The sequence below is a fragment of the Ictalurus furcatus genome, chromosome 3 (genome assembly GCF_023375685.1).
Source record: "Ictalurus furcatus strain D&B chromosome 3, Billie_1.0, whole genome shotgun sequence".
In the NCBI taxonomy this organism is placed as follows: domain Eukaryota; kingdom Metazoa; phylum Chordata; class Actinopteri; order Siluriformes; family Ictaluridae; genus Ictalurus; species Ictalurus furcatus.
In genome coordinates this window covers 29,694,791-29,753,680 of record NC_071257.1, presented here as the reverse complement: position 1 = coordinate 29,753,680, position 58,890 = coordinate 29,694,791, and the positions used below count along the sequence as shown (strand labels likewise).

Sequence of the window (58,890 nt, the reverse complement as noted above, 5' to 3'; positions counted from 1 at the left end):
AATGATTATATTTAAATTATTATTATTTTCTTTTTATTCAAATACAATTATTATTATTATTATTATTATTATTATTATATTATTATTACTACTACTACTATTATTATTAGTATCATTATCATCATCTATATTTTATACTATTTAAATGCTTCAGTGATAGCTGTGAACTACAATCTGAGCAAATTTAGAGTGAGAGAGAGAGAGAGAGAGAGAGAGAGAGAGAGAGAGAGAGAGAGAGAGCTGTAATAATGCTAGTGAGAGATGGAGAGAAAGGCAGATAGAGATAGGAGTGAGAAAAAAAGTCAGAAAGAGAAACAGAGGTAGAGAGAGACAGACAGAGAGACAAAGACATCTAAAGATAGAGTGCGAGGGACAGAGGTAGAGAAAGAAAGAGAGAGACAATAAGAAAAAGACAGAGAAAGATAGAGATAAAGTGAGGGTAAAAGACAGAAAGTGAGATAAGTGGCTAGATTGAGAGGGAGAGAGACAGCAAGAGACAGATAGAGATTGAGGAAAAAAAAGACAGAGAGAAGTTGAGATGGAGAGAAAGAGAAAGAGAGAGAGGCAGACTCAGACAGACAGACAGACAGACAGACAGACGGAGACATAGAAAAGATGAGAAAAAGACAGACAGATTTATATGTAGATAGATTGAGAGGGAGAAAGAGAAAAAAACGACAACGATAGAGATAAAGCCAGATAGACTAGGAAAGGTAGACAGAGACAGATAGAGATAGATTGAGAAAAAAGACTGAGAGAGAGATTGAGAGACAGCCAGAGAGAGTGAGAGAGAGACAGACACAGTTAGGGATAAAAGTTAGAGATAGGTGGATAGATAGATTCGAGAGAGAGAGAGAGAGAGAGAGAGAGAGAGAGAGAGAGAGAGCTAATCCCCTGTTTTGTGTGGGATGAATATGATCGCCACTCCGCTCTGTTCCTGTCTGCAGTGTCAGAGTCTCAGGCTGTAGAAGGGTTTGCTGAGTGTTGTGCTGGTGAGCATTAGTGTGCACAAGCATTAGCTCTGTCCATTCACACACACACACACACACACACACACACACACTGATCCTCTCGCATGTCCGAACGCTGACTACACACTTTAGCTCTATTGTGAACAGGTTTAATCTTGGCCACACACAAGAGCTCAGTACTCCTTTAACTACTAATCCCACTGCAGTACCGAGACCTGGTCCTGCTTAAGATGTCATTCCTTCTGATTCTCAGAGCCTGGATGCTGTTTAGGGCTTACCGCTGCTCCTAAAGCTGCTCGGATGTGCTTTTATTTCCTGGTGCATAAGTCCAGAGAGATTCTTTAACTGCGGAGATGTTATTGCAGACAGTAATAGAAGCACGCTATACTCTTTGAACTTCACAGATGAATGGCCCTTAGAGAGAAATGGAGCAGACTTAAAATATACAAATTGGAAAAGCAGGAGGCCTTTGTTCTCTGTGGCATCGCCATTAACAGTGACCTCTAGTGGGCAACCATGTTCATAACAGATAAGATGTGGTAGTTAATTGCTCAGTGGTCTTTTCTTGACATTGGTATGTCTTACATTCTTAAGATTACATTCCACAGATGTGTTCAAAGCAACACATCATTATTTATTTTTATATTGTTTCTTTTAAGGACAACCCATGTTGTGTTGATTCTAGCAGCGCAGTCGATATGCAAATGTGTCTTTACTGTAAGTAAAACAGCACAACATGCATCTAACTGTGATGGAAAGTTAAGAGCAGTCCACAATGTGATTGGGCGATGATTTAACACAGTGTGCTGGCCAGATGTGTAGTTTTCTTCATATTTAACAACATGTTTTGAGTAAGGTATAAAACATGATAGGGCATGCTGTTTTAAGAAAATAATCAAGAACAGGGTGGTGAAAACAGAGTTACTGTTGATTACTTTCCTATAGCAGCACATCCTGAAGTGTTTTATTCCTCTCATACCACAGCATTTTTCACTTATTAATGTATGCTGCTTCATATGTTTTATCTATTTATAGTTTATAGGTATTTAATCCTGTGGATTGTACAGGAAACAAGTTAGTTCCTGTTACATTATAACAGCTGTGAACAGTTGTTTCCACACCAGAATGTCTTTTCTTCTCTTTCTCGAAGATCCGAGATGTCAGAGAAAGTGCAAAATCATGTCTGGAAGACTTTATTGTGTCAGAAAACTTCAAGTTACAGCTTTACCTCCGAGTGTTACAAAAGCACTGACACTAGAGACTCTTTCTATAGTTGTTAAATAAACATCGCCTTACAGAAATCCTCATTATATCAACAATTTTTGAAAAGCCTTTACTATAGAAACAGTAACATCAGAACGATCACATTAAAGTGTACCTATTATGGTTTTTCAGATATTACCTTTCATGTAGTGTGTTATAGAGCTGTTTGTGAATGTAAAAAGTATGCAAAGTTTCAAAAATCAAAGTGAACACCAAACGGAGTTACTGACTCCCAAAAGAAGGAACCGATTCTGAACAGCTGAAACGAGTCGTTAGTGATTCTAGACTTACTTCCTGTGTTAACCTATGTAGGTTTGTAACAAAAAGCCCCACCTCTGGTCTTCACTGGCTGCTCTCTGACAGCGGTAGACCAATCACAACAGACTGGCACACCTGACCAATCTGAGCAGAGTATGCTCTCTGAAAGGAGGAGTTTTGAATGAATCCTTTAGAATGAATCAGAAACAAGTCGTTTGTGACACTGGGGAAAAAAGGTGATGCTGCAGTTTAAATTATGAGCACATTAAAGTGTTTTCCTTGGATGCATGTAACTCTATTGTATGAGACCTTTAAAACAAAATTAGGGACGTTTCAAAACCTCAATAAGTGCGCTTTAATAGAAAACTGTGTTAGAGCTGGTGTTACAGAAAATGAATGAACACCTTCTGACCATGAACTGTCATAATGTAAGAAGTGTGTTGTTAACTAACACATCATTTTTGGAAATGTTTCAATTATTTTACATAAAATTCCACAAAAACGTCGACAAATACAACTTTCTGTTGCACATTACTTAATTAACATTACATCTTATGTAAATTGAAATATATCTCCACCTTCAATATCCTTCACACCCTTCTGTCATGTATATTACTTAGCAACACACGTCCCATTGACCCAGGCAATCTCTTTAAAATGTAAACCAACGCAACTGCAAAATCTATTTGAAACTACCCAGTGTATCTTATCTCTATCACAATTACCCATAAAGTCAAAATATTTCTGAAAGCAGATCTGCAAAAGCTCTTCCCATGCTTGGATAACAGGTGTGACTATAAATAATATAAATATAATATGTTGTGGAAATGTAACACTCAAATAACCTTTAATAATAATGCGACTCAAATCACCTTTTTTTATTTCATATTTAGACAAATCAAACATTTTTGGTATTGTCTGAACTTCAGGATGCTTCAGTTAGAACTTCAGATGGCCAGGTCTTTTTAGACATGATATATATATATATATATATATATATATATATATATATATATATATATATATATATATAAACTACTGAATTCCAAATATACCCAAACAAACCAGATTACCTTTAGAATGAACTCAATAATAACGATGTTCTCCCTAGAAAGCCTGTGAAGAATTTAAAAAACAATTGCTTGGACTAAATCTGGTCCCAGTTTAAGCACCTCTGCTTACAGAATCTGTGCAGCGAGCCGTGAGTGCTGGCATGCGGTCTGGATTTGGTGTAAGTGCATTTGAATGTCCTGGAGTAGACACAAAGACGGGACGAGGCAGGGTCCACGGACGCCACAACACCAGCGCAGCCTCATTGTTTTCTGCTCTTTTCATCTCCCCTCGTTCTCTCCAAATATTTGGAGGAACGCTCGGAATAACATGGAGGTACTGAGAAAGTCGGCCTTGTATATTGTTGAAAGGAACTCTGGCAGCGCAACTTTCCATCAAAGTCCTTTTTTTTTTGGTCTTATTATGTTTTGAGGTTTCTTTTTTCATGCGCCGTGTGTTTGGGGATGCGGAACAATATGGAGGATGTCTTATTGTTCCAGGACTCAGGTTGGAGATAGGGGGTGGTAAGCTCATTTATTTTTCATGTCTTCTTGAGAACCAAACACATGGAGGAAAAGTGAAGGTCACGTAACAGCATCAAATGATTACATTCTATGACTCATAGTGTAACTGACCTAAGGCAAGGTTCAAGCCAAATCATTAAATGTTCACATGTCCTAAATCAGGGGTCATCAAATGGCGGACCCGGAAAAGCATTTCAGACTTGAACAGAGTATTTTTTTAAATGCTTTAAGAGTAAGAATCAGCGTATGCAATAAATAAATAAATAAATAAATAACCTGGCCATAGTACAGTGTCACTAGTTAAAAAAGAACCAGCTCAGCCTCTGTAGCATATCCCCCATTTGTTTGTATCGCATACATTTATGTCAATTATTTAGCTGAAAGCATGTCATCAGACCAGAGCTTAGCAACAGGGATAGAGATATTGCTAAGAAAGGAGAGAATTTTCCCAGACTTTCATAGATTTTCATTTTATTTACCCTCACTGGTGTGAAAGCGACCCAACTTGGTTAAAAAAAAAGACGACGATGACATTCAAAATAGATATCTCTGTATTACGTGTTGTAATAGTTAAAAGTGGTGATATAAATTGAAGCACAACATAAGCACTTCAAATTGTCATATTTATAGCCGTAAACGAATCATTAATATTCATTTCAATTCAATTCAGTTCAATTCAGTTTTATTTGTATAGCACTTTTAACAATGGACATTGTCTCAAAGCAGCTTTACAGAAATATATAAACACAGGATACGGATTTTAAGTGTGTGAATTTTTCCATATTGAGCGAGCCGGTGGTGACGGTGGTGAGAAAAAACTCCCTAAGATGATATGAGGAAGAAACCTTGAGAGGAACCAGACTCAGAAGGGAACCCGTCCTCATCTGGGTAACAATGGATGTATGAAAGTAAAAGAAAGTTCATTATAGTTTTAACATGAAGTCTTTGTTGAACTAGTCCACTGTTTAACATCACCTGAACAAATTTAGTAATTTAGTCAGAATTCCCCTGACCTAAAGTTTCTAAAATAATATGACAAGCAAAAGAGTAAGATAAAAAAAAGGTAAAACGTGCATGAAGGACGAGAGCACTGTTTATAATGTGATCAATAAGAGCAAGAAGGCAGCAGAGCACCTTTTTTTTTTTTCGCCAAGAGTTTGATGAGGCATTCTATAGGATGTTGGATGGATTAGGCCCTCAGGCAATCCCATGGTGCAGTTCTGTCACTGTGCCTGTATGACTGACAGCTCTAATGATGTGTGCAATCACCAGGCAAAGAAACGGCAGAGCTGCCAGAAGTTCAATCAGTCTAAACAAAGTCCAAAGTGTCGTCTGTTCTTCTGCAGAGACCTGAGCTAAGTGGGAGTCTCTCAGGGACGACTTCACCATTCGATGCCTTCAGGCATCCCTCGTTCAACCTTCTGCCTTAGAAAACAGAGAGTTTGATTGACAGCTCAGGCTGATCTCTGTCATAAACAGAGAGAGACGGGTTAAAATCAAACACTTTGCCTCAACTATTATTTAAGAGTGATTTAGATTATTCCGGATATCTTACCAACACTAATCGCCATTCTTCAACTCCCAAAGTCTGGGGCATTCTGTTTTTCATGTATCCTATGTATCCATTTTTAAAATACCCATTCTCTCTCCCTTTCTCTTGTGCTCTGTGTTGGATGATGGGGGGATGAAGAGCAGTGAAACCTATAAAGGCTCATCATCACTTTGTTCTATTATTCACCAGCCCGGGCTTCAGAACTCGCTCAGGCCTCGCGCCACTAACGGTAGGGGAGAGAGAGAAAGAGAGAGAGAGAGAGAGAGAGAGAGAGAGGGAGAGAGAGAGAGAGAGAGAGAGAGAGATCAGATTGCAGACAGACAACAATTGAAATAAAAATCATAACAACAACCATAACAAAATAACCGTGTTCACAAAATAAACACATCCACAGTGAATGAAAAAGTGTTTTGCACCTCTCACACTAGATTTGGCTTGACATGGACAAAGATCAGAAATGCATAAATAGCTGGATTTCATCTTCCTCAACAGTATTGCATAAGCAAAGCTTTATATAGGGTAGTACATACTCTCTAACACACAGCACAACTTAATTACTACACATCAGTTTCGCATACTCAAACTACTAAAAACAAATCTGTAAAAAGCTGTAAAGCTGCTTCACGATAATGTATATTGTTAAAATTGCAATACAAATTCAAAATGGAATCAGGGATATGATGAATGATATGGTTTTCTGTCATGAGATGTTTTACTGAACCTTTATGGAAGGAGTCTCAAGTGTCAGTGCTTTGTAACAGTCAGAGATAAAGTTGTAGAATTACATTGTCAAACATGGGCAGGGCTTCAGCACTTTTTTTTCAGTGTTTTTCATCTTATTAACTTAAAGAGAGAGGGAAAAAAAAGAGGTGAGTGAGGAAAAAAATTGATCATTGACAAATAGCTGTTGTATAAGAGGAATAAAACACTTCGAGAAGTGCCGAAATTGGAAAATGAGCAACTTTGGGATAGTAACAGTAACTCTGCTTTTGCGATCAGACACAAATGTTAATTATTTTCCTAAAACAGCATGTTTCGTCGTGTTTTATTCTTTATTTAATCCACATAATATATTTGGTAACTACGTTTTATTCACTAGTTGGTACAATGTAGTTACACTGTAATAATGAGCATATGACGTATTACCACTGTGTCAAAGAACTGTTAAGTAGTTATAGCTTTACTTTGTTTACTGATCCATTGATACAATAAAATTTTTCTTTCTCTTTTTTTCATTACCGCATTCATTGGTGCCAAATTTGTAGGTTAAAAGTGAACATGTTTGCTTTTACTTTGTATTTTTTTTTTTTCCCTTCCCACAGGCATTTAGCAGCACTTTGGTGATAAGGACCAGATGAGAGTTTAGCACAAACAGTACTGGATACTTTGATGTGCTCTTAGATTAAGTTAAATCTACAGTGATGCCTACAGAAATCCTTTCATACATATAGAAGCAGAAACACACACACACACACACACACACACACACACACACAGAGAGAGAGAGAGAGAGAGTGCTGGGGCTCTCCCTGAGGTGTGTAAAACAGGAATCATGAAAGGACATGTTTGTGTAGCACTGTGGCACCTCGAGATTTGTACAGAGCTTGTAGACAGCTTCTGATGAACCGTTCTCCAAAGAGTAGTGAGGAAAAGTTGGGTTTCGGAAACATATTACGGCACTTGTGTAACTGGACTTCAGCAGAGACCAAACTTTAAGCTTTTACTCCTTTGAATTGCTCATGTTTAAAACTGATGTATGAAGTAGGCAAAGCTCTTGGGAGCAATGTCGATGTTATCCAATCAACCGAAAACCAAAGAGGTTTCATCTGAAGTTTCTACAGGAAGTAAGTGAAGTTTAACTGATTTGCAAACTAAGTGCAAAGCGACTTCCTAAGAGCCTGGTTTTTCCACAGATTTAAGAATGTACATGTACACTGATCAACCATGACATTAAAACCAGTGACAGGTGAAGCTGATTGATTATCTCTTCATAATGGCAGCTGTCAAGGGGTGGGATATATTTATTAGGCAGCACGTGAATTGTCAGTTCTCGAAGGTGATGTGTTGGAAGCAACTTTGACAAGAACCAAATTGTAACGACTGGATGACAGGGTCCGAGCATCTCTAAAATGGTAGGTCGTGTGGGGTCTTCCTTGTATGCAGTGGATAGTACCTACCAAAAGTAGTCCAAGAAAGGACAACCAGTGAACCAGTGACAGGGTCATCGGCATCCAAGGCTCATTGATGCACATGCGGAGTGAAGGTTAGCCCGTCTGGTCCGATCCCACAGAAGAGCTACTGTAGCATAAATTGCTGAAAATGTTAATGCTGGCTATGATAGGAAGGTGTCAGAACACACAATGCATCGCAGCTTTCTGTGTATGGGGATGCGTATCTGCAGACCGGTCAGAGCGCCCATGCTGACCCCCATCCAACACTGAAAACACCTACAATGGACTCGTGAGCATCAGAACTGGACCATGGAGCAATGGAAGAAGGTGATGAATCACACTTTCTTTTACATAATGTGGATGGCCAGGTGCATGAGCGTCGCTATCCTGGAGAAGAGATGGCACCAGGAGGCATTATGGAAATAAGGCAAGCAGGCAGACCAGTGTGATGCTATGGGTAATGTTCTGCTGGGAAACCTTGGGTCCTGGCATTCATGTGGATGTTATTTTGACACGTACCACCTACCTAAACACTGTTGCAGAACAAGTACACCCCTTCAATGCATCCCTTAATAGCAGTGGCCTCTTTCAGCAGGATAATGCTCCCTGCCACATTGCAAAAACTGTTCAGGAATGGTTTGAGGAACATGACAAAAAGTTCAAAGTGTTGACTTGGCCTCCAAACTCCCCAGATCTCAATCCAATCGAGGATCCATAGGATGTGCTAGAGAAACAAGCACGATCCATGAAGGCCCCACCTCGTACCTTACAGGACTTAAAGGATCTGCTGCTGTGAACGTGCTGGTGCCAGATACCACAGCACACCTTCAGAGGTCTTGTGGAGACAATGCGTTGACGGGTCAGAGCTATAAACCATCCATAAGTGAAAAAGAAGAAATTTTTATCCCGACTGAAGCAAAGGAGCTTGCTTCCAACAACTTGATCAAAGCATGACATTCGCTGAGTGAGGAACTCACACTTAGCTAGCAAGGTTTGGGACTTCACACAGACTGACAGTTTTTTGTTAAATAGTTCCTTAACCAACCGTTTTTTTGTTTGTTTGTTTGTTTGTTTTTTTACAGGATGATAGTCTAAACAAGATAAGTAATATAAAGTATATAAAAACATTTCCATTTCACGTTGGTGATTTACATTTACAGTTTCTTAGAGCAGAGTCAAAGAAAGTTATAGTTTGCCAGAATTCTGGTACAGAAACATCAGATGGGATCTCAGACCAAACTCTATACAAAATATTCAATGAGTGGCAAAAAAATTATTCTATTCTATTCTATTCTATTCTATTCTACAGTATTTATTCTACTCTATTACATATTCTACTGTATTAGTAATTCTGTTTTCTACTCTATTCAATTATATTCTACTCTATTCTATTTGAATATAATCTTTACTATTTTAATATACTTTAATCTATTCTATTCTACTGTATTCTACTCTACCATATTCTACTGTATTCTATTATTTATAAACGGGTAAGAAAGATAGTAAACAAACACTCTATTCTATTTTAGTCTTGCTGTTTCTATTTTGATATATATTGTACTCTATTCTATTCTACTCTATTTTAATACATTCTAGTCTACTTTATTCTATTCTATTCTAAATAAATGTGTAAGCAGGTGAGTAAACAATCGCACTATTCTATTTTACTGTATTTGTTTCTATTCTACTCTATTCTAATATAGTATTCTACATATTCTACTCTATTTTATTTTACTATATTATTCTGTATTATCGTCTATTCTACTCTGTTCAATTCTATTCCACTCTCTTTTAATATATTCTCCTATCTTCTATGTTATTCTGCTCTATTCTACTAATTTTTATTCTAGTTTTCTATTCTATTGTATTTTACTTTATTCTATTCTATTCTGTTGCGTTACATTCTTTTGTACTCTACCTTATTCAATTCTATTATATTGTATTCTATGCTAGTGTACTCTATTTTATTCTGTTATATTCTGTTTTTACTAAACGTGTAAACACGCAAGTGAGGAAACAAACACACAAGTAAATAAATATAAACAGGAACACAGGACATAAATAACCATCAGATCTCTTTGTGCTAGAAATGAGTTGCAGTGAATGGAAAATAACTGTGGAAATTATTGTGAGGTTTTGGACATGATCAAGCTGAACATGTCTTTTCAATCGCTTGAGAAATTGTGCCAGAAATGAACTTGCGCCTGGAATAACATCATACATCATAAGGATCAGTAAAAATAAGAAACATTAACACAACTACATACATTTACTTATGTACAGTGCCCTCCACTAATATTGGTGCCCTTGGTAAATATGAGCAAAGAAGGCTGGGAAAAATTGTAGGTGCGCAACAAATATTGGCACCCCTATGCATTCATGTGAGAAAAATATATTTGAAGTACATTCTTATTGATATTTTAAATTTGAATTACTATAGACTTGGAGATGTTTTGGCCACTCGAACCATCCTCTTCATGGTGCGTTGAGTCAATATCAACACACGTCCAATTCCAGGTTGATTCATAACATTTCCAGCTGACTGGAACTTCTTAACTATTGCTCTGATGGTGGAAATGGGCATTTCAATGCTTGTGTTATTTTGTGAAGCTCAACAAACTTTTTCCGCACATCACAGCTATATTCCTTGGTCTTACCCATTGTTATGAATGACTAAGGGAATTTGGCCTATGTGTTACCTCATATTTATACCTCTGTGAAACAGGAAGTCATGGTTGTTTTAGTACACTTGTTCCTAGTCATCCAGGTGTACTAAAAATGTAAAATATCAATGGGAATATACTTCAAATATATTTTACTCATATGAATTAATTAATCTAATAATTGGTGCACACCTATATTTAACAAAGATTTAAAAAAAAAAAAAAAAAACCTTTGGTTTGTTTGAGATTGTTTGATATCCATGAGAGCAGAGTATTTTTGTAGATTTTTGAACAAAAGATCAAATTTTCACAGCCTTCTTTGCTCATATTTACCAAGCGTGCCAATATTAATGGAGGGCACTGTATTTCTATGTGCCCTGTCCTATGCTAAATTCTTCACAAATGTAAACAGGTCCAGATTAAAACTACTACACCCACATAGTAAAACTTTTGCACAGAACAACATGGAACCTGTTTAAAGAGATTGGATTCAAATTATTATAATTGTTTTAATGAATACTAACTGTTAACCATCTGTATAGTTAGCGGTATTATTGTCTTTTCTCTTACATTTATTATAGTACTTATTAATTAACAAACAAACAGAAGGATATGATATGGGCTGTTACAGAAAACAATATGAACAGGATGTTACTGACCCCTTCTGGAATACAGAGGAAATTAAAACACAAGTTCAGGGAAAATCCCTGTATCCCTGTATCCCTCTAAACCTGTATACTGTCTCAGAGGAATAAAAGTGTTTACATGTCACCAGCATAGTTTTCTGGTGCTGATGGAGAAGGAAAGCATTGGAATTACTTTTTATGTATATATATATATGTGTATATATATATATATATATATATATATATATATATATATATATATATATATATACACACATACATAAAAAGTATATATATATATATATACACACACATCCATATTTTGTTAAGTGTTGCAAAGTTGCAAAGAACAGCTTTGGTAGGACTTTCCCTGATATCTAATTCTAAGACATTTATTATTAACACATTTTAAACGTTAATTAATGAAGCTTATAATCATTTGTGAAGTTAGGAGTTACATCATAAGTTGATGGGTTTTCATTTCTTTTCTGAATACAGGGAAGTTAGTTTATAGTAGTGTGTGTTATAATCACATACAGTACATACATATACAGAGAAAAGACATGTAGTATAACATTTTTTTTGCTGGATCATGTGGCAGCAGCTCAGCAGCTAATGATCACGTCAGAGTTTTTCTCAGTCGCTTTGGTGCATTTCTCAGATCACAGCTGAAAACTACTTGCTCAAAAATGTGCAATGTTGTCCACTTGTATTTCACAGCATACGGCAAATATACTTTATATAGATACATACTGCAACACACAAACACACACGTGTGTATTTTTTACAGTAAACACCCGATTTCTCAGTGATTATGGCATGGTTGTTCGTACCAGGTGGGCCGGTTTGAGCATTTCAGAAACTGCTGATCTCAACAACATCAACAACAATAATAAAAAAGACATTCAGTGAGAGGCAGTTCTGTAGACGGAAACACCTTGTTGATGAGAGAGGTCAGAGGAGAATGTTGAGACTAGTCTGAGCTGACAGGAAGTCTACAGTAACTCAAATAAGCACTCTTTACTCTGTGGTGAGCAGAAAAGCATCTCAGAAAGCACAACACATCAAACTATGAGGTGTTTAAGCTCAAGGAATAGCAGAAGACTGCATCGGGTTCCTCTCCTGTCAGACAAGAACTGAAGCTACAGTGGGCACAAGCTCACTGATCTTAACGGTTGAAGATGATGTTTTTCTATGCATTGTGCTGCTGCCATGTGATTGGATAATTGCATAAATGAGCAGGGTTCCAAGTGTTTCTATTAACTCAACCAGTGAGTATACGTTCACAGCATCAATATAAGAACCAACCAGCTCTGTTTTTCACTTGGAGGTCATGAGGCCACATTTTTGAGAGAACCGAGCTATTTGGGATCGTGATTGTACCATCTTGTAGCATTCCTCAACTGTCCCTAAAACCAGAGTGCAGGTCGTCCGTCCCTTCCCCCCCCGCGCCCCCCCCCCCCCCCACACACATTAGGACCTCTAGCACTATAAACAGAAATATGGATGCTTAACAGTTCTAAATATGTAAAGGCATTCTGCTTGGATCTCTCTGTCTCTGCATAGATTGTTATAAATAGACCTTCTTTATGTATTTTCACTGTAATTTCTCTTTTTTTTTATTGTGAGAACACAATAATTGCCTGTGTCTGAATGATCAATTTGCACAATTTCTAGTCAATTCATACCCAATGAAAGATGGATTTCATAAATATAACGCCAAGGAAAAACTGTTTTTGATATTCTTTATTGGTTCAAGTCCATTTTGATCCATGTTAAACCAGACACTGTTTCCTGTAGAAGTTTATTTTCAAATGATCTTGCTAATAGCCTTTGCTCCTCCTGCATCTCTCCCCGTTGCCTCTGCTCACTATAGGACATTGTGGAGAAAAGAGATACTGAACCGAGACAGTTACTGGTTTCAAAAGGACAAAACAAGAAGAAAAGAAATGAAGAAGTAAAGAGAAACCAGTTCTGGCTTTGCACAATCAAACTACGTCCAAGTACATTTTTCCATGCTCAATTAAACCTTTGTCTGTCCACACATTCACTCCCAGGCTGTGAATTATTTAGGGATGAATTATTAATAAATAATAACTGGGGGCCCGAGGGAGCAGAGGCCTGGTCAATTAGGAGAGAAGAGTGTGAGGAGGAGCAGCAGGGGGTCTGAACATTAACACACACTGTTCATTAACACTCAGCCATCACACACAATTACTGCCTCAGCACACTTCAAAACTGCAGCCTGTCACCTACATCCCTCAATTCGACACTCCTCTCTCTCTCTCTCTCTCGCTCTCTCTCTCTCCTCACCCTCTGCCCCTTCACTTTGCCACCCTTCTTTCTTTCGTTCCTTTAATTCTAAACCTTCTCCCTCCCCGTCTCCCTTTTCTGTAGTTCCCTCTCTCAATCATTTTCTGTCACCTCTCTCTCTCTCTCTCTCTCTCTCTCTCTCACTCACTCACTCTTCTTATTTCTCTTGTTCTTGCTTTTTCTCTCCAATTCCCACTCTATCTTTCTTCTCTCCGTTCTATTTCTGCCTTCGACTTGCTTTCCCTTTAGCTTTGTCTAAAGAGACTATACTGTTCTTCACCTCACTCTCTTCCTCCTCCCTTCTCTCTATCTTTTCCTTTCCCAATCCCTCTTCCTCTACTTCACTTTATCCCCCTTTCAATGACTGTTTCTTTTCTTCCTTTCTGTCTAATTCGTTCTTTCACCCCCTCTCTCATTGTCTTCAGTATTTTATTTCCTCCCTATCCTATCAATTTTTTCTTTCTTTCTTTCTTTCTTTCACTTTCACTTCTTGATCCATCACTCTCCCCTTCTCTCTTTCCCCTCTACTGTACACTATGCTTTTCTTCTTCTTTCCCCCTCTTTTTTCTTTATTCTCTGGCCCCTTCCACTCGTTCTCCCTCCCACTCTTTCCCTTGATCTTCATCTCTTACTCTCTCTCTCTCTCCCTCTCTCTCTCCCTCTCTCTCCCTCTCTCTGTCTCTCTTTCTCTCCTCCTGTTCTTGCCATGTCTCATTCTCATACACACGTTGAGATAATTAAAAAGAATTTGACACATAAATCACTGCGCCGCTCTCAAAAGGCCTTTGATGTTCGTAATCAATCTGACATAATTATATGTTTCTTAACTAAATCAATGAATGCAGAGGGATGTTTGGCTCTGTGTGTGTGTGTGTGTGTGTGTGTGTGTGTTAAATAGGAGGTGCCATATGGTAGCTGCTTTGAAGTGTTGTGCTGGTGATATCATCATTACTATGATTAATGTGGTAAATTACTTACTCTTCGTCACAGTGTTTCATTTTGCACTGTTTACGACACTAATGTAGACCACATTAAAGCTCAAAGGCTGTGGTTCATCATACAGAATTAACAATCATGATCAAAACTGCATTGAACTAGCCTTTTAACTGCATAGTCCGTTAGGTGTCCACGTGTCACTCTTTCTTCAGTGGATAATCTCCCCTGGAGATTGTAGATTTGTACCCCAGAGCTGCTGCTGCTCATCCCAGGACTCTTAAACACAATCTGCTTATATTGCTCAGTTTCCGGTTTCACACAGAAGAGCATGGGTTCTGTTTGAGTTTGGTTCCTCTCAAAGTTTGTTTTTCATGTCTTCTCAGGAGTTCTTTTCTGAACACTGTCACCTCTGGCTCACTCAGTAGGGATGTAAATGGAGGTAATATGCGCACAAATCTTAATCTTACCCTCATTTTCTGCAAGCAGTATGTCCCTAGAAATATGCACCTCCATAGAAATACACACCTCCATAGCTTTTGACTGCCAATGACAATAATAATAATAATAATCATCATCATCATCATCATACTGAAGGACTAAAGCTCTGGTCCATCACTCTTTTTAATTCTATTCAATTTTACTTGTATAGCACTTTTAACAATGAATATTGTCACAAAACAGCGTTACAGAAATAAATACATTCAGGATATAAAATTTAAAAGTATGAATTTATCCCTAATGAGCAAGCAACAGGCAACGGTGGCAAGGAAAAACTCCCTGAGAATTTATGAGGAAGAAACCTTGAGAGGAACCAAATTCAAAAGGGAACCCATCCTCATCTGGGTGACATCGGAGAGTGTCATAAATCCCTTCTTTAACTATTACATGGTCAAACCATGCAGTTGTTTAACCAGGAAATTCATTACACTTTTTACATGAAGTTTGTTTTGTTGAACTTATCCAATGTTCACTGATGGAGACTTGAGTGCAAAACTGTTGGTGGCAATTGCAGTCCTAAAGCTATCACAGCAATTGTAGTCCTAGCCATCATAGCATAACTGTTCATATGAATTGTGGTCCATATGGGGCCATCCTCCACAGCAGCAAGTGATTCCTAAATGATGAGAACTCCAACCAGAAGCAGGGCATCAGGATGGATCAGGCAGGTTCGGATCACTGGTATCTCAGCAGTAACATGTGTAGCTCGACAGAGAGAGAGAGAGAGAGAGAGAGAGAGGGAGAGAGAGAGAGAGAGAGAGAGAGAGAGAGAGAGATTATTAGGTATAATGTCCCATAATGGTTAAGGACAATGTACTTTATGTGCAAAGTGCAAGCAGGCACTCCAGCAAGACTAGCTATGACAGCATAACTAAAAGGGAGAGGCAGAAGGTAACACAGACATAAGGGACATAAGGTGGCCAGCCACTCCACTGTTAACAAGCCTTCAACAAAACCTTCTTCAACAAAGCATCCAAGCATCCAAGTTCACCACAACACTCTATGCCTGTGAACCCTCCAGATCTGCGCCTTCTAAACATATATGTTTTCAGCCTAGACTTAAACACTGAGACTGTGTCTGAGTGCCGAACACTAATTAGAAGACTGCTTTGTAAGAGAAAGCCCTTCCCCCTGCTGTAGCCTTCACTATTCGAGGTACAGACAAATAGCCTGCACCTTTTGATAGATGTAGACATCTCGGATCATAAAAAAACAAAAGTTCGCTCAGGTACTGTGGTGCGAGACCGTTTAGTGTTTTATAGGTCAATAGTAGTATTTTATAATCAATGTGAAATTTGATTGGGAGCTAAAGCAGTGTTGATAAGATCGGGATGATGTGGTCATATCTTCTGGTTCTAGTTAGGACTCTAGCAGCTGAATTCTGGACTAACTGGAGTTTGTTTATGCTCCTACTGGAATATCCAGACAGTAAGGCATTACAATAATGTAGTCTAGAGGTGACGAACGCCTGGACAAATATTTCTGCATCATGTAGTGACAATATATTTCTTATCTTAGAAATTTTTCTGAAATGAAGGAATATTCTAGTAATATATTCTAGTAATATTATCTACATGAGCTTCAAATGAAAGACTGGAGTCAGTAATCATACCAAGGTCTTTTACTGCTACACATGATGAAACAGAAAGGCCATCCAGAGTTACTATGTAATGAGAGAGCTTACTTCTAGCTGCATGTGGTCCTAGTCGAAGTACTTCTGTCTTGGGAATGGGAAAAAACATGGACGCCTCCATGTTCATCTTTTGTTAGCAACAAGCTAGCCAGCTAACTATGATGAGTGATGTATATTTTCCTCCTTTAAAAAGAGAATGTATAGTCATTGTTATAGTTTTAACAAGTGAATATGTCTGTCTGTTGATCTTGTATACTTGTATACACATTTTACTCATTTAAAAGTAAGAAGTGCTGCTTTGTTTACTGTTGATTCTGTGAGCAGCCATGTTGATTTGACGTCACTTGCTGAACTCATGGTTTAGGAGACCATCCCAAGTTGCCACTGTAAGTAGCAATGCCTAGTTGAGGGGGTGTTTTCTTTGGTTTTTCCTAGTCAGAGGTCAGAAATTGTGAGTTATGCAAATGCATGAATGTTTACTTAAAGTAGAGATGTCAAGGTATATTATTGAAAGAAAAAAATACATTTTGATCAAAAACTCTTTCTGAGCAACATGCCAGTCTTATACAAACTACTAATGTTTTAGCTCCAGTGGTAATCATTTACAGTCATGTGAAAAAATAAGTACACCCCATGGAAATTGTTGGCTTTTTTTTTTTTTTTTTTTTTACATATTTGGACAAGCAAACATTTGATAATCTTTGATTATTATTGATCTTTGAAAGAGTGCCTACTAATAAAGTTACATGTGAACAAAACCACAAGGAAAATGAGCTTTTTCAATCATTTACTCAACAGAAATATCAATAGAGGTGATATTTTACTGTGGAAAAAGTAAGTATGCCCTTAGCCTCAGAAGCTAGTATTGCCCCCTTTAGCAGCATTAACTTCTTGTAGGCGTTTTGCATAAGTGTCCATCAGGAATTTTTGACCACACTTCCATGGAAAATTCTTTCAGTTGCAAGATGTTTAAGGGTTTTCTTGCATGTACTGCCCGTTTCAAATCCCCCCACAACATTTCAATAGGATTCAAATCCAGGCTTTGTCTAGGCCATTACATAACCCTCCATTTCTTGTTTTTGAGCCATTCCTTGGTGGATTTGCTAGTGTGCTTAGGATCATTATCCTGCTTTAACTTTTGAGCAGATGGCCTATCATTATCTTCAAGCACTCTTTGATATGATGCAGAATTCATAGTTGAACAAATGAATGCAAGCCTTCCAGTCCCTCAGGCAGCGACGCAACCCTAAACCATAACATTTCCACCAACGTGCTTCACAGTTGGTATGAGGTGCTTCTCCTGAAAAGCTGTCTTTGGTCTGCACCAAACATGAGTGCCGTTACTTTGGCCAAACAACTCTATCTTTGATTCATTTGTCCAGAGCACTTGATGCAGTTACTGCGAGCAAGGCATATGCAACCAATTATTAAGTGTTATTTACTTTCATTTACTTTAAGACTATCTGTTCTTATACTTCTGCTCACCTAAAACATGGGTGGTCTGCCTCCAACGGTATCATGTTCTAAGCTGTTAGCTCATACTTGTATATATTTGCTCTATTTACAAACATAAACTCCATTTCCCAGAATCTTGAGCCAAACAACAAACTACAAACCCAGTAACATGACCTGTCACATTATCCACTACCAAGTTCTAGTTCCCTCAATCATCTAATCATCACCATCTGTTCCCAATCAGCACACTCTCTATAAATAACCCAGACTTTGATTGACTCTTTGCAAAGTCTTGCTCATAGTGTTCCACTAGTTACTGAGTCTTTTGTTTGCATACATGCTTTTCCTGTATTGATCCTGTCTGCTCATCATCCAATTTCACTCTTCTATAAATGGCATTATAATAAGATCCAGAGATTTAAGCCCAGACTGATATTTTAATCAATTTATTTAAACTGTGAAACTGAGCTTGGTTTAGATATTGAGGATTAGGTATGGACTCTGACTCTAAAAGAGTGTAAATGAATTTTGTACAGCAAATAGCCTCTGTGCTGTATAGTATAATCCCCATGAGTGGTCCAGAGTGCTCCAGGCAAAATGAGTTTGGAACAAAAGCAACAGCTATATCACCCAGGATGGAAATGCTGCAAAAGCAATCCAACTATATGGACAAGCTGGAGCCCTGACACTCAATACATCAAACCAACCAAGCACACCATGCACACCATTTTAATGCATCTCTCCAGATGATGTCTCTCAGTAACACACCCCCATTTTTCCTGAGTTCAGGCAAAGCCTTATTCTTTCAGAGAAGATATTCACTCATCTAGGTGTAAACAGTTAACAGTCTAGTTGGTTTTATTTTCCCAGGAGTTGCTATTGGTGTATTTTTAAAGGTATAATACCAAGTTTGAAATAATCTGGATCACTTGATAGATTTGTGTCGCATGATCTCTGATAAGAACCGACAATATACTGCATAAAGGTCGAGCTGTGTGAAATGGACAATTGCCCACAGAAATAGAGTTGGCCAATTTGTAAATGATGGCACCACTAAACTATACTAGAATTCAGGATTTAATAAGACATGACTGAATTAGGGAATCATAAAAACAATCATATTCATCTGCTAGAAAGCTTTTCATTAGCAAGCTCTCTAGACAGAGGTTTGCTTATTGGATTTTCAGAGAACATAAATCAAACTTCAGGCTTCACTGAGCCTTTACTTTGTTTCATTAGCGAACCAAAGCAAACTCTTAAGTTACAGGGTGTGTGATACTCACTCTAAGGAGGTAATAAAGGGCATTGTGCTTTATTTAGCTAAAATGTTCTTTTAAGTACTCTCAATGCTCTTTTTATGCTGTGCACTTGAGCGATTCAAATCTGATTTTGTGCAAAATCTTATCAGTAAGGCATGTAAGAGGTTTCTCAGATCACACATCGCTGCTCCCTTTTCACCTCCGGTATCCTGTAGCTTCCACATTACATTTAAAACACTGATGCTTGTTCGTGGTCAGTCTGCATTGGCACAAGGGATCTTTTTCCAAATAGACAACAATGCACTTCTGTAAGTGGATAAAAGCATCTGCTAAATGCTGTATATGTGAATGTAAATCAGACCTGAAATATTGCAGGGTCAGGTTTCTGTTGTTCCAGCTTAGGGAAAATATAATACTACTTTACAGTGCAGGACTCATGGCAATGTTTACTGCAGAATATGAAACAGGTCAAGTAGCATATGGTATGTTTTAAGTGGTATGTTTTAAGCATATTTATACACAGTAGTATAGTTTTCAAGAACTCTCTCATTATTATTCTGTTGACTCCACAGAAAAGAAAACGAAAACACTTTTCAAGTATTTTCTGACAATGTAGATAATCAGACTGGCTGAATTATTGTGCTCTGTTTAAAAACAAACTAAAAAAAGGACAAACCTAGAGATGATCAGTCACTCCAGAATTTTGTGATTTTGATCAGAAACTAAAGCAAAATCAAACAAACACCACATTATTCGGAGGAGCTTGTAATTTTTCAGAATTACCGCAGAGTTTCCGCAGATTTGGGCCAAGACATGTCATGTGACGTCATCACAACATGCATTCAGCCTCTTCGATTCACGTGCGTCAAACATGAGTGCAGTTAAAAGGTCCAAATTTGCCAACAAACATCACTGCAATAGAATATTTCATGCAAGTGCAATTTCGCCAATTCAAGTAGTTTTCCGCAAAAACAATCACAAAAATCTGTAAAATCAACCATTTTTGGTCACAACAATTACAAAAAACTCTTTACACAAAATCCTGTACAGATCTGATCACATAGTTAAAAAGAAAACTTTTTTTTTAAATCAGGTAACCACCCATTATTAATAATATTCATTTACAGTAATTTATTTTGCACAGTATTTATTATTTATATAGTATAGTATCATTTCATCTTTTACACTGTAACTTTTCTATATGTGCACATACTTTTCTTGTGTGCTGATCACACCATTGTGACTTTTCTATAGTGTTCATCAAGAACTTGGATATCACTATTTCATACTACTGTATACTTGTATATGGATAGAATGACAATAACGCTCTCTTCCAAACATCTCTTTACATTTTTATCCAACAAAGTAGAAACTGAGTGACTTAAAGTTCCAGCTTGAGGAACCACCCTTGGAGGTTGGGGTTTTGTAACTCCTTAAGTCACCACCAGAGGTCACCATTTCAAACGTACGGCTATTTGTGAAATTTGCTGTTTGGCTACCTCTGTGGGTGTGTTTTATTCAAGTCCAGTGGTCTTTTGTCCTGTTGTCACTTCTGAGAACAAACACCATCTGCATCATTGGTCACTAGACACAATGGGGATGATACACACAGAAGGGCATTCCACATGATTTATTTACCAGGAGAAGCTATATAGACGCTATATAGAAGTCAAATGAGTGAGTCTTTTTATTTGAACTTTTTTTTTTTTTTTTTTTAATTTTTTTAGAATTTTGCTGGATTTGTGCTCTTGACTATCCTTGACTAATCCTTGACTGGATTTGTGCTCTATAATCTATATTCTATATGTTGTATTTCTCACATCTTTTTCACTCTGCGTGTGTATAAATGTGAGAGCACTGAAAAGAAATAGAAAGCTCACTGAAATATTATACTCAGTCTAAAGTATAAACACTTTAATAAATGTTCATTTTCAGAAAGTGTCACTAAGTGTACACGCTTGCACACTCTAAGCATATTTCCTTAACCTAATAAATTTGTAAACAGTTGCAGTACGTATTTAAAATAATCTGATGTTCCAATACAGATATTTGATCTATTAATTTATACTGCAAGAGTTCCTGCATAAATGTCTGCGCTCCTATAAATGAATGAAAGAAAGAATGAATGATGTTCTCAGCAGTGTACAGTGAAAGAATGAGTCACAGACTATGTGAAATAAAGGAATGTCTCATGGGTATTGTCAAGTGAAAAGCATGACATGCAGAATAATTAAAGATTACAGCCCCATTGTTTATTTCATTGTTTGGCGGTGAACTTTGTTTGGTGTTTAATGTGTTTTATATTCTGTGGTGATGCCAAACCTTTACAGCTAAATATTTGCTTTTTTTTTTTTTTTTGCTTTATTAACAGTATCTTTCATATTGCATTGAACTTTTTGTACTGTCTTTCCTGTCAAATGTATTGTATTGCATTGTATTGTGATATATGTGATGCTGCACCAAAAGAACTCTTGTACACCCAGTACTTGGTGAATTTTAAAAAAAAAAAAACATTCAGATTTAGATTTTTCTCAACACATGGTACTGAAGTGTACCTTTGCTTCAGACTAGCAGACTAAGCTTTTTTTTAAACAGCCTTAAACAGTTCAGAAAGCATGGATGGGTGTGTAGCAGCTTTGCAAGAAGCTATGTATTAAGAAAAACTAATCAGTTGCCTTTGCAGTTTTTCACTAGAATATCATTCTAGAAATAAGATTTAAAAATCCCTGCTGTTTTCTCCAGTCTCTCAATTATAGCCTCTCGGTAAACATCCCACCTCTACCTGACCTCTAAAACTCGAGGCTTGATCTCTCACTAGTGTTGTTTCAGATAGTGTTTGTGTCAGATAGATGAGCGCAATGATGTGTTTTGACAGTATGGGAATGAAACAAGCCCCGCTTCCTGGATGAGCTGACACCACAATCCTCGACTCATGTCTAAGCCCAAACCCCACCTTGTATTTTTATTTTTTTATTTTTTTTTACAGATAAAATATTAATCAGTTCAAACACTTTGTGTTTCCATGTAAGGTGATTAAAAAATGTGGGGAACCTATTATAAGTTGTTTAAAGTTGTCCTTGCTAGTCTGTTACCAGAAACATGGTCTAAACCAGTGGTCACCAACCCTCTTCCTTGAGATCGACCTTCTTGCAGGTTTGATCTCCAACCAAAATCTTACACAGCTCTTTTAGTTGATCAAGAACTTCTTAAGGCAATGATTAGATGGTCAGGTGGGCACGATTACGGTTGGAGCTAAAGTCTTCAGGAAGGTAGATCTCCAGGAACAGCGTTGGTGACCACTGGTCTAAACATTTGTAGTGTTTGTAGAAAAAGTTTTTGTGGAAAAAGAGACTGAACGAGTCTTCCAAATCAAATTGCTAATCTTGGCTGTCTTTAAGTCTCAGTGATGGATAACAGTGAAGATGACAAGGAATTTCTCTTCTTTGTTGTTTTTAGCTGACCATCTCCCAGAAGTGTTCATGAAATAAAGGAGCTTAACAGAAATGCTGTTGATGAGCAACATTATTTAAGGACGACAAAGAGGTAATACTGATATTCATGTGGTGATTGCTTTTATGGAACGGAAAAGATTCATAGCTGCATTAGATTCTCTCTTGGCTGACTGTGCAACGATGCACTAAATATCATAATCAGATGTTTTACACAGCTTAAAGATAAATGTCAACAAACATTTGTAATGAAAAATGGAGACTAGTCTAGAGCTGCCAGATGCCTTAAAACGTTATTAATGAGTTTTCTGTGCTTTACTGCTACAGACAGTGTGAATAGTAATACTGAAGCTACACCATGAGGTTGTATCACATGAAAGCAAAGAATACGATTTGTTAATAATCAGATTTGTTTTTTACTTATTTACTTATCTTATCTTATTTTATCTTATTAAAATCTGCTATTTTTAATCCATCTTCATGCAGGAATAAGTCACATCGAGGCTAAATCCCAATTGTCTATATACTATGTTATAAGGTATAACATAATGGCATCTTAGGACCTACATATTGAATTCTATACTTACATTTGAGAAACAACATGACTCGGATAATGTTTGTATTTTATATTTAATAAATAAATAAATAAATAAAATACATAATTTAGAAATGTATCTAAAAAATGTGCCATAAAGGACATGCACGTGTTCAGAGCACTTTTTAGGGTAGTTTAGCACAAAGATTTAGGAACTATGTTTCAATATCCTTATCTAAGTAGACTAGAAGTAGAACACTTGTTCTGACAGCCTTGATGTTGTTGATGGAACATCTACAAACGAGTCAAGAAACAAGTCATTCCTTCACCAGCCTCACTTTTTTCTCTCTCAAAGTTAGAGGAAAAAAACAAAAACCATACAGCTCATCCTTTTACCCTGGAGACAGAAAATAATGTCTTCTGTCATGAAGATTTTTCTGCTGCAGAAAATGAACTGATTGTTAATTCAAGTGCTGACACTGGAGACATCCATAAATGCTTCCATAAATGCAGTGGCGGATTTAGTGATTTGGGGGCCCTGGGCAAAATGTAGGAATGGGGCCCTCATTTCAGTGTTTTAACATCGATATTTAAATTTTCAGCATATGTTATTTAGCATTAGCAGCAATATTCAGGAGTGAACTGGGACCAAAAGGTGACCCTGGACTTTCTGGCCCTGAGCAGACCACCACACCTGGCCCACTACACGCCACATCATAACACACCAGCTCACTGATGGTTAGACCAATTTTTAACACCCCTTACTAGGGGGAGGGGTGGGGCTGATATACTCATTAATTAAGCATTCTGATGACATTTTAGCTATGGATTTTTAGAAAAACATAATTAATTATCGAAAAGTAAAAATAAAATTTTCTTAACCAAGTTTATGCAGTGTTTTGGGGGCCCTTGGTAGCTCGGGGCCCAAGACAGTTGCTGACGTTTGCCTAATGGTAAGTCCGCCCTGCATAAATGGTAAATAAACATCTCTGACAGAAATCTTCCCTGTATCAATTACACTTTTGTGTTGTTAAATAACATTTTTTTTAAATGTCTTAGATAATGTGGAGCATCTGCCACACAAGTACCTGTGAATGTGTTGCTACTGTAGAAATGATAACCTATTAGAATTAGCGCATTAATATACACCCGTGACTTTAATTACAGTCTGGTGTACAGTATTTTCAGTACAACTGTTACAGAAAATTACTAAACACATTCAGAACAATCACAATCAAGAATTGAACTGAATTAAACAGTGCTGAGGTACAAATATAATGTATGTTAAACTGCTGGAGTGTATTCATGAATAAAAATGTAAAAAGGCATATAATAATCAGTCAAAAGCTTAGTCAAAGTCGTTTTCCAGGGTGTTGGTTTATTTGTGATTACTTTTTATGTACCAGGTGGCCATGAGTAAAACATGGACGTTTCAAGTAATTTCGTTTAGGCTTGTGTTTAGCAGTAAACGGCTCTTGGTACACACAATCCATCATAAAACTTTAAAAATATATATAATTACAGTGAAAATATGCATCATTTGAAGCCCTGCAGACACAAATGTAGATCATTCTCTCATAAAATATGTTTTACCATCATTTGTCTGTAGCTTCCCCAAGACACAATGTAGTATTACATTTTATTTATGCATTATGTATGTTAAACAATAAAAACAGGCTGCATGAAATGCCTCCTGCCGCCAGGATACATCTGTTATTGATTGCCTTGTGTTCTCAGCTTGTTGATTAATTTTCATCTGCCAGTCTGCGATGGACGAAAAGCTCCACTGTGTGATCAGTGACGTTTTACTAAGTAAGAAAAACACTTACTCTTTACAAACTAAGTGGGAGTCTTCTACAATCTGCCATGAGCTGGGCACTGGGCCTGTGTGTGTTAAACCACAGTGTTTCATGAATATTTTAGTTCCAGTGAAAAGATTCCTGATGTGTATGGCTTGCTATCAGTCAGTCATAGTCTAACTAACCTTAAACATGAAAAGTTTTGTTTACACAAATTTTCAGTTGCCACAATACCAGCATTTGATTTGATTCTAATTTTGCACTTGAAGCAAACATTGCTAACAAGTAAATGGTCTGCACTTATATAGCTCTTTTTTCCAAAGCCCTTTACACTGGTTCTCATTCACCCATTCACACACCAATGGTAGCAGAGCTGCCATGAAAGGCGCTAACTTGCCATCGGGAGCAACTTTGGGGTTCAGTGTCTTGCCCAAGGACACTTCGGTATGTGGAGTCACGTGAACCGGGAATCGAACCACCAACCCTACAATTAGTGGAGAACCCACTCTACCACCTGAGCCACAGCCGCCCAGTAAAGTAAAGGAAGTCATTAGCAGTTTGGATCATTCCACACAAGACAAAAGGAATGATTGTTTGATTTCATTACACAGTCACATTTCATTTTCATCTCCTTAGCAAGTGCGTTTTTTTGTGAGACAGGAACACGCCCTTAATGAGCCTGCAATCCATTCTAGTCCATAAAATGAGGTGCGTGTAGGACACTATACATGCTGAAGACACTCCCATTTCTGTGATTTATATAGAGATAATTTTTCCTATGCAAATTGTGCATAATTACTACAGACATCAACATTACTTATATCTTCTCTAGAACCATGCATGCTTCATCCCTGAGGCAGGTCTTGCTTTACAGTAGCAGCAAACATGGCTCCTAAGTGCATTTTTGGCTGTGAGTCCTTCTGCACACTTTCCCCTTATCCATCAATCCCTTTATTCAAAAAATGGTTCAAGTGCATTCGTTTTGAAGAGGGGTTCATTTTTGGACTAGGTTGCAGTTGCAGATTTTCAGAGATGTGCTAGAGGTGGGAATCTTCAATGCTGGAATATTTTCCTTTCTAGACTGAGTGAGAGCATGATTCTGTCTTTGTAAGAGTAAGTAAAAGTCTCTCGTTAAACTCTTCACTGTTCTCCATATTTAGCCAGCTTGTTAAGCTACTGTCAGGTTTGTTTAGAATTGGCTGGTGTTTGGCATTGTTTTGGCTGTTGCATCGGTTGTGTCTGTCAAAGTATTTCTACACAATGTCCCTCTAAATTTCTGCTTACAAAGGAAATGTATAAGCATACGGAATCAAACTAGAAGCCATTTCATGGTTGACTTGAAGCCCTATTCAGAGTGGAGTGGTTTTACATGGGGAAGTTGGGTAATCTCTGGTGGTTTAGTCCTGATCAAATCTGTCATGTCAGCAAGTTTTTAATAGATTGCACATACATGTGTCTGGAAAGTTTACAGCATATTTTAGTGGCAAGTATCTACTAATGTACCTTCTAGAAGTACCGTCTATTGTACTATTCGGAGGCAATAAGATACCTGAACATATGTCTGTTAACCAGACAATCATGAAAATCTGCACAAACATAGTTTTCTAAGTGACGAACAATAAAACAAGTGTTTGCATTCTTCTTCCAGATATAGGTGAACATAAGACTAAGGGACAGGTACAAAAAGCTCTGAAACACCAGGTGAAAGGGTGATGAGGTGAAAGGGTGCTGAAAAAATTATAGATAGGCAACATATAAGCAATAGTTACGGTTCCGCAGCACGAGTACCATAGCTTTTATAAAACAGTTCTATAAACAAGAAATTAATATTGAGTAAGTGACAGTTCAGGACACAATATGGCCACATGGTTTGTTTATTTTTGCTCCGCTATCAGAAATTGATGCCGAAGCATCTACACTCACTTTATGGCCCATCAGCTAGCTAACTGACATTGATTTGTACATACTCATTAAAGAATCTTCCAGTAAATTTGGCATCCCTTCTTTCTTTTCATCTTCATCTAAGCAGCTTTCACATTGTAAGCCAAAAATTAGATTCCTGAAAAGTATAATTTGCCATGTCCACTGATGTCCACTAACACTACTGTAGTGACAGTTTTGAATGAAGCTGTGATACACACCATAGCCCAGTTTCCATCCACTTTTTTTTTTTTTAAGTGAATTGCCTTTAAAAAGCTCGGGAACATTGCTGATTGTGTAAATGTGTACGTTTACTTTTATAGGCTCACAATGAGAATAAACAGATTGAACACTTACAACCCCAATATCTTTCATGTCATTTCATTTAATATAAATGTAAATCGTTTTAATTACATGTTTCTCTGCGAAGTACTCTTCGTACAGTTTGTGCTTGGGAGTTGAATTAGTTGCATCACTTTGTGTATATGTCACTTTGCTGACAGCTGATTGGTCCAAGTTGGGTTTGAGTTCTCGTACCCAGAACATCACCTGCCCCAGAGCAGGTCAGCCATGGACTGTAAGTTACTATGGCGATGAACCACAGGTAAAAGCCGAGCCACTTTCATGGTACCTAAAACCCAGGGTTGGCACAAACTAAACTGAAACTTACCTGGCTAGCCACCTAAACCAGCTTCCAGGACAAACTGGTGTATAATCAGTGCTTGTTTACAGAGTACACCTGTATGGTACTACAGTATGTTTACCTTTGAGAAAACCCAGTGTGTGTGTGTGTGTGTGTGTGTGTATATATATATATATATATATATATATATATATATATATATATATATATATATAATTTGTATTTTGTAAAATGAAAAAGGGCTATATATATATTATTATGTTTTTGACCTAAAAGATTAAACTTTCCCTTCAGAGCTGAAGCTAATTTAACTTCAAGTTTTTAGAGCTTTCATTTATTTATTTATTTATTTATTTATTAATTACAAAAATACAATGACATGTGATGCATGCTCATGACCATGGGTGTGTTACAGGGACTGCCACTCCTTTCTATTCACATTTCCTCCCTCACACACACACACACAGTTCACATCTCCTCCCTCACACACTCTTCTGTTCCGCTCTTCGGAAGGAGGAGCACCTGGGGAGCAGAAAGAAAAGAAACCGATTACAAAAAGTGAGAGGAAAATCGTATAGACACAGCTACTCCTTACCGGATATAAATGAAGGCGATATCTTGAAGTTGTGCTACAGTTTTTTCCCCTCCAGTCATGGCTGCTTCAAGAACGGTTTTCAAACTGTTTGGATTTTACCGCAGTCTTCCACAGAGCTGTGCCGTGTTTAAAACAAGCGCTAATCCTCTGCAAACGGTAAGATATCCAGTTTCTCCGTGGAGATATCAAGTCCTCCATGGCGTTAATCCTAAATAGCGTTCTAATGGAAGCATAGTGCACTAACTAAGGCGTGGAATGTATTATTACCTAGTAAAAGTAGTGCGCCTATGTAGGGAGTAGGCTCCTGTTTGTAGTTAGACCTCGCGTAGCTGACACTAATGTCGTTAGCATAGTTTTGTAGTTCACTGGGCTGCTGAGGCTGGTTTTATGAGTTAGTAAATAAAGTTTACGTTATTATAAATAACGGTCATTCGGTATCTAAACCACTGTCTAGAGGTGTGTGTGTGTGTGTGTGAGTGAGTGAGTGAGTGAGTGAGTGAGTGTGTGTGTGAGTGTGTGTGAGGGGGAATGAAAACAAACAAGTGCCACAGTTTCTTCAACGTTTCCTGTCTCCTGTGGTAAACTTATTCATGCCTAAAGAAAGACAACAGAGTGCACCAGAAATGCACTTTAATCTTAAAGAAAAGTTAATAAGTGACTAATCTTGACTAAATAGATAAGTTCTAAACTGTAACAGTTATGCAAAGTGCACATAATGACGCAATGAAGTTGAACACTCCTTAAACATGGCTGGAGTGTTACTCTGTGCTAACACCAGACTTGTCTACTGACTACTCAAAACACTCCATTAAAGATAATAATCACTCATAAACGTCAGGGAATTCAGATTAATACAGTAACAAATCACACTGTTATGACGCTGTTGATCCTTTTCACCATGTACATAAACGCATGTCTTCGCTCAGTCTGTGTAGGAGTGTGGAAATGAGTTACCTAAATCATCTTGTGGCTTGGGATTGTTCCAGTCTTCAACTTCAGAGTTTCCATGAGCCGGTGCCTGTCGTAGTCTCAGATCCTTGTTCATGGCTGACGATAGCGTGGAACCCGATGTGGTCTACTGCCGGTGTAACGCATCCGCCTCAAGGATCATCATGTCGTGCATTCTGAGATGCTTTTCTACTCACCATGGTTGTCAAGAGTGGTTATTTGAGTTACCATAGCCTTCCTCTCCTCTGACCTTTCTTATCAGCAAGGCATTTCTGCTATCAGAACTGCTGCTCACTGGCTATTTGTTTTTCACACCATTCTGTGTAATAAGACACTGTTGTGTGTGTGAAAATCCTAGCAGATCAGCAGTTTCCGAAATACTCAACCCAGCCCGACTGGCACCAACAGTCAATTTATTTATTTATTTATTTTTCTTAAACAGAATTTTTAAGCAGATTTGTAAGAGTAATTATTTCCAGCATTAAATCATTTATTTTTCTGCATTTTAGGCCTTATGTTTTTAGGTTCTTCGTACATTTGTCCATCTGAGACTCTTGTTAGCACGATATTTCAAAACCGAGTGGTTGAATGTTTGTAGGTTTTAAATGGAATTATCATGATGAACTGATTAGATTTTTTTTTTAATCGATTATAACAGGGTCAAGGTCACAGCAAGGTCAGATGTCTGAAATAGTTTTTCTTCAGTCGCATCCTCCTTGTATGTCATACAGAGATGTAACCACGGAGCAGTGGTGGCTCAGTGGTTAAAGGCTCTGGGTTACTGATCAGATGGTCAGGAGTTTCAAGCTTCTACTGTTGGGCCCTTGGGCAAGGCCCTTAACACTCAATTGCTCAGTTAAAATGTAAGTGTAAATGGATAAGGGCATCTGCCAAATGCCATAAATGTAAATGTTCTTAGCCTAAACATTCATATTCAGGAACTTAAGGCCCAGTTTTTTGGCTGTCTAAGATTTTTTTGCCATCCATCCATCTGTGTGTCCTAAATTCTCGTTAGCATGATATCTCAAGAACGAGTGGTTGAATGTTTGTAGCATTTTATGTGGAATTATCATTGTAACCAGAAGATGAACTGATTAGATTTTGGACTTGATCAAATAGGGTCAAGGTCAAATTTTGGACGTAGTTTTTCTTCAGTAGCTTTCTTCCTGTTTAAGTATATTCTAAAGGCATTTCAGACATATAAATTTGTAACATGAAGGACTGGACTTTTCATCTCCATTGATGCCGTTGGCATCGAGTTCTACTTGTTGTAGACATTAAACATGAGACACATTATTCACAGTTACAGCTCCTGCCACTAATATTGGCACCCTTGGTAAATACGAGCAAAGAAAGCTGTGAGAAATTGGCTCTGCTCTCATGGATATCAAATAATTGCAAACACAACAGGGGTTTATCAAAAAAAATCTTTGTTAAATATAGGTGTGCAACAGTTATTGGCACCACTATGAATTCATATGAGAAAAATATATTTGAAGTATATTCCCATTGATATTTAATTAATTAAATTTTTTTTTAAGTATACCTGGATGACCAGGAACAGCCATGACTTCCTGTTTCACAGGGGTATAAATATGAGATTACACACAGATTCTGTATGGAGGAATCCCTTGCCATGTATTCTCCAACCTCATCAGGCATTACAGGAGAAGACTCAGAGCTGTTATCTTGGCAAAGGGAGGTAGCACAAAGTATTGACCAGAAGGGTGCCAATAATTGTTGCACACCTATATTTAAAAGATATATTTATTTTGGATAAACCTGTGTTTTGTTTGCAATTGTTTGATATCCATGAGAGTAGAGTATTTTTGTGAATTATTTGAACAAAATATTAAAAGGTTAAATAATATAGACTTTTTTTTTTTTTTTTTTTTTTTTTATTTATTTATTTTTTTTACAACCTTCTTTGCTCATATTTACCAAGGGTGCCAATATTAGTCGAGGGCACTGTATTCACAGATTTAAAAAAAATTTTGTAACACTACTGGAAAAGTTTCTTCAAGAAACATGATATACCCCTATCATCAGGGTCCTGTATTTGGCAGGCCATACTAACATTAAACTCAGTACAACATGATAACCTAAAAATACATGGTGCGGAAAGAGGAACGTCGTTATTATAGCCTTTATGACCCAATGTGGCATTTTTCCACAAAACAACTTCCTGTTATCGCTTCTGTTGTAACAACTATTTTTAATCTGTTTATATGAAGCTCCAGCGCATCTATCTGTTAATTGCTTTATGGCAAGAACTATCAGAGCTGCTGTTATCGAAAATTAATCAACACTGTCTGACCAATCAGATTCAATAATTCAGCAGCACTTTAGTATATTCTGTTATATTTGTGAATTCTAGTTATATTAGTTTTTTATTTGTCATGAATGGTCCTTTCATGTCTGTAATCCGTCACGTTGCCTGTTAACACACGCATGACCTCTGAAAGCATTTGCTCAGTATCATGGTCCAGTGTTCACAGAAGAACAATAAGCTCATCACAGATATGGGTTAAGGCACGTTTTGCTCGTAGGACCGGCAGGTCATACCCGGCTTTCTCACCGTATCGTGAAAATAGTGCACTGGTAATAGTGGGTAGTAGGAAGTCGATGCCATTTATGTTGATTTGTTCATCCACTGGTTTTGGGTTAGTTGGGGAGTGAGGGAAGAATGTGTATTTTTGTTTTCTTTTCTTGTAGGATACTTAGTTTCTTTGTGCACAGCTAGAGGGTATTTTGTTTTTTATTTATAAATATGTGTATATGTATAAGGTGGGAATAAAAAAAAAACAACCAAAGCAAACGCAATCCTGGTCTCAACAACCCTTTATTTTATTGTACGTTGCGGCCCGACCTAGACCGGGTCGTAACACTGGTGGAAAAACTATACCAAGACTGTGGGCTTAAATTTCATCTCTCTGACATATTACAGTAGGAGTGGGTGCCAATATACAATATTCACTGCCATTGCTTTGCTTTCTGCCTGTTTAGCTGCTTAGAGTTTATAAGACTTTTTAATGCTTTATTTGTTCCTGATGCCTGCATTGCAAATGATCAGTTTACTAAAGATCCAAGTGATCGTTCTTGTCTCAGAGAAAATGTCAGGTTTTTGTGGTGGAGCCATTATGTTTTCAGGTCTCAGTCTGTCCGTCCGTCCATCCATCCGTGTGTCTGTCTGAGATTCTTGTTAGAACGAGAGATTGAATGTATGTAGGATTTATTTGGAATTATTGTTGTTATTATCGTAACCAGCAGAGGACCTGATTCGATTCTGGAGTTGATCCATGCAGGATCAAGGTCACGGCAAGGTCAAATGTCCAAAATAGTTTTTATTCAATAGCTTCCTTTCTGTTTGAAATATCATTTCTGGCATAAAAGTATTAGTAGCAATAAGGACTAGACGTGTTTGTAGCTGAGGCAAACCTATTGACATTGTTGGCATCGAGCTCTACTTCTTGACAGCTAGCAGGTCGTTTTATGCAGTTTATGCATATTTCAGAGTGTGCGCATCGTGTTGTACTCACGTTGAAGTTTATAACTCCGCTAAGTGACTTTAAAATGAAGCTTGCAGACAACACATATGGGTGCAGGTAGGATTACAGTACAAACCTGACTAAAACACACAATATGTGACAAATGAAAGGAGAAAAAAATGGTGGCTCTGTTATGCTTTGGGGACCATTCATTTATTTTGCTGGCATGGCATGGTTCCACTTGTCTCTTTAGAGCAAAGCATCACTGCAAATCAATACAAAGTTTCTCTGACTTATAATGAAACATTTCCATCCTGATGGGAGTGGTCTATTCCTGGATGACTCCACTCACATTCACAAAGCACCAGGACTGTCTGAATGGTTTGGTGAAGATGGTCTGGGGCACACTTTCAATTAAACGTGTGAGATCCTCATTAGGTGTAGAAGCTATCCGCTCTCTGCGCTGCATTCTTCCTGTTTCAGGTTTCACGATGGCACGGAAAGAGTTATTATGGTTAGCGGAGGAGATGAAATGCCTTATTGATATATAAAACCATACTCCCATAGGACTGGGGCACTGTAATTAGCTGACCTTTGTGCTGCGAGTGCTTGCACCGAGAGTGAAAAAGTGCACGTCTTTTGCAGGCCTGCGTGGCTAAAAATCTAAGTATATGACCGGCTCAAGGAATTCCTACATGATGACGTGCCATGCATCCAGAAGGCATTGTTCTTAGCTACTTGATTGTTGACAAAAGGAAAAAAAATCAAATCAGCAAAAATATTAACATGCTGTATTGCCAAAATCGGCGTGTACAGATCATTCAATAGTTCAGAACAGATTCTTCTGTTGATGTTACATGCTCTAAGACAATAAGAGCATGTGCTTGATGTGGCAGTGATGTATCAGAGTTGAATTGGAGACATGCAGGACATTGGACTTTAACAGCTCCATCTGGCTGATTAATCTGCCATAAACTGCCTGAGCTGATTGATTCATGTAACCATGGGTTAATTAAACAGACTGTGCGGTTAATGCTGATGAACTAATAATTTATGGAGGTGTTTTGATTGGATTCCAATGCGCTTTCCTCTCTGTAAATTCAGAACCTATAAATAAACAGCAGTATCGCAATTCATTGTTTAAAAAGAGTAGAGATTCGGCATAATGGAACCAGGGGCGTGTTTCATGAAGCTAGTTGAACAAACTCAGGCTTACGGGATTAGTTTTGAGTTGACAAAACCAAACCAGTTCAATCAGGCTTTATTGGTACCATGATGCTGGTGATCAACATACTGTGTCAACTCTGTAAGCTATGATTAGTCCACGAGCGCATGCGCGTAAATACGTGACATCAGCGCCGAACAACCAATAGCGTTCAATAAGGCAAAAAGCAGGTGTGCATACTTCCGGTTGAAAAGCTAGAAAATAGTTTGAGGAAATATTAGGAATTTAAACCTACACTAACCGCACAAAGCGACACACTTGCGGCTGCCAAAGCTCGGGAACGTTTCTGATTGTGTAAATGTGTACGTTTACTTTTATAAGCTCACAATGAGAATAAACAGATTGAACACTTACAACCCCAACATCTTTCATGTCGTTTTATTTAATATAAATGTAAATCGTTTTAATTACATGTTTCTCTGCGAAGTACTCTTCGTATAGTATGCGCTTGGGAGATGAATTAGTTGCGTCACTTTGTGTATATGTCACTTTGCTGACAGCTGATTGGTCCAAGTTGGGTTTGAGTTCTCTTACCCAGAACATAATCTGCCCCCGGAGCAGGTCAGCCATGGAGTGTAAGTTACTATGGTGATGAACCACCGGTAAAAGCAGAGCCACTTTCATGGTACCTAGAGCCCAGGGTTGGCACAAACTAAACTGAAACTTCCCTGGCTAGCCTCCTAAACCAGCTTCATGGTACAGGCCCCTGGACATAAAACAGCCTAGTATTTCATCCTGGAGGATTTTTTTGAGCAAAGTTGACTTGTTCTGGGTTTGCTCATGATCGCACAAGTTTGCTCCTGAGGATGGTTACTACTCCGGCTGGGGTATTGCAAGTTTAATTATCTCATATCTCACGCAGATGACACGTATTAGATTTCCCTCTTGGTATATTGTCTCTGGTTTCTATATAGAAAGATGGGAACAATGTATCTGAAATTGTCTTTACAAGTTCTTCAAAATGATATTTGGAGTAGACGTCAAGAATTCATGTTCAGGCTATTATTGGCAGAAATGGCCCGGAATGTGTAGAGAAAAATATTAACCTTCCTTGCAGTGGAAGAAAGTAAAAAGTATAAGCTTAATGTTATTACACAAAGGAACAACATGCAGGAATCATTCTGGACATTTTCCGAAAAGGAAATCAACACTTTTTAAGGTACGATAAATGCGATAAAACACACCTAAAATAATGCAAATTACAAATTTCCAGTGTAGCAGTAGATCGTTAACTGGCAAGATTTTGATTATTTTATAAAATTAGTTAGTGGTTATAATCCAGATAATAATAATAATAATCCATAAATAATCGATTTCACAGCAGATAGTTAACTCGGGTGGAGAAATGGTAAATTCATTATCTAACCCAATGCACAGGTGGAAGCTCAGTGTGTTGCCCATATTTTGGTTGCCAAAGACTGACTATGCTAAAACGTTAGCTAACATATTGTAATAGCATATGGCCAACTAGTTAGCGAGTTAATACAGACTAATGAAAATGAATGCGTATATGAATTCCCAGGTTGTGGAGTGAACAACGGTGTAGTCATGTCATATTATCCTCTTCTAACAAAGTTTTAATGTAGCACACTGTGTTTGTGACCTTAACAAAAAGTGTTTGTTTTTATTTAAAAAGGCATTGCAGATGTTTCAGCTGTGTGCTGTTGTGTACACTTCTTCCATCACATGTAACGGATATTATTTGTTTCTGATTAGCACATTTATTTTCTCACGCTATGTTTAATTACGAGGTAACTGATTCTAGTCATGCAGTAGGGAGTATAAAGTGTACCACTGCTCAACCAGATCACACCTTGGTTTATGTGTGCAATGTGGTAGACGTGCAGTTAGAGCAGCTATACACGTTTGTTTTGTGAAAGTCTATAGGGAGTAGGGCTGCAACTAATGATTATTTTCATAATCGAACCCATTTCATAACCCAATTAATATATGGGGGAGGGAGGGGGGGGGGCAAACTTTCAGTATCTTTTTTATTTATTTATTTATTTATTTAATTAAAATATAATCCACAAACTGAGTGTTACAAATATAAACTTCAGACTAAAATTTTACACAACTGTTTGTCCAATTATATAAGACTGAAAAGAACCCAGTACACACACCAGAATATATATTATTCATTCAGGACTGTAGTTTAATTCTGTGCTTTTTGTGCATCCATAAAAATAATGCATAAATACTTAAAAATATTTAAAATATATATAATATTTTATATAAAATCTAAAAATATAAACCAATTTTTTTATATATATATATATATAATATATTAGTATATATGCATTATTTTTATGGATGCACAAAAAGCATAGAATTAAACTACAGTCCTAAATTAAAAATAAAATCTCACTTTCACTGCACCTTGTGGTATGTTACTCGTTGCCTTTAGGCATATTGTTTTACTTCAGTTTACTTTTGATCATAGCGTTTTCATTAGACATTACAGATCTTACTCGCGCTCCCAGTGTGTATCGCCACATCTAGATAGTGCGTGAGAAGCAACGCGGCCTCATTACTAACACCTCGCTTCCGTTGTAATAAACAACAGAATTTACACTGATACAGCATATAATGACAATAAACTTAAATTAAACTAAACCTTTTAAGCAACGTGTGACAGCATCACTGTCGTGCTTACCTGCTACACAGACTCTGCTTTATTTATTATTTAAAGTTTGATCTCCGCGGTGGATAATATTAAATGCACCCCTGCCTTAGAGGATCTGGAGGTCGCACACTTTCTTCCTCAGTCACATGACAATTTTGCCTCCGTCTGATGAGGACTGAGGTCATGTTGGGAATAAAAGGTAACGTTGACATTCAGCTGCTGTTCTTATGGTTGAGGTGGTCTCTTGCTGCTGCTGCGGCACCATCTCCCTTCTTGCTGCAAGTGCTTCAGTTTGCACTTTGGCTTGTACATCTATAATTTTCTCAGGTAACAAAAAATTCAGTCTTCTGAACCTTGGGTCCAGAGCAGAGGAGAGAATCACAGGATTATCTACCTGATCAAAGAGTGTTTCCTTCCATCTGTTTTGAATGTGCTCAACTACTGTGGCTTGGAAAGACTTCACCGAAGCTGAGTCAAAGGCAGCACCTTAAGTGGATTTCAACAGCCCTTTCACAAGTGGTGGTAATGAAGACACTGTTATATATTCCTGGCCAATCATAAAAACAGTGGCACATTCAAAAGGCTTAAGAGCAGTGGACAACTCTTCAAGCAGACTCCACTGGTCTGGTTTCAAGTCAAGATACCGTTCGCTTCTGTGAGTGATTGATGGGTCCGATAGAGTTGCAGTTACAGGCCACCTCTGTTCAATCAGTCTGTTAATCATACAGAATGTACTATTCCATCTTGTACTTACATCCTGAACAAGCTTGTGCTCAGGTGTGCCCATTTGTTTCTGTTTGTCATTCAGTTTGCTGTAGGCTTGCTCAATTTTTTTTAAATGCTCCACAAGACATCTTCCAGCTCCAACAGCTCTTTCAATGCCTGCATTCTTTAAAGCAGCATTAACCACCAACCAAAAGGTGTGGCCAGTGCAGCATACACTGGTCCACCCATGTTTCTCCTCCAGTAATTTTGCAGCAGCCACAATGTTAGCACCATTGTCACATACGATGGCACAGATTTTCTCAGGAGGGATTTCAAACTTGACTGCTACTACTTCCAATCACTCTGCAGTGTTCGTTGAGGTGTGTCTGTCTTCGAGTGGCATGGTGGTAAGGCAGACAGACGTCATCTTCCAATCATTCCCAATGTAATGGCATGTGATGCCAAGGTGAGCTTCAGTGGCAACACTTGTCCATATATCAACAGTTAAGGCCATTCTGCTGTCAGTGGTGTTTATAGCACTCTTAATTTTTTGGTATGCCTCCTGGTACTTCCTCTCCATCAATTTTGTGACGTGGGTCCTTGAGGGAAGAATGTATCCTGGGTTGAGTGTGCTTACCATTTTTTTTGACTCCTTCATCTTCCACCATTGACATTGGCCTCATGTCAGTTACCAGCATATTGAGGATATCATCTGTTACAATGGCTGCTTGTTGAGGAGTGCAGGGGAGATTTCTCCTCTGAACAAATTCACTGATGGAGAGCTGTTTCTTTCTGAAATTAAAAAACAACAGCAATTGAGTATGCAAGAAGCAATTTATATGTAAATTAATATTTTCATTGTTTATAATGATGATTGCTGGTGACAAGTTGACAACCATGATTAATATTAAAAAATCGAAATAATATATAATTAATACATGTTTTAACCATTTTTGTTAAATTTCTGTTAAAAATATGTAAAATATATAATTCATTCATTTAATTTATATAACATAGTAGAGCCGCAGTAGATCGCATTTGAAAAACAGATAAAAGTTATCAGACACACGTTATAAAAAGAGAACGGAACGGAGAAACGCAGCAAGCTAACAGGCTTGCTTAAAAGGACAGGGACAGTTATGCACAAATGCATAAGCATTCTATGAAAACCATTACCGTGACTAAAAAATCTTTTACTGCTGCTGTAGTCAACTGCCTTTAGATTTAGTGCTTGACTTTGTTTACACCGTTTTAATTTAACTTATTTCTATGGTAGCGCTATTTTAATCCATCAGTTTGCAGCGCAACCTGATGCTCGTGTGCTAGTGTGACTGTCCCGAAGTTAGTACACAGTGCTGTTTATACAATAGCATGGAATTAAACTAGACTATACCATTTTCACATGTTCATATAATGTGTATCTACTCAGGTTTTTTCTTACCGTGCTGTTGCTTCAGCTTCGTCCATGACACCAACGCGCTTTCATTTCCTGTGCTCATGCATCACTGTGGTACTCCCGTGCCACACAAGCCCAGCTCTGCATAGCATGCAAGTTACCATCTTCTTTGCTGCATTTAATGTAAAATGCTCCCATGCCTAAGATGACTTGGTGGACACACTTTTTTTTGCCGCCGGGTTATCTGTTTTCTCTGCCATTTCACGTGTGTTTGCACCTCTGTTTTCATGAAAGCGACGTCATACGTAAACGCCCCTCGTGACGTCAGCAGACCAACTAATCGATAATGACTTTCGTTGCCAACAATTTTCATTATCGATTTTATCTGTATATTGACATAAACAGTAAACTGAAGAAAGTCATTGTCTTTGAGTCTGTGTATTAGGCTAAAGCTAGCGGCATCGCATTGTGTGCGTATGACGTCATGCGCCACTGACTAGGAAGAGGCCTATACTTCCGGTTAGTGAAAAAACCGCTAGTGATATCTTTGAGAGAATGTTACTTTTCTAAAATTCATACACTAGACGGTAGAGTACAGAGTGCATAGTGTAAGTGTATAGTACGTCATTTGGGACACAACTTTAGTATTTATTCTCCAAAGCGTGTTTTTGGAAGAGATGTAATGTAGGGAGTACATGTACCGTGCGCAGACCAACTAATGGATAATGAGATTCGTTGACAACGATTTTCATAATCGATTAATATTGATTAGTTGTTGCAGCTCTAATAGAGAGTATGATTGTTTTCTTTCTGGTTGTTAAACCTACTTGTCCACTGGGCAACTACTAATGCAAAACTAAAAGTTAAACCTAAAACTAAAATCTGCCTGTCCTGAATGGTCAGGCTAATACTTTATCAACCCATAAAACACTAGCATTAACCCTACTGGCTCACACTTAAAGGTGCATTAGGTAAAATTGGTGGAAAAATAGGTCTCTAAGAGTTAAACGTCTGGAGTAGAATAAAATTATTATTTTTAACACATTGAGGCAACCCCTGCCAATGTTTACAATGGCCTGCCCCCAAAACTTTATTGTGACCATGTTTGACAAGCTATACGTAGCCTTCTCACTCATGTCTGATGAACACGAGTCACTGTAGACTGACAGCAAGAATTGTCTGCGGGCAAAATTCTCTCCTAATGAATGTGTAGTTTGCAGATTCTCCTGTCAGTGGCTGGTCTGTTATTATAGACAAGAAAACTGGTCATTATAGTCCGTCTGCACCTGACAGCTACTGTGGGTGGTTGGAGAGAATTCGTTCTCTAATAGGAGGCTACGCTTCTTTGGGTGCTTGGGGAAAACAGGTAGGGAACAGCTCTTCGCTGTACTCATTAGAGGCTAAGCTATGGATGTGGCAGGTCTGCCTGTTTATTTTATTTGCTGTAGTAATATGTGTAGTTTTCACCAAACTTTACATTTCGTTACAGATTTAATTCTTGAATTTCTTCGCATGTATCATCACAGGAGGTTCCTTTAGTCTATTTCCCAAACCAATTCAAGATCCTCACACACACACACACACACACACACACACACACACACATATATATATATATAAAATTAGTCCCTATATTGAAGTGTCACCTACAATCTTTGTGAATATCTAACACATAATTCTAATGTATGAAGGAAGGGTATGTATAGTTCTGTAATTGAGTGAACCTAGGATACCTTGACACTAGATTTTGCACCTTGCTGTTAAATTGGTAGTTGTATAGATTTGATTTAATGTAGAAGCAAAACACAATTGGACAGCTTTGAAAACCAGGCCCCAATGGGCTACTTGCAGAAACACGTCCACATTATAACCAAAACGGCACTTCTGCTTCCGCCTCATTCACTATACTGGTAATGCTAAGGCGCTAATTTACACCCAGTGTTTGCAGGAGTTTCTGAAAATTATTGTCAACGATGTACATGTAAGAACTAGAGATTCACCGATACTAAATTTCTCAGCCGATACCGATAACCGATTATTCGGAGTGATATCGGCCGTTACCGATAGTTCTGCCTTTTATGCCTTCTTTTAAATTAATAATAATAATTAATTCCACAATTCTGAAGGAAATGCAAATAAAAACTTTATTCTCTCTATCTTTTTTGTCAACTCATCTTCATTTAAATCTTTCAACTGTGTACTGGCCCTTTAATTTAGCTTGAGCAGCGTGGCAAAAATAAATAAATAAATTGGACTCGACGCCGAAACTCCCGCTTCAATGCTGCTTACTTCCGGTGTAAAATTTTAGCAGTGCAGAGCTTACAGAGATTACAAACTGCAGTTTTGTCATCATTCCACACCAGAGACATCATCTTTACACAGAGCATGAAATCGATGTGTTTTCCCGCCCTCTTTTGATTGACAGGATATAATCGGCCCTGATCATCGGATATTTTTAAACTATCGGCCGATGGTCCATAGCGTGAAAAATTGCCTTTGTCGGCCAATTACATCGGTGCATCTCTAGTAAGAACACTTGTAAAGCTCCTTTTGTTAAGCTGGAGAAAGGTGTCAGACTGTATGTTTTGTCATACAGAACACTTTAAATGTAAGAAAATATCTATTAATAGAAACGAACACCCAAGCTAACTTTAGCCCAATTCTAGGACTTTATTGTAAGACGGAATAATAATAATAATAATAATGTTTGCTGTTGTGGTTTCGCTGTATTACCGAACGTAAACAGTGCTATTAGAGACGTGAGATTCACTCTATTTCAAAACAGAAATGTGCCATAGCCCCGAGTCCAAGTAGCCTATTTTCTGTAGCTCTTCTCATCCAACATGTATATAATAAATACCGTTACTATATGCACAGCATATTAGAGACAGTCTGAAAGCTCTGTAGGAATTTGGCTACTCCTATATTTGGCTCTGTGGAGGTCTGGGCGAGGATGAAGTGCTGTGAAATGTGTTTAAGAAGCCAATTTCTTTTCCTCTCACCCACACAGCATACATGGCTCTATAATCACTAACTGTAATTAAACACTGTGTGTGTAATTTAATGCAGTGGCCGAGTGACCGGGGTCTGGAAGGGTAAAAATGTCAAGCAGATTGTTCTTGTTCTGAAATTCTCGTATTGAAGAGATTAGAAATGTTCTAAGAACTAAATAATAAGCTGGCTTCAGTCAAATAACAGAGAGAAATATAGTTATTAACCTTGAGGACTAGATTTAAAGCACTGCTGAGGGCTGTTGAGTGAAAGGAAAATGGTGGCGTGCTATGTCTATACTGACCCATAATTCAGCAGTGACACAAGCTCTAATAACTTACATGATGGGTATCCCTGTAAGGTATACCCATCAATCCATTAACATTTCTTGCAGAGAAGCTGAAATTGGCTTTGAAGCAGCTTTGTCATCTTGTACTTTGGCATTTTGTGCTTGAAGCTCTGGGAAAGCTGACTGCAGCTTGATGGCCATGGTCTGACTGATGGTCCACACTGACCCATACTTCAAGACCATTTTATGGCTACTGGGATGACCGTGGAGCTAATAAGATCTCACATTAGTATGTTAGTCACCTTTACTATCTCAGTCGTGATCACACTTCCTCACCACTACAGATCTCAGAGTAGAGAAGACCACTATACACGAGCCTTTAAACTTGAAGCTTTTCTTCCAGCACACCATCTTGCCAGCTAATTATCAACTGCAATCTGTGTGTGTTAGATGGAATAGGTGAAACAGACCTGAAAACTATTGAATTCTACTGCTTTCTTAACGAGAATGGAAAGCCTGCGCAGACTCGAGTGCCAGTCCTGCTGTGCTTTGTGTTCTGGCAGCCATGCGTGAATGTCAGTTTGGCTTGCAACCCTACCATACAGGAAGTTGTGCGTGTGTATGCTTTATTTTCTAAATCCATCTGCACACAGCTGCATCTGTTGTTTAAGATAATAATTTTTTTTGGACAATTCTCACACAGTATTAGAGATGAAAATATGGTGGTATTTTACTGCCAACACTGGAAAAACATGGATTAATAATAATAATAATAATAATAATAATAATAATACTAAAGACAATAGTAGAAAGTAAAAAGAGCAAAATTGGCCATGCTCTCAGAAAGAGGTGGCATTCTCTCTCTCTTCTATGAATCATAGTGACACTAGCCAATCAGGGCCGTCTGAGATGCAGGATTATAATACAGGAATCGATGCTTACTTTTTTTCCTAGATTGTAGTTGAAAAATCTAGGAGCTCATAAAGAACTTTAGGGGTGCAATGAAAATGCATCAAATAATGTGTTTTTCCTTAATAAAGGAATACGAGGAGACATTTAAAAAGAAAATTTATTTCATTTATTTGAATACAAAAAGTACACTAGGTTTTTAATTATTTCTGCTTCAAACTGTATTTGTTTAATAATTATGTAATTATTTATACCTTTAAACTGTTAAAATGGTGTGAACACCTCTATATTGGATATAGAGGTGTGAACACCTCTATATTGAAAGTTTTTCTTAATTATAAACACCAAAAACACGCTGTGCATAATTGATTTTTATTTGTCCGTCCATCCATCCATCTTCTACCGCTTACTCCTTCTCAGGGTCATGGGGAAACCTGGAGCCTATCCCAGGGAGCATCGGGCACAAGGCGGGGTACACTCTGGACAGGGTGCCAGTCCATCGCAGTCCATACACACTCACACACCCATTCATACACTACGGACACTTTAGACACGCCAGTCAGCCTACCATGCATGTCTTTGGACTGGGGGAGGAAACCGGAGTACCCGGAGGAAACCCCCGCAGCACGGGGAGAACATGCAAACTCCGCACACACATGGCCCCAGCGGGACTCGAACCCCGGACCGTGGAGGTGTGAGGCGGCCGTGCTAACCACTAAGCCACCGTGTGGATTTTTATTTTTTATTACATGCCTCTGCGTTTCACTGTGTTTCTGTACAGTATTTCGTATCTATATACTATCTATGTAGCTCTCTAGAGTAATGTTTGCACTGACGAGTGGGATTATTTTTTTTTTTCAACGAACAACATTGGTTCAGCACAGGGACATTGTTGTATTGTCAACCTTTTTGTTGAAGGAAAAAAATTGAGAATTTTGTAAGACTTTTTATTCACTCACGTGCTCTTAAATACCTTTTACAATTCACACACATCTATATTTAACTGCAAATGCGAGTGAAATGCTGTCATTGTCGAGCCCTGTAATAATTATATTACTACTACTTTAATAATAATAATACAACCCCAATTCTGAAAAAGTTGGGACAGTATGGAAAATGCAAATAAAAACGTGATTTGTAAATGTACGTTGACTTGTATTTAAACAAAAAGCATATAAAGACAAGGTATTTGATGGTTTACCTAATCAACTGCATAGTTTTATTTTTAAGGTAAATGTTTATTTTGAAATTGATGCATGCAACACATTCCAAAAAAGTTGGGATAGGGGCAATTTAGGACTAATAGCGATGGTAGAAGTTGAAATAAGGAGGTGATGTGAAACAGGTGAGGCAATCGTCTAATCATAGTATATAAGGAGCCTCCAGAAAAAGGCCTAGTCCTTCAAGAGCAAGGATGGGTTGAGGCTCGCCAATCTGCCAACAGATGCGTCAGTGAATAATCCAACACTTTTTTTAGAACAACATTCCCTAAAGACAAATCTGTAGGATTTTGGGCATTTCACCTTCAACAGTGCACTATATAATTAAAAGATTCCAGGAATCCGGTCAAATTTTGGTGCGTAAAGGGCAAGGCCGAAAACCGCTACTGAATACACGGGATCTCCGATCCCTCAGATGTCACTGTCTTAAAAACTGTCATGAGTCTGTAATGGATATCCTGACATGAGCTCGGGAATACCTTGGTAAACCTTTGTCACTCAACACCATTCACCGCTGCATCCACAGATACAAGTTAAGGCTTTACTATGCAAAGCAGAAGCTGTACATCAACACTGTCCAGAAGCGCCGCAGACTTCTCTGGGCTCGGTCTAATCTGAGATGGACAGTAGCACAGGTTTTCATGTTTTCTGGTATGAAGAGTTGACATTTCAAATAGTTTTTGGAAAAAACAGTCGTTGTGTTCTCCAGACCAAAGAGGAAAAGGACCATCCGAGCTGTTATCAGCGTCAGGTCCAAAAGCCAGTGTCTGTCATAGTATGGGGTGTATCAGTGCCCATGGCATGGGTAACTTGCACATCTGTGAGGGCACCATTAATGCAGAAAGATATGTACACATTTTGGAGCAACATATGCTGCCACCCAGAGCAGGACAACGCCAAACCACATTCTGCCCGGATTACAAGCGCATGGTTGCGTAAGCAGAGAGTGCAGGTGTTAGCACGGCCTGCCTGCAGTCTTGACCTGTCTCCGATTGAGAATGTGAGGCACATTATGGAGCGCAAACTAAAGCAATGAAGTCCCTGTACAGTTGTACAGCTGCAGAAATGCATAATGGATGAATGTGGGAAAATTCCGCTTGCTAAAATTAACCAGCTGGTGTCTTCACTCAGCGTCCAAACGCTTACTAAGTGTTATTAAAAGAAAAGGTGATGTTACACAGGGGTAAACAGTCGACTGCCCCAACTTTTTTGTGTTGCAGTCATCAGATTTGAAATGTGTGTGTGTGTATGTGTGTATGTATGTGTGTGTGTATATATATATATATATATATATATATATCTATCAATTAAGTTCACAAAGTAAAACATGAAATAATGTGTTTTCAATATAGTACAGGGTGAATTGAATTTTTTTTGCATTTTTTTTTTTTTTGCATTTTCCATACAGTCCCAACTTTTTTGGAATTGGGGTTGTAGTAGTAATAATCAATATTATATTTTTTTTTTCCTGTAGTCTGATGTGCACAGAAACAAATTTAACAAATTAGCAGTTACTAAAGCCAGAACATTTGTATTGATTACCAGTAGACAATGCTTTGTTGCATGGGTTTATTAGTATCAACTCGATCTAGCAGTGCTTATATCGCTTTATAATGATTATCATTTTATAATTATCACTCTATATAACAGCTCTATAATTTATTTTACTGCTTGTAAATCATTTTGATAAAAGCATCTGCTAAATGAATCAATGCAAATGAGTTAAAGGGATACAGATCCATGAGCTGCTTTGCATCTCAACGCTTCTGCTTTGCTGAGTGAATGTGTGTATTAAGGATGTAACTGAATAAACAGATAACGTGTTATGTTTTGGAAAACATGGTCAGAATGGTTCGTCATTTTTCAGAAACAGCTGGACATTTTCTGTCAGTTGCGGTCTAGTGTTTGTTGGATACAGACTTTAACGTCGGTTTGATGCAATGAATTTGTTCACTTTGGCCTACAGGGCATAAACATGGTTACTGAGCAACGACTGCGCTGTTGATAAAATCATGACACTGCTCATAATGTACATTGCCCTCCACTAATATTGGCACCCTTGGTAAATATGCCCATGTGTTGCATTTGCAATTGTTTGATATCCATGAGAGCAGAGTATTTTCTGTGATTTTTTTTTTTAAACAGAAGGTCAAAAGGTTAAACAATAAAGACCAATTTTTCACAGCCTTCTTTGCTCATATTTACCAAAGGTGCCAATATTAGTGGAGGGCACTGTATACGACACATGATATTTAAATAGATTTTTACTACTCTGAGGTTGGAAATGTTCCAGCTTACATGTAACTGATCAGAAGCCCCTCCCACTCCTAAAACATAGTGGTGGCACTGGGCAGCTACAAGCAAACTTCTATGTGTCTGAATGGAAATTTCTCAATATTTCAATATCTCTATTTTTACTGACAATAATAGGATTGTGTATCAAATATAACATAAGCATTAGGACTTGATGGATTAGAATGGGCCAGAATTGACAGCATGCTGAAAGTGCTGGCATTTTGGGTTAATGTCCGAAGACAGATACAGATATTTGAAACACAGTACAAATACAAACGCAGATCATGGCATTGTGTTGGACCCCTAGTGTGGCTTTTATGGCTTTTGGCTTTGTTTTAATGTCAGACATTTAACACACAAGCAACAAAAAGAGAAACAGCAGTACCCCATCATCTGCTCAAAAATTTAATTTCCTGTGCATATGACTCAAGCCCACATGACAAATATTTAAATCATCAGAAAATTACACACTGTGACTTTAAATCATTTAGTGCCCATTTGTTTGTTTGTTTGTTTGTTTGTTTTCCCAATGAGGATCCAAACTGAAATTTACTTCCTTGCATCACTTTCTGCTTTTATTTATTTATTTTTTACTCATTTATTGACTTAAAGGTGCAGGGTCACTCCATCCTCATTCGCGTAGAGTGGAAAAGCAGCGCAGCAGATTTCACTGATGAGAAAGCTAATCGAGTAAGCATGTTTTTAAACGAATAGAGGGCTTCAGCTATCCTGCAGGCAGGAACAACGTCTGTCAGCTTATTTCACGGCATTGCAAGTTTCTAAACAGTTGAAGTTTAGTCCCTTGAAGTCAGAATTGCTTGCTTTGTTTGGTTCCTCTAAAACCCACAGTGATATAAACAGTTTTTAACAGCAGGATGTTCCTGCTCTGTAATCGCTGTGTCATAGAATATAACTGTTGTAACTTCGAGCTGTACATTACTGTGCTCACTGTTCTGCTCATTACAACGATTTGGCCCGCCACTCACTGGTCATCGGTGTCATTATTTACCAGGTTATCCTGTGAAAGCAGAGTTCTTGGAAGAAGCATGTTTTTTGCATCTCCTGATTGAAGATGAAGAGATGCTACATTTTCAGAGCAGGGAGTGTGGGCTTTATTAAGTTTAAATGTTTATTAGAGGTCGACTGATAGTGGATTATACCGATAACGAAGATAACTGATTAATCAGCCAATAGTTTTTAAAATTAATTAAATTAAAGTAAAATGTTGCTGAACTTTCATTACAAAAATAAACACTACTGATGGACCATGGAAATGTACTGTAAAATGACATTAATACAGAAGTATTAATATATTAACTATTTATAAATGTTAAAATAAATAATATATATACATCCAAACTGAACCAAAAGATAGCACTCCAAATAGCAAATAAATATAGAGACATAGAAAATGAATAAATAAAAAATAATTTAAAAAAAATAAAAAATTCAAATAACACAAAAAATTTGTCAGTGATAGTTTTTATTTGACCTCTAGAGGCCGCTCTCGTACCGTATAATGACGGCGGACCCTTCTCTCCTGGAGGAAACCGGACATCCCGGAAAAAACCCACACCAAAATGGAGAGCCTCCGAAACTCCGCATAGCAGGAATCCCAAGCTCCGGATCAAATCTGCGAGCTTGGAGCTGTGAGGCAGCTGCAAAATGTTCTCTTTAATCAAGTCTAATCCAACACTTGATATCAATAGCACTCATTTGCTACCTTTTTTAAAAACTGTACAGTATTTAATGATTTGTTTCTTTTACCTTGCGTTTTACAGATATGTTCTCACAATAGAGGGCGGAAAATAATATAATATGGGGAAACGCGTCTCATCTCAATTTAGCGAGTTTTATGCCATGTTGTGATCTATGCCCAAATCATTTATATGCATAGAATTCCTTCAACTAAAACATCTTTCATGGATATATGCTCCTCTATATATTGAGATATCCCTGAGACGCTGTCGTAAACTCCGTGCATTCGCTATATCATTGGCTTCGGCTCACTGGATTCGGATGAGATCGTTAATTAAATATCGATGCGGCAATCAACTTTCTGGAGGAGCACGGTCATAACCGTCAAGTTCAGTGCACGTTAATATACAACATCCACCTTATGGGAGTCATTATTCTGACCTGAATTTTATCCCATTGCTAAACATTCAGAGAGACATTGAGTATGATGATGTACCAAACTAATAGCGTAAGATCGTTAAGGAGCGTCATGACAGGAATGCTGTCCAGAGATGGAGCAGGCTGGAATCGAATATATTTAAATGATTAAAAGATCTAGTGTGATGTTTCATTTTTATGATTTGCATCAGTAAATATGATTGTGATTCACAGTGTTGGTTTGATACTCATAACACTAGACACTTGCACATGAATTGTACTTTAAAGTTATCGGTTTTGTCTTTATTAGATATCTGAGGCCAGCTTTTAACAGTAGACATAACAGTACCTTGTATTATTTCTAGAATTATTGGCCCCCTGCATAAAAATGGGTGCAGATTTTATAAAATAAACATTATACATAATAATTCAAAAATAAAATTCATTCCAACAATAATTTAAATTCATTCTAAGCAACAACAACAAAAAAAAATCCTTCTCATTAGAACTACTTTTTTAAATAATTGTATATATGTGGTAAATTTATTGACACCTCTAAGGAATATTTTAAATGAATGCTAAGAAAAACTAAAACTGTTCTTGAAACGCATATTATTTTTCATTCACTCTGTAAATGAAAACTCTGTTTCCTGTTTCCCTGAGGTATAAATATGATCTCGTACACATGTAAAATCCTGTTTTCATGTCACACATTAACATTAGGAAAAAAACCAAACAAAACCTTGAACTTAGAAGGCACCTTGATGAGTATCTGATACCCCACTGTAACATAAGGAAGTTGTTCATTGATGCTTTGGGGCTGTTTTGTGGCTGGTGGTTCAGAGGAATTTGTGACATTTGATGGCATAAAGAATTCTAAGTAGCAGGCAGCCTAAAATCTGATTGCCAGGTTCAGACTTGACGTTCAACAAGATGATGAGCCACACAAACAGAAAAAAGAGAAGGAAACACAAGGATACACAAATTCAGTGTTTTTGCAAAGACGATCTTGTCTCTGGATATCAACTGTGGTGTGAATTAAAGAGGGACACAACCAAGAATATAAACTATTTTAAAAGGTTGTGCATGGACGAACGAACCAGGATACTTTTTCAAGTGTCCCCAACCTCGTTAGACATTACAGGAAGAGCCTCAGTGCTTGTATTGCTGTGGTTCAGGTGGTATAGCGGGTTGTCCACTAATCGTAGGGTTGGTGGTTCGATTCCCGGCCCACATGAATCCACATGCCGAAGTGTCCTTGGGCAAGACACTGAACCCCAAGTCTCTCCCGATGGCAAGTTAGTGCCTTGCATGGCAGCTCTGCTACCATTGGTACACACCAATGTGTGTTCACTCACACGAGAGTGTGTGTGAGTGGGTGAATGAGACCCAGTGTAAAGCGCTTTGTAGAACTGCTAAGGTTAAAAAAGCACAATATAAGAGCAGACCATTTACCTTTTGTATTCTCTCCAGGGCAGATGTCAGAAAATACAAATTTTAAGGGTACTGGGAATGTTGAAGCCAGTGTTTTGTTGGGAAATAAATGAATCAGTTTAGAAAACTGGAAAAAAATTAATTAGTAAATTAGAAATTTTGATATGTAAATGAAAAATGCCTACAGACACCATTGAGTACATAAACGAATACTCAATCACAAATCTCTAAACTACCGTGGAGAAATGTGCATTCATAGGGGAACTGCTAAAACAAGAAAATTACATTTCTGTGCATCAGGACATAAGCACTGGACTTTTAGACTCTAATTCACAACATCCGTATAGGTAGCATTATTCAATTCTCTGTAGTTCTTCTCCGTTTTACTTATCCTCCACACCCTGCTAAAGTAAACAGTGAATGTTTGCGCAAGGCGATCATGATGGTGGAGAATTCAGCAGAGATAGAGTATGAGTAATGTTGTTTGCTGTGTGCGTGTCTGTCTAACAATTTGTTCATCTTGAGTGCAGTCATTGTTATCCCCGTGGTTTTTGAATGCAGCTCATTAAGGTTCCCGTTAACTTGAAACATTTTAAATGACGCTTAGACTCTCACAGTTCACTCTGAAGTTACCAATGAATCAGAAAAACAGCCAGATCTAAGATCGAAAGCAGAAAACCCATTATTCAGAGATGGAAATAACAGCCAAAGAGACATTTCCAAAGAGTGAGAATGTTAGTAAAAAATGCAAAAAACAGCAGAACACCTGAAAAACTCCTTAGATATCTATCTGTCTATAGGTATCTATCTATAGGTATCTATTGTGTCTTTCTGTTAGCACTGTCTGCTTGTCTGTCTGTCTAGCTCTTTATCTCTATCTGCATGGTCTGTTTACACTGTCTGGCTAACTGTCTGTTTGCACAGTTAAACTGTCTGTCTGTTTGACTCTTTGTTTGTGTGTTATTCTATCTACAGTGTTGGTCTGTCTACTAGGGATGTCACGATACCAAAAATCTAGTAGTTGGTACCAATACCACTAAAAGTACACGATACTCAATACCAAAGTTGATGCCACTGTGTGGTATAAAGAAGAAAAATATATACATAAATAAATAATACATTTAAAAACTCTCCTGCAGGACATCAGAGAGAGAGAGATAGATATAGATATAGATATTAGTTATGAAACACTGTCTGACAATTACTAATAAAACAGTGGAGGGTACAAGTGCTAAGGTGCACTCCTAAGTACACACACCCCCTTATACTCTGAATGCAAGCATTAATTTAAATTCACTGATATGGTGGCAGGCCAAAAAGAATGCCGGTGCATGGTGGCCCATTAGGAGGTAGTTTATAACATTGCAATGCGTTAGCGTTGTTAACAAATAACTGGCTATTGCTAACCAGTTTCTAACCATGCTATTTTCTAATCCATTGCTAACCATGGAGCATAACGTTAGCTGGTTTCACGGCTACAATGCTAGCTGCCTCAAACAAACATAATATAGGGACCGTCTTTCAGGTGTTTCCTCACTTTGTTTGAAAATGAGCTAAATAATCGGTTGCACACCAGCTTCAGAGCATCAATTATATGTTTGTTGTCAACTGCCTCGAATGCGAAATATTTCCATATTTGACTTACCACATTTTCACTCAATGAGTCAGGGCAGAGCTAAACTTCTGTAGTGTTTCCCGTGTGCTTGTAGGCATTCTTCTTCATTACCACTTGTGGACAGACTAAAACACTTATTCGTATTTGCTGCCCCCATCAGTTCCGGAAGAATTGCAACCTTTGTAGCTTCATTACCAATGATACCTACGCTACTGCAAAAAAAAAAACAAGTACCGCCACATTTTAAGAATGTTGGTACTGAAGTATTGGTTCTAGACAGACATACAGATAGCACATAGACTATAGACAGACAGGTAGTGTAGACACACTGTCTCTCTATAGTCTACGTTACCTGTCTGACTAGAGTCTACACTATCTGTCTGTCTATAGTCCATACTTTCTGTAGTCCGCACTGTCTCTCTGTATGTCTACACTGTCTCTACCTACACTGTCTCTCTATAGTCTACACTACACTGTCTGTCTATAGTCTACACTACCTGTCTGTCTACAATCTACACTATCTGTGTGGCTGTAGTCTACACTATCTGTCTGTCTATAATCTACACTACAATGTCTGTATATAGTCTACACTATCTATCTGTCTATAGTCCATGCTGTGTGTGTATAAGTAAAATTTGTCAGTCTGCTGCATCTCTCTGTCTATCTCCCTGTTGGTGTTTTGTTAAACATAATATGAACTTGTGCCGAATGTGCAATTTTGGATATGGATCTATATCAATATATATGTCTGTTTTCTGTCTTTTCAGCTCAGCCAGTGGAGTCTCCCATACGCCTGCTGTAGCACTGTAGCACCATCTAGTGGTACTCTTTCTACATGACAACTTTTGTAATAATTATAAAGTTTTTTCAGTACATACAGGTATACATAAACGATCACTTCTGATGTCTTCTCCATGCTGTAGATCTTTCAGTGCAGTACAGACATGGCCGCCCAGTACTGGCTCTGCCTCTGCCTTCCAGACAGGAGAAATGCCTGTTCCACCTGAGACCTATGATCTCAACTGTCAGTGACTTTATTCATGACATCCAGAGAGAGGATCCAGGCATCTCAACAGCTTCCGTACTCACCACAGGTACACACAGACCCTCAGAGACATAAACGCAGCAGCTAATTTATTAAAGAACAACACATTTAATATTTTTATTCATTTGTAGTTACATTTAAAGTTGTGGAAGGTCCATTAAACAAGTTAGCTCCAGATATCACCAGCTATTAATAGTTGCTTCCTCTCTTAATAAGACATAATAAGTTAATAAGAAAACATATGCAAGTATACTTTCTTTTGTTAATATTCAAGCAATAATGTATTAAATCGTGTGCATTAATATGAACCTGTGATTTGAATTACAGCCAGAACTACTGTCAGAGCTGCTGTGGGATAGAAATAATTAAGAAACATGAAGAAATTATACAATTATGCTTTATACAATAAAAATAAACATGTAATTAGAGTCATATAACACAGAAGAAATAAAAATAAAAAAAAGGGAAGTGAGTGTATACCATCTGAGGCTAAGCGCAGCTCGTTATTCTCCTCTAAACTGTTAGTGTATTGGACGGTGTGTGTTGGTTTGTTGGTCATATAAACAGCACATCACTGAACTTGTATGGTTTGAAATGTGTTCTTTGTACACAGATGGTGTGAGGATTGCCTCCACTACATCATTGTACACTCTTCTCAACAAGGACTTCCAGCTGTGTATCAATGGAGTCGTCTACAATGTCCAAGCAGCACCAACAGGTATACATCACAAGCTCCTGATCTCTTGAAGCTTCCATGCATCAGTTTGCAGTGGGTAAACAAACTTAAAACACCAATTAATGAGTAAAAGGGCACAGACAAGAGATGCCAGATGCATATTTGGGTTTTATTCAAAGTAATCGAAGCCTACTAACCAGAAAGTGCAGGCAGTAATCATAAAGTATAAAGAGGCAGAAGGTCCGGTGATCAGCAAATGGGCAAACACCAGACCATGGATTTAATAACACTGGGATAAAAACTAGAGAAACTGCTGAACAAAGAGATGCAGTAACATCACAGTGAAACTTGGAGCAAGACTTCACAAAGAACGAGAACGAGTGCAACATGATCAGATTTCCTGTAATTAGGAATAGGGGTAGGTATACAGATGTTTGTAGGTATTGTAGTTTGTTTGATTCTTAGTAGATGATGTTCTATTAAAAATACTGTAGTTGGTCAAATGGCCTCTTTACATGAACGTAAACGGTTCTTGGGCGCATTTAGAGACTCTCAAGTAAATGACTTACAATTGGAGACCGATACAGGTGTGGGAATTAGCAAAGGCTAACATTGGAAAACAAAATCCTGACTAGAAGGTTAGATAATTTAGCAATTTTAAATAAAATCTGTTATGAGTACCCTTACCAGCTATGCACCTTAAACCAGGAATGAAGGTTTAATTCTGCTTTGTCTGTGTGTGTGTGTGTGTGTGTGTGTGTGTGTGTGTAGAGTCAGTGCCAATTGAGTCAGTGACGAGCGTGACAGATATGAAGGACATGGTGCACATGTTACACACAGCGCTGAACCTGCCTAAGCATCACCTGATAAAGGAAAGGCAGCTACAGCAGAAACTGGACATTCTGAAACAAGAACTCATGCCTCTAGAGCAGGTTATATTCTTATTATATACTTATTGCCAACTTCATTGACAGCCCACATCCATTTTACAGGTCTCCAAAATTACATAAATTATAAATGGCTTTTAAATGAAGTGATAATGTATTTTGTATATGCTGTCCCATTGATGCCAAAACCATAGAACCTTATTTAGTTTAAAGTTTGATCTGTGTTTCACTGGGAAATGTTTTCCTGTCTACTAAAAACCCTGCGTATTTTTTCCCACCCCAGGAAAGTACAGCCAGTTCTGCTTTCGCTAGTTATGATGGCTGTGGCATCACTGCGAGTAAAACTCGCTCGTGTCTGCGCGCTTTTTATTTGTTCCCCAGCTGGTTTATTCATAAATCATAAATAATCACAATGCCATCAAATGTCTTGTGCAGCTAAGATGTTTAAGGCACGCGGTAATGGTTATAGCTAAAGTTTGGTGTTGAGTTTGCGGCACATTATTTGTTTGTACACCTGTAATAAATGATATTTGTGTGTGTTTTAGATGAAGACTCATCTTGTCATGAGAGCTGAGCACAGGTCTTCGCGTGCTCTCTGGACCGGCTTGGCTCTGCTCTCAGTGCAGGGTGGAGCTCTGGCCTGGCTCACATGGTGGGTTTACTCCTGGGACATCATGGAGCCTGTCACCTACTTCATCACCCTCTCCACCAGCATGGGGGTCTACGCCTACTACGTTCTCACCAAGCAGGTACACATGCCAACCATCAGAACTTTCTGTTTCAGGGTCATGAATAAATGACAGGATTGTGACTTGGGTGAAGAACTTAAACCTGATATTGTACAGTACAGTCTCACCGGTCACTTTAATAGGCACACCTGTAACCCTGTTCATTCATTCAATCAGCCAATCAAGTTGAAGCAACAGTATGCACAAAATCACTCAGATACTCAGACATCAGAATGCACAGTTGTTATAACCTGGTCTTGTCCAATCTTCTGCTGTCCAGGTTTGATATTTTGTGTGTTCTGAGATGCTTTTCTGCTCCCCACGGTTGTAAAGAATGTTACCTTGAGTTACCATATCCTTCCTGTCACCTTAAAACAGGGCCATTCCCAGGGCCTGACCACCAAAGTCACTGAGATCACATTTCCCCCCCATTCTGATGTTTATGAATGAATGAGCAGGGGTACAAGTGTTCCTATTAAAGTGGCCAGAGTTTTTATTCGAAGTACCTCAACACAACACACTGCCTGCAGAGTATAATGTAATATGGTGCTTTTTATGCACTGTCACGGCATAAGTAGTAAAGACTAAAATGCTAATGTTTATTTTGATCGGTATTTAAAATATGTGACGGAATAAAATCTTGTAATCATAATTAGACTCGTATTAGACACGTTAATGATGTGTCAAGCAATAAGAATCATGCTTTTAACACCAATGTCTAACATTAGCTAACTTCACCTAAGCTCACTACTGGCACAGTCTTTTATGAATAATTAATTGATGGAGCCAAATATAGTGTCGCAGATTATAAATAAAAATCTTCTGTACACAGTTGTTCAAGGGATAAATGTTGGATAATGGATAAATGAGTCAGTTATTAAACTATACGGAATTGTGATCTTTCTGACCTGCATAGAGAAGACAGATACAGAGGGTTAGAGTCAGGGTCAGGGGTAACCTGGAGCTAGGTCTTATGTAATGTACATGTACAAAGCGTAAATCTTAGCTATTTTAATTAATGATGATGATTAAAATGTATGATGTGGGATTCTCTCCAACAGGACTATGTTTACCCAGATGCAAAAGACAGGCAGTTCCTTCATTATTTCTACAAAGGCGTCAAAAAACAGAAGTTCAGCGTGGAGAGATATAACGCACTCAAAGACGAGCTGGCTTCGGTACGTTGTTTTTTTCTTATTTTTTTTATGAAAGATCTCGAATTAGCCGTTTTCATTTTCCTAGTTTTTCTAATCAGTAATTTGTCACTGTCTTCCTTTCATGCTCTTTTATCGTACAGGTAGAGGACGACTTGAGACGTTTGCGGAACCCAAATCGACTCCAACTGCCCGTGGAACAACCCGAGCCCAACAGTCATGCTGCACTTCCATAAACATTATACCCTAATAATGGTGTTATTTATAATACTGTTTACAGATATTATTTCATGGCCTACTTTTAGAAAACACCACATTTATTGCAATAATGTGCATTATTTGGAACAAAAAGAGATTGAAATAAAAACACTTATACTGGAGTTTGCATCCTTCGAGCATACTTTTTGTCCTTTACTGAACACTTTTGTCACATATAATTTACATTGACTGGTGAACTGTGATTTGTTGTAAGTACAGTGCCTTACATAAGTATTTATCCCCATGGAAATTGTCCATATTTTGTAGTGTTACAACTTGCAATTAAAATGGACTTAATTAGGATTGTGTCATGAATCTAGACAAAATATTTCATAAATACACACTCACTTTTTAGAAACACTGTACAAAACAGCCTCAAGTCTTCATGGCATGGGTTCCACAAGGTGTGTATTGGAGCAACTTTGATCAATGGAATATTTACCAGAAATAATTATTAAACAGTACTTCACCTCAGTCAAACATAACGAATAGTCAAATATACAGTCGAATGTATAATATTGTTATGGTGTAGAAAATAACGACTTATTTACAGAGATGCTTCGAGCATCCAATTGTTATTTGCTGGTTTTGCACAGCAGAGGTCTCTCTCTCTCTCTCTCTCTCTCTCTCTCTCTCTCTCTCTCTCTCTCTCTGTTTTTCATGCAAGGTCTGTGCTTTTATGATAAACTTATCATTCACAGTCACTCACAAACACGTCTGAGGATATTTCACTAACTGCCCCAGTCTGCTTCCCAATAGGTGACAAAGGTACGGTTACATTTTACAAATATTAATGATACACACTTTAATTCAAAGCGACTTTGTGAGGAGAAACAATCCATTTAAAGCATGTATAAAACTGACCTTCTGGTAACTAGAGCAACCTTAACTGCTAAGTCATTTTTACCACTTCCACGTTTTTAGAGGGTTTGTTACTGTCCATTTAAACAAAATTATATTTGTAATAACACATTTCTTCTGTGTCCCAAACGGGGCTGCTGCCCGCTCTCCACGTCGGTAAACAAAATGTTGATCATGTGACAGATCACCTTGGTTATGCTTTGTTTTGGAACAGTCCACTTTACAGGCTAAAACGAAAGTCCAAAAACCACATATAGACTGCCAGCAACCTGTTTGGTGACTCAGGAACCAGTTATTCAGCAGGTTGCAAAGGTTCTATTTAACTTCTCCCTTCTCCCTCTGCTTTCACATCCAGTTTATGGCTGTTTATTTTTAGCATATAATCTATAAACATTTAATAACAAATGTATATGTTATAGATTAAGCATATCACATTGCTAAGAGAGAAGCTTTGGCTGACACATTGTTGAGATGTAAATGTTTCATGTAAAAAAAAAAAAAATTAAATCGCATATCGTCACTCAAATTGGCCATTGGGGATGATATTCATAGTTTTTTATTTTTTAATTTTATTCTATTTTTTATTTTTGAACAAGCATATCTTGTGTAAAATTAGATGAACAGTGAAGATTCTTCTTTCTCCTGATTAATTTGCCACAAAAGTTTCCCTTTTGGTCCATTCAGTCTTGCCCATTCAAATTTAAAATAATTTCATTATGCGAACTCAGCCTTTGCAAACCATTCCTAGGATTTAAAGAACATGTCCGACGTCTGCCCATGAGTCATTATGAGGCAGAGCTTAATTTACTCCTACAGCTATAACACGATGGATTCACAGAAAACTTGAAAGGCGTATTCAGGACTAGATTCTGAGGCTGTCTGCTAAGGTTGGGGTGTGGGCATCCTTATCAGCTATGTTAAGTCCAAGTGCCTTTATCTCAGGAACTGTAAGATGGATTGAGTTGAAACATCCTAGCAGCAGCCTGTGATACCATAGCAATCACCTGGCAGTACCCCAGAAACACACCAGGAAGTTGCTCAAGCTGTGCAATCTGTGCATTTCCTTTAGGAAGTGCACTTTTCTAGTTATTCTTTTTTTTTTCTCTTCCAAAATTCTGACCACTAATTAATCCCGCAGTTTTTGAGATGTTGAAACATAATCAATGTCATATTGTTTGGTCTGGTCATGGAAATGGGTATTTGTATACAGCTTTTTGATTGGGAATTCCATGTAGCAACCATTCAAAAATGAGTGGGGGAATGTTTTGGATGGTCATGCAGGCCAACAGTTGGTGCTACAGACATGAAACTATGTAGTATTCTATGTTGTACTCCCTAATTCTACTCCGGCAAGAGAGATGAACCTGATTGGCTTAATGTTGGTGCTATAGGTTCTCAAGAACTGAGATTTTGTTGACTCAGTCAGTGATTAATTCTGAAACCGTTTACAATTCTGAACATTTATCTCCTTCCACAGAAACTTTGAGTTCATTTTCATAATATGGAAAACCTTTTGTGAATAAGTCCTAGGTATACCTGATAAACTTAGAACTTCCATCCATCCATCCATCTTCTATACCGCTTATCCTTCCTTCAGGGTCACGGGGAACCTGGAGCCTATCCCAGGGAGCATCGGGCACAAGGCAGGGTACACCCTGGACAGGGTGCCAATCCATTGCAGGGCACAGTCACATATACAATCACACACCCATTCATACACTACGGACACTTTGGACATGCCAATCAACCTACCAGTCTTCGGGCATGGGGAGAACATGCAAACTCCGCACGCCACCATTGGAATCGAACCCCCGACCCTGGAGGTGTGAGACGAACGTGCTAACCGCATAAGAAATATGTCATTACAAGTAACAAATGTTGTGTAGTACAGTGTGTGGCATTAGAATGAATA

The 58,890-nt window shown here is 37.9% G+C and overlaps 1 protein-coding gene across 1 annotated transcript; it reads left to right on the top strand.

Moving 5' to 3' along the window:
* The first annotated feature begins 28,019 nt into the window (after window positions 1-28,019).
* LOC128606019 (calcium uniporter protein, mitochondrial) lies at window positions 28,020-56,239 on the top strand. The gene is made up of 8 exons (XM_053621965.1): window positions 28,020-28,269; window positions 52,137-52,191; window positions 52,293-52,463; window positions 53,028-53,132; window positions 53,862-54,022; window positions 54,523-54,726; window positions 55,767-55,883; window positions 56,003-56,239. Exons 1-8 carry the CDS (start codon window positions 28,171-28,173, stop codon window positions 56,093-56,095), a joined length of 1,005 nt encoding a protein of 334 aa, XP_053477940.1. The 5' UTR covers window positions 28,020-28,170; the 3' UTR covers window positions 56,096-56,239.
* The last annotated feature ends 2,651 nt before the right edge of the window (window positions 56,240-58,890 follow it).

Bases quoted from the DNA above. Each gene is read 5' to 3' on its own strand.
- LOC128606019 (XM_053621965.1), top strand. From the start codon at position 28,171: ATGGCTGCTTCAAGAACGGTTTTCAAACTGTTTGGATTTTACCGCAGT. The intron at 53,133-53,861 runs GTATACATCACA...GTGTGTGTGTAG, and splicing joins TGTCCAAGCAGCACCAACAG to AGTCAGTGCCAATTGAGTCA. The intron at 55,884-56,002 runs GTACGTTGTTTT...TTTATCGTACAG, and splicing joins TCAAAGACGAGCTGGCTTCG to GTAGAGGACGACTTGAGACG.